This window comes from Xiphophorus maculatus, chromosome 7 (genome assembly GCF_002775205.1).
Source record: "Xiphophorus maculatus strain JP 163 A chromosome 7, X_maculatus-5.0-male, whole genome shotgun sequence".
In the NCBI taxonomy this organism is placed as follows: Eukaryota; Metazoa; Chordata; class Actinopteri; order Cyprinodontiformes; family Poeciliidae; genus Xiphophorus; species Xiphophorus maculatus.
In genome coordinates, this window is record NC_036449.1 from 5,012,573 (window position 1) to 5,078,426 (window position 65,854).

At 40.4% G+C, this 65,854-nt stretch overlaps 2 protein-coding genes and 1 long non-coding RNA gene across 3 annotated transcripts; 1 reads left to right on the plus strand and 2 right to left on the minus strand.

Moving 5' to 3' along the window:
* Positions 1-6,372: 6,372 nt before the first annotated feature.
* sucla2 (succinate-CoA ligase ADP-forming beta subunit) lies at positions 6,373-22,887 on the minus strand. Its single transcript, XM_005811324.2, has 11 exons — positions 22,788-22,887; positions 19,671-19,866; positions 18,966-19,065; positions 18,325-18,487; positions 16,640-16,768; positions 14,753-14,891; positions 13,143-13,304; positions 12,036-12,178; positions 11,670-11,790; positions 9,108-9,196; positions 6,373-8,437 (listed from the first exon to the last, which is right to left on the minus strand). Exons 1-11 carry the CDS (start codon positions 22,869-22,871, stop codon positions 8,363-8,365), a joined length of 1,401 nt encoding a protein of 466 aa, XP_005811381.1. The 5' UTR covers positions 22,872-22,887; the 3' UTR covers positions 6,373-8,362.
* A 1,308-nt stretch (positions 22,888-24,195) lies between these two features.
* Positions 24,196-29,025, minus strand: med4 (mediator complex subunit 4). Its single transcript, XM_005811323.2, has 7 exons — positions 28,927-29,025; positions 28,552-28,618; positions 27,850-28,020; positions 26,969-27,026; positions 26,772-26,858; positions 26,558-26,689; positions 24,196-25,799 (listed from the first exon to the last, which is right to left on the minus strand). The coding sequence occupies exons 1-7, from the start codon at positions 28,998-29,000 to the stop codon at positions 25,627-25,629; spliced, it is 762 nt and encodes a 253-aa protein (XP_005811380.1). The 5' UTR covers positions 29,001-29,025; the 3' UTR covers positions 24,196-25,626.
* A 30,426-nt stretch (positions 29,026-59,451) lies between these two features.
* Positions 59,452-62,175, plus strand: LOC111609268. Its single transcript, XR_002753024.1, has 4 exons — positions 59,452-59,542; positions 59,640-59,960; positions 60,295-60,667; positions 60,770-62,175. It is a non-coding gene; the product is annotated as an uncharacterized LOC111609268 (long non-coding RNA).
* Positions 62,176-65,854: the final 3,679 nt, after the last annotated feature.

A 65,854-nucleotide genomic window follows, 5' to 3' on the forward strand; every position in this document is an offset into this window, starting at 1 on the left:
TCAGTGACAAGGCAGTTCAAAGTGCTTTACATCATAAACACATCAGTCATCAATTATGAAGCGATTGTAACTGTAATTGTTCAGCTCTTTGTATGGAAGCACTTTATAAATAACGTTATCAAATGTCATCATCAAAATCATCAAGTAAATACACATCAGATATGTTGACCAATGTTTTACATGCCACTAATCAAATTGCATATTTTCTGTTATCATAGTCATTAATATTAGTATTTTAAGTGCTCTATAAAGACACTTTAGGCCAATTCTTAAATAAGATTTTTTTGCATCTTATTGCAAAAAAATGTTAAATGCTGAGTTTAACATTTTGATTCCTCCCAGTGATGCTTTTCCTGCCATCAGTGTTTTTGCATTTTAATGAATATGCAGTAGTTTCTTCTTGTCTACATTCAGCAGATCCAGCCCCAGCCGGAGGGTAACTAACTCCCTGCTGCAGCTCAGTGTGTGTGATGTAGCGATTACAGACGGTCAGTCTGTGCAGCCTGAGGGATCTAAGGAGAAAACACACATTTTGTTCTCTATTGGAAATAACACTGTTGACTTGGTACCAATGTAAATTTCTCTCCATATTACAATTAATAAAACCCGTAATCTGCCAGAAACGTTTTTTTCTGGGATCACTTCTGATCTGACTTTGTGTGATTTTCAGGATTTAGGCCTTCTGCAGGAAGATAGCAGATAACACACGAGCGTCTCTCAGAGTCTTTAATCCATCAAAAGGCCCAAACGGTTGGATGTGAAACATTTTCATTTCCTCAACTCCTTTTCTCATTTTCAAAACCATAATGTGCAAACACTAGCATCCGAGAGGCTTATTCTTTTGAAGAGCCCGGTTAAATATTAAACAGAACCGTTCCTCTTCCTAATCTTGCCCTGCTGTTCTCAACATGTCCTTTGGATTTTCTTTCTCTAATTAGACTCTGGACGTGTTTCTTCAACACGCTTTGTCATTATCATATGGTCAATATGAGCTTGTCAAGTGTTTGTTTTTAAACTATAAATGCTTTATAGAAGCAGTGAGTGTGTCCTTCCCAGAACTGTTGGTATTAGTTGGTCTGTTTACACAATTCAAATTACATTTCTTCAGGAGAAATTTTAAAAACAATTTCTTCTTCCCATATAACTGCGTTAGAAAACAATTGCATTATTTTCCTATTTAGCACATTCAGTCATTGGATGGAAACAACCTATAGTGTTCTTTTCAATTTCACTAAAATAATCAATTTCTTTAAAAAAAAAAAATTGGACTAAACACTCCACTCTGAGGAATCCCTATAGGACATATCATAAAACTCTTTAATCTTGGCAAAAGGGGGACATGTAAAGATTTTAACTTTGAAAATTACAGGAGATTATTGTTATAATACTCTTTAAATTTGTCCAAAAGGAGAGACGTAGACATTTTAATTAAAAGATGCACAAGATTGGAGCCTTGAGGAACGCCACAAGTAAACTTTGATTGTTCACTCTTTAGAAAAAGACAAATCAGGTTAATTTTACAATTCTCTTTTCTAGTCCACTTAAAGTTTGACCAGAAAGAGTTTGAGCTGAGTGTATAAAATAATTTTAATCACAGCTTTATTTCCTTAAAATTACAGTTAATGTCAGCTTATTAGGTCAAGATTTTTTTGTGAAGATCCATTAGTTGTACTTAACTCCCAGGCCAATACTCTCCAAGATGCATACTCCTTAAACATTCTACATATTCATGCATTTATAACTTAAATACAACCTAAAAACTGTTTTTTATTTATTATTTCTTGCCCATGTGGCACAAATCACATTTATTTTGAAATAAAGTATATTTATTACTTTAGCAACGATCTTCATTTCATATTTTGTGATTTTAGGTTGTTCTCTGCATGTGGTTGATGCTGTTGAAACACGAAGGGAAAAAAAATCCCTCCTGGTTGTTTTTCTTTTTATAAGTTTAGAAACTTTAGAGCAATATAACCCATTTCTGACAAAAAATAAAATATGCCTTGCAGCAAGAAGGTCCTGGGTTCGATTCCCAGCCGGGGTCTTTCTGCATGGAGTTTGCATCTTCTCCCTGTGCATGCGTGGGTTCTCTCCGGGTACTCCGGCTTCCTCCCACAGTCCAAAAACATGACTGTCAGGTTAATTGGTTTCTCTAAATTCTCCCTAGGTGTGAGTGTGTGTGTGCATGGTTGTTTGTCCTGTATGTCTCTGTGTTGCCCTGCGACAGACTGGCAACCTGTCCAGGGTGAACCCCGCCTCTCACCTGGAACGTAGCTGGAGATAGGCAGCAGCACCTCCTGATCCCATTAGGGACAAGGGTGAACAGAAAATGGATGGATGGATGGATGGAGTTTGCTTTTTCTGAATGGGCTAAATTGACCAACAACCCAAACCCTGCCTACTTTGTCCAGCAGGGCTGATGGGTCTTATCAGCAGACAGGAGCAGCAGATCGTCTCTCTGCTCTGAAGCTTATCGTAGACAGACAGCCGGGCCTCGTGATGCTGGACCTCCACCGTCTGCAAGCAAACGGAGATACAGAGCAAGACGGGAGACGAGTCAATGTGGACCACAGAAATTATGAGATGGAAAGTATATTTATATATCAGTACGAAATAATTCCATCTGATTTTTTTTCAATTGCGATATTGCATCCATTTATAAACCGTAGGAAGTAAAGAAATAATACATTCTGTTGCATCCAGTGACTTATAAAAGAGTCTTTCAGATCATTTTAAGTAGAAGATTTTAACTCGTTAATATTTTACAAGGCTTGGCTTTTATGTATATGAAATATTAGTCATTACAAACATCTTCAAATAGATTTTTGAAGATGTTTTGTTCCACAGCGAGGATTGGATTAGACACACTTTACTGGTCCCAAGGTGCAATTTTACGATGCAAAAGCAAAACATGTACAAAATAATAAAGTCTAACTAAGTAATTGAAGCAAAATCATATTAGTTTATGAGTTAATTTGCTACAAGTTATCAACATAAGTTAATCCAAGTAAATATATTAAGTCGTCATAAAGTAAATTTGACAAACTTATATTGATTACATGTGACAAATGAACCGTAATCATGGCCTACATAAACTGTGCATCAAATCACATTAAAAGAAAGTTTGTTGCTGTAGCAACCTGGACAGGTTAAAGGGGCGTGAATACGTTTGTCCTTTGTTAACGGACAAATTGATCGTCTGCAGCGAATTTCTGTCTTTCAAACCAATAAACCATCACACCTTCTCTTCTTTGTGAACTATCCATAAATTTATACTTTTTTGTATTTGTAAATGTTGAAAAAATTACACATTTAAAACATCTGTTCAGAGCAAACTCATGACAGATAACTGGATGTTTTTGGGGGTTTTTTTTACAGAGAGACATTGACATGATTCTTAACTTTGATATAACAAACCTTTAGTTCTGTCAAAATGGGAACCTTTCAGAAATATAAATGTATAAATTGGGAAGTCAGACACATTCTCAATGTTCACCAAAGAATAATCATCGTTATTCACAGCCTCGCTAACAATGACTTTCCAATCAATCTCAAATAACTGTTTAGATGTAAAAAAATAAAAGAATTTGATTAAAAATGTTTAAAAAATTGGTGATTGTTGTTATGAGCTACTTTAGGTTAATTTCACAGGATGTTTCTCTGATTTCAGTCAACGCGCTCCGACTAAATCCTGTCACAGCAGATTAAAACTTCTGTCATTCCCAAATTCGCCCCCGTCACAAAATCAGCTGCAGAGAAGGTTTGGTTGGGATCCAGCTCAGACGTTCCTGACCGCCGCCCACAAACTCAGAAACTGAAAATGCCTCAGTTGGCTTTAGATTCCAGCTCCTTGTCAGAGGCGAGAGCGTGTTCTTCTCGCTGCGTCTCAAACTCAGCCGTTTTTCTGAACCGACATAAATCAGATACAAACCCGTTAAAGTTCAAGGATAAATTTGGCTCGTGACTAAAAACGGCGCTCTACAGTTTTTCTGCTTTTGATCAAAATTGCTTTGCCAAAGTATTTTTAGCATTTTGTCTTGATAGCACTACAAACCAATTCATTTTATTGGGATGCAATGCAACAGCTAGAGTAACAGCAGAATGGTTCAGTGCTGCGGCGTCCAAAGTGTGCTACCTTCAGTTGTTATAAAAAAATTTTAAAAGCTATATATACCAAATATGACACAAAAGAAATTTGACATTGTAATTTAACGTTTTCTAATTTGAAATTGGGCCTCTGTCTCTTTAAGAAGCTCCTGCTCTTTCTGAAACTCCGCCTTCAGGAAATCATCACAACATGGCTCCTCTATTAACTTCATGTTTTTACCAGCGTTGCACTGAGAAGTAGCTCCTATATTGAGCTCAGCAGATACTCAGTTCCACCAGGTGTTTGCTAATTGCTGCTGGCTAGTCTGAAGGAGCTGAGTGGGGGAGGAGTGCTGTGCGAGGTGGAAGCTCGGAAACTAGGAAACTGCAGCTCAGACCTAGCTGGGTGGCATGCATGTGGCGACAGCGGAGAGTTAATCACTCACCTTTAACAGGAAGAAACATCAAGCAGAACCAGAACTCGTCTCATAAAGAGTGGCCATTTGCTTCAACCAACCAGGTGTTTGACACACAAAAAACAAAAAGAACTGATGTGGGAGTGGTTTAAATATTAACAAAAAGTAAAACATTAATAGCAGAATAGGGAGAAGGATTAGGTGACAGCAGCATCATCTCAGCCGACGCCCTCTGTCAGGAAAGAATCACGGCCAAAACAGAACGAAAGACCAGGAGTATCTTCTATGGAGAGAAAGAAATCCTGGAAAAATCCTGAAACAAAGTTAACAGTTGAAATAACAGCAAATTATGCAAAGTGGAGAGTAGAAGAAGAAAGTTAGTTAAAGTGATCTGTTTGTGGCTGTTTTAAGCCTCCTCTTAAAAGTGTAACAAAAAATAAATAAAAACTAGGCCATTTTTTTCTATTGGAAACAATAGGGAGAGCAAGAAAAGTATCAGACACTGTTAACTATGTAAAAATTTCATATTAGAATATAACTTCTTAAATAAACTGATATTTATAATCTTAAATCAGCAGTGATTATGTAAATGTGTGGAAAGCAGATAAAGTTGACTAAGGTATAAATATGTGACGGTACTTAAACTCAAGTGATATGAGAATTGATCATATAGTGACATCTATTGACATGAATTTATAATTGCAGGTGTGCAGCTGCTCTAAGAAACAAGCATGTTTTATGGCTCCAAACACGATGATGCAGAGCTGTTCGATCTTAAAGCCGACCTGCAGCAAACGACCAAACCTCTGCTATTTACTCCCCTGGACAACAATATGGAGTCATGTTATGTCTATAAACTTCTCTTATAATAAAAGTGGTAATGTATACTGTAGCATTTGCCAAAACAATAGCCAATTCAAGTCTGAGTGAACGCAACTAGTAAAGTATAAAAAAGTTCAGACATTAAAGCTAGTCAGGACATGTTTCATGAACAAATCCATATTTCAGAATAATTCAAACAGATATCATGTTTGAGTTTGATTGATTAATTCTGATCTAAAGCTTAGCCCTGTCATCCTCCCAGTGGTTATTTATCTGAAACTGTTTTACCCAAGATTTTTATCTTAAAAATAAAAACAAATAAATATGAACAGGTCTTTCAAAGCTATAGATTCACAAAATCCGGCTGCTTTCCAGGAGGCGCAGTTTGGTTCACTTGTTACCATGGAGACCGAACAAAAGATAGTGGTCAAAGAGTCTTTTACTCCTGAGGCAGGTCATCCTCTGGTCATGTCATTTTGTTTCAGAATATATTTTTAAAATGTATTAAATGACAGATAACTTTCTTAAAACGTTTGTTTTGGCCTCAACAGGGCCGGATTTAGAAGCATAAGGGCCCCTGGGCCAGAGACAGTTTTGGTGCCCTAACCAAAAAAATTTAAAGTAAAACAAAAAAGCATTTTACTCATGAAAATTACAGTAGATTCAAAAGTAGGTAGGTTTAGAACATCCTATGTGAGACGAATCCATGTTGGTCGCAAAAAGATGCACTATACGTTCAGAATTTTTGAATATTTGAGTATAGTACAGATTAATAAAAGTGCAACGTGAGAAAAAGAAACACTTCATATGGGCCTATGAGTTTTATATAAATCTAGAAGGCACAAGCAATAATCTAAAAAAAAAAAATTCTAAATCTTTGAGGCGCCCCCAAAACTTGGTGCCCTGGACTACTGCCCATGTAAACTCTCACTAATATCTGCCCCCAGGCATAAAACCTATATTTTGTTGTTTTTTTTTTTTAAATAAGGCTTTCTGTATTCAAACCATTCAAAACAACAACAAAAAAACACTGGAGATGGAAAAAAAACTTGCTGTTGTTCTCTATTTATTCTTTTCAATGTCGAACTCTTTCAGAAGATCATAAATATGTTACAGAGTGAGAACAGCAGTCTGGTTATTTACAAGATAAAATAACGTACAACTCACAATGTTTGCTCGTGTTCGCGACGCTGAGGCAGCGGAGGGGAGACACGGAGGGAGGGAGAGAAAACAACTACAGTTGTTTCACAGTTCATCTGAGGGGGGCGCAAACGAGCAAGACTCTGACCTTAGATACAGACAGGAGAAGAACTGGAAGAGAAGCAGCTGCTGTGCCACGGCTCCTGCAGGTTTTAATTCACATAAACGAATATTAGCCGGACTCGTCAGCTAACGGATTAGCTGAAGAGTCCAGCAGCAAACAATTTTTTTGTAACCTAAAAAGAAAAAAAAAAGAACAGTAGTGGTTCCTTGAACAGTTTTGAGCCGGCACTCAAGACGACAGGAGATTTAAGATTTAAAAAGGGAAAAACAAATATGCGAGACTCGGGATCATCAGCTTTTACTTCCTACTTCCTGAACACTATTTAAGCCAATTAGGAAAACCCAGAAGGGAAAAAAATGCTTCAAACACCAGAAGACTATGAATTTTAAGTTTTTCCATTATATAAAAACAGAAAAACGGTAGAAAGATTGCTTCCTGCGACACACATGAGAAGTTAAAAGCTAAGAACACAATTAAGGATAATATCCAATATCTCTTCTTTACTGTTCAATATTAATAGAAGTAGAATGTTCTATAGTCTACCAGGAAAGGATGTGAGGTCCAAAAAGGACGAAGCAGAATATGTATGATTTACTTTCAAGCAGAGATGTTCTGATGTTTCTGTTGTCCATCTGAACTGCCAACGCTCATGTATAAACAGCTGTTTGTATTGTTCAGAAAGCAGCCGAAGCTCCAGTCGTTCAGTTTTAAAACATTCAAAGATCTAAGTTTGTAAAAAATTACAAACAACTTTTTCTCCATATTTTGTCTGAACACGACTAAAGAAAAACCAAATTGAAATATGTTATGACTATTTCAGTTTATGCTAAGTAAAACATAGCATAAACTGAGCTAGCCTAGCATTTCAACAAACTGAACTGCAAGAAAAATTGTCACCAAGTTGTGATTTAACTGAATATTTCTCTACATATCTATCCAAATACATGCTCAACAAATCTGAAACCCTTTCAGTTGTGACACCAGTGAAGTAATTTTCCTGACAGTGTTATTTTAATGAATATACAAGCCACTGATTTTATTAAGGTACCAGATGAAGATCGACAAACTCGTCTGCAATGACCTGGATCGTATGAGAGACCAAAAAATACTGACTGGGACTCTAAAGATTCACCTGAAACTCTTGTGTTTGAAAAGACTACCAGCATACTTCCTAAAATAAAACATAACAAAAACAACAAACAAACAAAAAAAGATGTACCAACTTCTCATTTGCGAATGAAGCGATGACAATCAGTAAGCCAGAGTCTGAAAGTCTCAAGTGTTCAATTTGAAATAATTCAATCAGACATCTGTGACCATGAGAAACCTCAGAATACGCTGAACGATTGTTCAGTGTTTGTTCTGAAACGGATTATAAGCTAAATGTGATCGGCAGTGAACTAGATGACAACCTCTGTGTTTTTTTAAACCAGGCTTTTCGAGCAAGTAAGGAAGTAAACAGACCGACGGATCGCGAGTCGTTCTCTCAGAGTTGTGGAGAATAGAGGAGGGGGTTAAAGCTGGGAGCGGCTTGTGCGTATCATCCTAAGTGCAACAAAACATTGTGGGATTGACTGAGATGTGGAAACAACAAAGAGCGTGTAGAAAGTAGTTTGCTCGAAGTGAGAGCCGTTCAGAGTCTTGCCACCAGGAAAGACGACTGAGATGAAGGTGGACGCATCTGGAGACGTCGGTCCTACTGTCGGTGAGTGGGGTGGAGGTGGGGGCAAGGGGTGGAGGTCTCTGAGGGGCGACAGGGAGAAGAGGGGCTTCCTTAGATGGGCAGCTGGAAGGTGATGTCCACTTGAGCTTCTTTTGCCAAGGAAACGATTTCAGAAAGCTTTACAACCTGCAAACAGAAGAGCAGAGGCGATCAGTGCTCACCATGGTGAACACTGTAAAAACACAAAGTCTTACCAAGTATCTTTGGTCTAGTTTCTATTAGTACACTTCTAACTAACTTAGAAATAACTTTTCAGAAAGATAAATAACTCTTGAATATAGAGTTTTAAAAAGTTCTAGATCCACTGCAGATTATTTCACTTATAAACAGACATTCTTTCCTGTTTTAAGTGAAAAAAATCTGCCAGTTGAATTAGTACTTGTTGGATACGCATCTAAAAATTACTGACTGAAAACAAGATTACTTGGTCAGATTTTGTGTTTTTGCAGTGGACAGCTTTGACTGTTTTATACTTTGTCAGGCAGAAAGTTAAGATGTTACTAAAATAAACTCAAAGGATTCTGCACACACACAAGGATTTTAATAAACCTTCATTCAAGTTCAAGAAGAAAATTGAAAATTTTCTATGACCCAAGAGAAACATGCGGAAATGTAAAGCCACACTTCCAGGTGAGATCCGACTGCCGACCCTCAACACCTCCATCACCTGACTCTTCTCCTCAGAACTCGCCCTCCTTCCTCAGGCAGCTGCCGTTTCCTCTCTTGGTTTCTAGCGGGAACGTCCGGGTCAAACGAACAAAGACACAGCCAAGTGTGTGTAAGTGTGTGTTTTTACCATCTTTGCAGCTTCGTCCAGGTCGTCACAGGCCAGGATTTTCAGAGGGCTGGAAGCGATCAGAGCTTTGGCGTCGTCCACTCTTGTTCCTGGAGATAAATTACAGAGAAGCTGTTAACCGGTGTCACCTGATGAATCGACACACATGCTGCTTTCAGTCAGCTACTCTAGACAGAACTGAGAGAAATCTTCTGGTTGCCGGACAATTTTCAGATTAAAGAACCTGGCAGCTGATCAGTGAATGCAGCATGTTCAACAACAGCATTCTCTGGTGTGAATGCTGTAACTGAGAAAAGAGAGTTTTGTCAGTGGTTTCATAGGCTTTGATTCTGATGATTTTGAGCTTTCTCCATTTCCTATTTTTGTAGTTTTGCTCATTTTGTAAACAGAAATATCCCCTCTCCTCCGAACATAATATTTAACAATCGCACTATGACAAAAAATTAAATTGGGAACCCCTGCACCCTGCTGCTGTCACCATCTGAGTCCATCTGACCCGTCAAAAGTGAATCATTACTAACTTTAAAGGATTTCTTTGGTCCCAGACGGACACTAGCATAATATTTACTGCTGGTGAATTCTGTATGCAATTCACTCTTTGAAGCCAGATTAAAGGCAGACTTTAAAAATGTGTTAAAGGTCATATTTTAGTGTCTATTTTCTTACTGCAAAAATTCAAAACTAAATGTACTCTAAACATTCTTGAAATATTAAAAGAAAACAAAAATATTTCAATAAAATTACTTCTAACATGAATAGCATTACACTTAAATGAAAACATATTCACATCATTATCGCACAGCAGTAAAAACAGCAGATTTTCCAAACTAATTCATCATATATGTGCAGCCAGTCTTGAGACGTTTTAGCGCCTCAAATGTTTTTTAATTGCAATCGGTTTTACTCACTGAAAGCTCTCTCCCCACCACCAGCAGGCACAGGCAAAATACAAAATACACACAAAGCAATGCAGACTGCTCAAAAATGCTGTGTTGTTGCATTTTGTTCACTTCATTTAGGAGAACATCAGGGCACAAGTTAGGAGGGAAAGTGGCAGCAGATATCTGTAACTTACAGCAAGCTAAGGTAGGACAGTCGCTGTTCAAACCGCCCGGCCTCCAGTCCAGGCAGGAGGCTGTTTTACCATCACATTATAAAAACTGCTTTCATTTCTGTCAGTAACAAATATTTCAGGATTGTTGTATAATTGTAAAAAGAGCAAACAGATGAGAGAAATCATCTTACACTCCCTGGAATGATGCTAACTAGCCTAGCATGTCACTGAACAGTGTCGCTCACCTCTTTCACTGGGACAGGGGGGAGTTAGGCTGGTATGTGCTGCTGACTCTGACACATCTGTTGTCAAGTGTGGTAAAAAGTACAGGGACAAGTTACAGATAAATATCTGGATAAATATTTTCCTTCACTGAATAAATCCTGGTGAAATGGAGGCTAACGCTAGTCTGTAGCTGAGCTAACTAAGCTAATAAGTGGATATTGACGCGCTAGTGTACCCACCTCTCGGAGAAAACCTGGGTTACAAACAGACAACTTTCCTTTTATATGTCTTGTTTTTCTTTTCTCTTTTTTGAAAACTTTATTATTTTTCTTTACAGCATAGTAACTGTCAGTCGTTCTTGTGTTTGACTGCTGATCACCGTCACCGTGAAGTCCGCAGAGAAGGAACAAACCATTTTATGCAGATACAGTAGGGTGTTCAGTAAATATGGATGTTATCTGGAAGCCATAACATTTAGTTTGTAATACCAAAATTACATTTAAAAAAAATAATATTTATGCCTGTAGGAGGAGCTTCGTCCTCGAAGGCGGAGCTAGGTCCACACAGGCATTTTGCACAGCTGTATGGTTGCCACGGGAGATTAAAGGATTTCTCAAACTTGCATGAAAGAATCAAAGCGACACTCCAGGTGTTTTTGATTAGGGAATAACTACATAACATAAAGCTTAAAAAGTCAACCTTGCGTAATACTGCCCCTTTTAAAATTCACTGAGAACTTAAAGTGCAGATTTGAGGATATTTGATGGACAAATAAATTCAGATGCTGTTCTCCAAAGCCAGAGTTTCCTTCCTGACATCACAGCAGAGCAAATATACATATTTAGCAGACAACCACCCTATACACTGTGTTCTTTTCTACATGTTTTTCACAGAAACCTTCAGAGGAAATCGGCTAAGAACATCTTCTTCACATGATTACTCCAGGAATAAATTCCTTGCCCCGTTTCTAAGGACAGGCTAGACACACGACAGAGGAGTCTAAATTACGGAGCCTCGATTTGCTTATTTATCTCAAAGCTCATGACAATAGATGAGGATTATAATGAGATTAGCTAATGAAAATCTTCACTCCCTCTTCACCAGAACAATCAAACTCGAGACCCCCAGTCACTGCTGATGGCGCCTGTTGAGCTCTGATTATGGAAATATGAATCATCAGAGGGAAGTTTTCATGCTGCAGAAACCCTTCAGCCGTCTCGCTCTTTGTGTGCCGATCAGCATCATTAGCTTCCCCTTTCTTTGTGGCTATGAGCGTGGCGCACCTTGTAACCGTACTACGATGGGGATTTTGAGATCCAGGTCTCTCACAGCCATGATGATGCCCTGGGCGATGACATCACACCTCATGATGCCTCCAAAGATGTTGACCAGGATGGCCTGAACCTGAGTAACAAAAGACACAGTGAGGGATAAATGTGAAATTTTAAATAGAGCAATATTTAGGCTACACAAGTTAAGAAAATAAAGTACAAACAAATTTAAACGGTTTCTCCAAAACTTCCTTGACCTTAAAAATGTTTTTTTTCTGTTCAATATTTGGATATTAGGACAAATCCTGAAGCATCGCAGTCAGTAAAATGTTTGTCCCAGACTTTGTCCAGGTTACAACATGGAGCTGGATTTCTTACTTTCTGGTCTGAAGTGATGAGTTTGAACGCCTCCGTCACTTGATGGGCTGTGGCCCCGCCTCCTACGTCCAGGAAGTTGGCTGGTGTGCCGCCGTGGAGCTTGATGATGTCCATGGTGGCCATAGCCAGACCAGCACCGTTAACTGGAGAGCATGAATTGGTTTGATTAGCTGACATTATAAAGGTAATTTATCTCCAGAATATGCTCCTCTTACTTTCATTGAACACTCTTCAGTGTAGATGTTATTAAAGAAAGAAGGAGTTTCACTACTTTCCCAATATCAGTGAGATATTCAACATCACGTCAGAGGAAGTAGACATGCAGGAGGCTATTTAAAAAGAAAACTGTATTTCTATGATATTTCAAGAGATCCCTACAGCTTTTTAATTTTGTAGATCACAGGAAGTATGTCCAGTGTTCTGCAGATTTTCTATCCTTTATCCTTTTGAGCTTTAACTTGTGCAGCCAAATCTCAGAAATTAGGTCAGGATCTACATAGGAAGAGCTATTTTAATAATGCTAGCAATGCTAACCACTAGGGAGCACCGATTGCAATTTGTTTTTTGTCTGAAAAGTTGGTGAAGTCGTCTGATAGCAGATCTATCGGCTGATCTATAGATCAGCAATACGATAACAATACGATAATGAGACAGTGTCTGTTAACTTGTGATAATTTTCTATTTCTCTTTAAAATATTAGTGAACTGTTAGTGCACCTCGACACGACGTAATGCCAAATAATATTAATAATCAATAACAGCTCACCGTAAAAGGGTTAGAAAAAAAGCCATTTGAATGCTCATCTTACATTATTATAATTATTAAAGTGAAATTGGAATTGGTTATATTGAGTTACAACAAGAAAGGCTGTAATAAAACCAGAAGATCACAAACTGACCACTCAAGTAAAGGACTTCCTTCATTTTAGAAATAATCATTTGAAAAAAATACGATCATTTGATGAAAAAACCAGAGTCTGAATGACTTCACTTAATACATCTGTGAACATTTACTTTGAAACACTTAAATGGAGACGTATTAAAAAGTACAAGACCCCAGCTTTACACACACACACACACAAAAAGAGCTAAACTAAAACGCACTGACCCAGACAGCCGATGGTCCCGTCCAGACCAATGTAGTTGAGGTCAGCCGTGGCAGCCTGTTGGTCCCGGGGGTCCTCCTGGCTCCAGTCCCTCATATCAAACACCTTCTTCTGGCGATACGCTGCGTTGGCGTCAAAGTTGATTTTTGCGTCCATGCACATCACTGTTCACGCAAACAAGCATGTTAGGACCAGAGGAAGTTTAACTTTAATTTCATTCTGTAAAATGAACTTAAAATTGTTTGACTGCACTTTGAGGAACTTAAAGCTTTGGAGGGATGAAAATATCGGAATTGGGTCGTTAGGACTGCAGTAAAAAAGTTTGATGTATTCGCCCCATGTGTGAACGTAAACAAAATACTCTGAGGGATTTTAGGCGAGTAACGTTGGAAGACTAGAGAGGCAGCAGTCAACTGGTCAATGTTCAAAATTGACCGATCTTTATCTGGATTGGCTTTGACCCGCGAGTCAAATGCTAAAAAATTTGATTTGTTTTCTAACACAATACTTCAACAGGTTTTGAAAGTAACTTTTGGAATCAGGCTATTCTGAGCACTAATTATTTGACAGTCGCCATCTAAACTGATCCTCATCATTTCCCACGAAGGTCAGCGATCCCCTCCTCTTACGACGGTGTTTACCCGGCGTCAGGCCGAGACATTAATCCCGTCACGCTGAGCGAGCGCACAGACGCAGAGTTTAAAGAGAAATTGATCTTTTGATCATTTCACCATTTTCACTGACTGACGTATTTCTCCCTGCAGGACGGCCATTAACTCGACTCCCGTAAGACTGTGACAAAAATAGCAGCGACCTTTACCGAAGGCTACACATGCATGTCAATGGAAGTCTGCATTCATGTGAACATATCCATCCTTAACCAAGTTTATGCCAATAATTATAGGCATAAAAAATCTTTAGTAATAATGATGGACAAATTAGGATAAAGCATTCTCTGCCAATGGAGTCAAGCAAAATCTGGAACAACATTGTTGGACTACAACAACCAATGTGTGGTTTAGAAAAAATGTTTAAAAAAAAAAATCTAAGACAATGACAATAAAACTAAACATAATCATAATAAATTCCTCTTTTGATGCAGTAAAATTGTCTAAAAAGTGAAGCACAACATCTTTAGATCATCTTTACAACAGGATCTAAGTGTGTGGGCTGAGATGGCCAAAGGAGGAGGTGGATTTAGATTCTGGTGAATCATTTCTGTGATTATTTAAGGAGATGTTTTGGGATCGTGTCCTGCTGGAACACCAAATGATGACCCAGGGTTTCCCCGAGTGTACTATTAGCCTGGCGGGCCTCCAGGCTTCACTTGGCTCATGATTGAACTAATAATACAAGGAGATTCATCCGTGAGCAACAAATGTGAAAACTGTGGAAAACCCTCATGAGGAAACTGCACATCTATTCAAACAGAATTGGTCAAGACTCAGGGAGAAAAAAATCTGTTGCACTTATTTGCACAATGATTATCATTATACCTTTCTTTAATCTAGCATAAAAGTGATTAAGAACAAATTTCTGGTTCTTATGCATTTCCTGGTGCTGTCAAAGATTAACCTTGGAAGTGTGATAGATGGTGCAGGCGTGTTCATACCGACACCGGAGGAATCTTCCACCATTGGATTGATCTCCAACATGGAGGCGTCGTACTTGATGAAAACATTGTAGAGCTTGATCATGTTCTCCGCCGCCTCGTCCACCAGAGCTTCTGGGAAGCCCATCTTCTGAGCAACCTGCGGCAACGCAGAGCGCACAAATCATTACACCTCATACAGGAATGAGCTGCAATGCCTGCTGACATTTACAGAAGATGACATCATTGCTTTGGGTTGCTGGCTTGATTTGCCATCTTTAGCCACAGCTGGCAGAGAAAAAGGGGAGACTAAATGATGTCTATATAAAAACGCTAGCAGTTATGATAAATTTCCTCCATCAGGTATAGGACTTGTGTAAATTATCTGCTCTGTTTTGGGCTCTAAAATAATTTAAATCTAATCTTGGCGTACAAACAAACTCCATGTCCATATAATCTGTGAGGTTCCCCACGGTTCAGTCCTCGGTCCACTAGGTTTTTCAATTAAGCTGGCATTATTTCATGTTTCTCAAACATTTTCTATCACTTCCACGCCGACAATATTACGTTTTATGTGAGATTCCTAATCTGTTAGCTTTTACCAAGAAAAATATCCCACAAAAAAAACTAGCTGGAGGTCAGTAGCTTTAAATCTGACACCAAAACTACCGAGCAGTTTGCCCTTCCTTTTATTGACTAAATAATTATTTGCTGGTGTGACATTTTAGGTCCTGAAATTTAACTCGCATCATCAAAACAGCGACGGTCGTGTTGGTAAAAATCGACTTTTAAAATTCAGCCAATTATCGTCTGTTGCTGCTTATTGAGTCGTTCTCATTCACAAAACAGATTGCATAGCAACTTTCAGTTCTTCATAATTTAAAACGCTGCTTGTTTAATAGCTTAATTAACAGAGGCATCAGAGTTAATATATCAACATTTAAAAGTGGCAAGTTGAAGAAATGAATCTGAATCTTAAAAGAAAGATCTGGAAATCTGTTTTTTGTTGTTGTTGTTCTTACCATTATTTGCAAAGCAGTTTAATGTTCACCTCTTAGATTCTGACTGCATCCACTGTGAGTATATTGAAGTTTCTGTCAGCTGAATAAAGGTTTGTGTTTCTTAGAATAAGCTTTGACTGCTAAATATTACAGTGAACTAAAACACTGAAGTCCAGTTAAACTCAGATGAGCTTCATATGAGGCCATAGAATCCATAGTTTGTCATTTTATACACTATTATACAGAAATACTTATTTGAAATACATTTCATATAACATCTAGAATTACATGATGTGTGCCCAGATCAGGTCACAAAAATAGTTTGTTCGTTTTTAAATTAGAAAGAAATAAAAAAAAAAAAAACACAACTGTAAGCAAATATAATGGGTTCCTCGCCAGACACAAACAGCACCACACCATGCAAAACCTCCATGCAAAAAAAATAAGAAAAGTTGAGTCTGTTCAGGATGAGTGTGAAAACAGTTGGTTAAGCTAGCTTTAGCTGCTTTTAGCCAGTAGGTGACATTTTCCTTTAGCTTGCTATCTGACACACGAAGTGTTCTGTGAAATAGCTTCAACTTAACGCTTCAACAAAACAGAAAAAGTTTGATAAAATACATTTATTACGACTGTTGTACCAGGCTCCACCAGCAGAGGTCAGAAATGGAGTTAAAAAAAAAAAAATTGGACGCAAGTGAGGTATCAAAACATGATGAAACAGCAGTTAATATGAAAACTGAAGAAGAGAGAAGATCATTTTTAGCTATTTAAAGGATCCAGTCTGTATCAGTTTTAGATGTAGGATCGCCATGGCAATAACAACGTCAACTCAGAAACCGCCACCTCCGTTGCTCTTTGATGTCTCAGCTGAAGAGTCTCCAGCTGGTTTTGTGCCTATTGATCGTACCTTGACAGCCTGCTCCTTTTTAATGCCCTCTACGATGTCGATGGGCTCTTTCACAATGGCGTCTGGATTTTCTGCTGCCACGTCTTCGATGTTCACGCCTCCCTGAGAGCTGCCAATCAGCACAGGACCCTGGGAGACAAGAGGAGGGTATTGGTTCTAATGTCGGTAAACGAGAAAAAAAGTTTAGAGAGGATTCACATCTCAATCCAACTCACTCTCTGGTTTATCAGTAAATTTCCCTACAGTGCCTAGCAACAAGTGGCCGCTTTTTCAAATTCTGACTTTGTTTGGACCATTCTAACAGACGAAGGTCCCTTAATAGTGTTGGGACCTTCCAACACTTTTCATTTTCCTTCCACATACTTGTGAGCATGTTGATCGTTCACATAAAAAAAAACAAGAAATACACTGAGGATTCTGGCTGCAGTGTGAAAAAGTTCAAGTGGTACTTTGAATGAATCATTTTTGCTATCATATTACAATTTTTTTCTAAATCTCCAATATTCCCCTTTTTGGCTCAATGGACTTTGTCCACATGGTTCCTGCATTTTTTTTTAAAGAAAAAGACAGGGACAGAGATGGAGACAGATGGACGGACAGACACAGTCTGCAGAAAAATGGGACTGCTGGAAAATACATGAATCAAATTCTGTTATTTTTCCAGAATGCGTAGGAACTCTGTGCCTCAGAGGAGATACTTTCAAAAACTGTCTTTTGCTCACTGAAATCATTTGGGCTTTCTGTTTGTCTGACTCTTCACCACAAAATCAAAACAGCAGTCAGCACCAGTCAGACACGTCGTTTGCCCTTTCTTAGCAGTAAATGTAAAATAAAATAAATAAAAATAATCAAACCAGCAAACAGCCACATTGTTCAGTAAACAAAGACGCCCAAAACGACGGGGGAACATTCTTATCACAGAATAGCACGTTATGAATGCAGTCTCAAAGCAAATGACTTGTCAATTCATTTGAGGGCATTTAGTTGCACCACAATACTCTAATCACTTCAGCATTGAAACGGACTGATTGTCAACACAAACTCCGTCCTGCCGTGATGCAGCCGCGTTCGATTTAAGAACACGGCTGCATCAATAACACAATGTGACATCACAAGTTGCGTGAAATGCCACTTCTCTGGGCGTCTCCTAAACTAAACACACACATCCCTGCTGTTTTCCTCTGCAGCTGATAAGAACCCAGGACTAAATATAGCAATAAAAATAATAAATCCGTTATTCTACAGGAAGTTCTCAGGATCCCTCAAGATTAGATAAGTGTGTGAAGCATTGCCCACTTCAACAGGAGGGATGTTCCCCTGCTGAATGATTGGCAGAGCAGCAGATTAGATCGAGGTCGTAGTCTCAAGTCTGGTTAATTAAAGATTTAATATCCAGAATGTTTACACTTTGCCCCCGCTGAGTTTAACTGATCTGAATCAGGAGCTTCTTCAGGGACTCCTCAAGTAATGAACATGTGGAACGCTTACTTTTAATACAAGACTGCCCCCTAGTGGTGTTAATCTGCTTGAGTTTGCAAAACCTTGTGCAGGTTCATTTAATGTCTGAATTTGTACAAATGTGACTTTTTTTTCTTTTTTTTAACTGTTTAAAAAGTCAACAGCAAGCAGTTCAGGTGCTTCTGGAAGCATAAAAAAAACAGATTTATTTAACCACAGTGTCTCACCTGAAAAGACCTCTCCATGGTGATGGCGAAGTAGTACTCTCTGCGCGGGTACCTGCGCTCGCAGATGAACACCTGGTTGCAGATTCGACCCGCCTCCCCGGTCTGTTTGGTGAACAGTTTTCGACCAATCATCTGAGAGGAAATTTCCCGAGCCTCTTCTGGGCTGCAGGGAAAACCAAAGGATCGGGATCGTTTAAATAAACCACCAGTAAGTCCAAAAACTTTTTTTTCCCCTTTCTGTATATGTAGATATGTGTATAATATCTACATATGTAGAGGTTGTATTTGTCACTGTGGAAGAGGATTAAGGTCACTGAAAAAGATTCAAACTTTAAACTCTTGACTTGATCAGAAAACGTCAGAATTTTAAGGGGAAAAAAAAGTCAGAATTTGGTTAGTCAATTTTTTTTTGGTAGCCCTAAACCAGCACAAAAACAACAACCATATTCTTTATAGCTTTTCCTGCAGATGTTGTAGTATTTACAACAACCTAGTAGTTTTTATTTCAGACAGATTTGTAGAAAATATTACTAATTCCAAGTTTTAGTCTCATTTTATTACACAACATTCACATTGAAGTTATGAATGACACTCTGGAGTGACAAAAATGGCACCGGTTTGACTGTAGATGCTGTACTTACGAGTAGACGATCTTCACTCCTCCCTTCAGTCCACCCTCAAACGTCCCCTTCCCTCTGCCTCCAGCCAGAACCTGAGCTTTCACCACCAGGTCCTTAGAGCCTAACACCAAAAAAAATGTCAAAACAAAATGTGTGACTGAGGAAAAAACCCCAGCAAAAACACTCTACTGCTAAAGAATATTGCCAGAAAAGCTCTAAAGTTTAGAAAATGGAACTAAATCTTAAACCTGTAATTATTTGGCTCTTTGGTCACAACTTGCCTGTTCTGAAATAATTATTGTTGATGACAGCAAACAACCTCAGAAAAGATTCATCTTTATGTGATGAGTATGAGATTTAAGCAGCTCAGAAATCTATGCCTCCACTTTTTCAGCACATCTCAAATTTTTGTACTTTAATAATAATATGTCGGTTTGAAACAGCCACTTATGAAGGCATCAAATATTTGCTCCCATTCATCCTCTGATGATCATTTTTCCAGAACTACATGAGAATAATTAACCGATGCTTTACACATCAGTCATATCGAACCGACGGACAAAATCATTGACCTTCTTTTTTACGAGGACAGGTCAATAGTTTTTCTGCCTGCAGCTTGGATATATTGAGTTAGTCAGTTAATTTAAGAAATCATCTTTAGTGGATGCTGTTCATTCCTAATCCTCTAACCCTCACATCTTTGTTTGGTTGTCGTTTTTCTCTTACCGATCTTCTTGGCCACATCGTACGCCTCGTCAGAGGAGCTGGCCACCATTCCTGCCGGTACGGAGATGCCGGCTTCTTTCAGCAGGCCTATGCTCATGTATTCATGTAGGGAGAGGTTCCTCTGCTGCTGCTGCAGGTGGGGAGGCTGCAGCTGGGACACATGGCCACCGAACAGACCCGTGGAGCCGCCAAGGACCTGAGGACACAAACATCCAACCAATGAGTACAGACAATTATTGTTATGAGAGCGAAACATGTGGATCTTTGTGTTATTTTACTGTTCCTGTTTCTACAAGATGTGTGTCAGATCTTACATAAGATGAACCAGCTGGGTTACCGCTGTCATTAAAGTGAATTTATGATTAGATCCAGTTTGTGTAAGTCAAACTGAAAAAAATGCTACATATATCAAATATGACTTGGAAGAAATTTAACTTCCTAATTTAACGCCTCTGTCTCGTTAAGAATTTCCTGCTCTTTCTGAAACTCCGCCTTCAGGAAGTCATCACAACATGGCTCCTCTATTAACCCTTTAACAATGTTTTTACCAGCTGCGAAGTAGCTCGTATAATGAGCTCTGCAGACGTGCCGCTCCATCAGGTGTTTGCTAATTGCTGCTGGCTAGTCTGAAGGAGCCTAGTGGGAAAGTCACAGGGGAGGGCTGCTCTGTGAAGCAGAAGCTCAGAAACTTGGTGGAGGAGATTTGTCCTTGAAGGTGGAGCTAGGTCCATCCAGGTGTTTGGCACATCTGAATGGTTGCCATGGGAGATTGAATGATTTCTTAAACATACATGAAAGAATAAAACCAACACTCCAGGTATGTTTTTAATGAGGGAATAAAGTTTGAATATAAAGCTAAAAAAAAGTCAATTTTACATAAAATGTTCTTTTAAATTCAGTGATTTTTTTCTGGTTTTTGATGTAGAAAACAATCTCCACTGATGTGTGAAGGACAGGATCTGTGCTTGATCAAATGAACAAACAGCATATTGCTCAAACAGCTAAACTATTTTAATTGAATTGAACGGTAACAACAGGGAAAAAGATCCTATTAAACCACTACATTGATGGGTGACTTGAGTCTAGTCTGCAAGTCAGCAGATATCTGGGAAAACTGATTCAGTTGTATGAGTTTTTATGTACTGCATCTAAAAAATGATTATTTATAAAAACTCCAACCAAAGCGGAGATTAAAAAAATTCTTGTGTATGCGTGTGTACATGGGAAAACGGACATTTAGGGTCCCACGCAATGCAGTTTGCAACAAATAATGCACCAATATATCCACATACTTGCTTTGTCATGATTCCCAATCTACATCACCTTGTATTTTAATAACTTTATATTCTAACACACTATTTAAAAGGATATTTGATTTCTAGCAGGAAGCTGTGGTTATTTTGAAGCAATCTGATTGGCTGACATAGGTTTTATCTTTATGCTACACTGCCCCCTATGGGTTTGGCATGTTTAAAATGACGCTCATGGGTGGATTTACATGAATGAGAACTTTTCTGAAACCTAATACAGGGTGTATATTTTGTTTTGTTTTGTTTAAGCAATATTCCTTTTGTGAACAAGGACTTAGCTGCAACATATGAGTCGTGTTTGCTGCTTTCAGCACTGAAAAAGCAACACTGGAAACCCAGCTGAGGATGTGAAACAAAAAGTTACTCAGTCTGAGTCAGCAGGACTTCTCTTAAGACTTCTATGAGAATCTAAATGTTAGATAAATACAACTGAAAAGGCATCTTTTAATAATATGACTAGCCGAGTTTGGCATGATCAATGGCTTCTAATTTAAGAACACTTCTGCGATTTATTTCAACAGTCAAACATGGCCATTTTCACACAAACCAAGTATAAAAACACAAACTCACTATGGCAAACTTTTTAAATATAGTGCTAGTAATTTTAATTATCAGTATAAATTACACAGGAAGTGTGCACTAATCATTTCAGCTTGACTTTGATAACTCTTTTATATACACTGACAGCAGCAAATGCGCTATTTGCATACTATAAAGTTCTCGTATCCATCTGAACGTAATAGGGACAAAATAAAACTGTATTGTAAACACATTTTAAAGTGAATCACAAGACTACTAAAACCCCAGGCTCCTCCAAGTTTTAGCACTGCCACTGACCTTTTTTATTAAGCTGATGTACAAAGTGAGGAAAACAAAAGTTCATGTATGCAACATCGCATTAACATATGATTCCTGTACATTACAATAAATCTGAATTTATAAACTCTCTTGAAAAAAACCCTAAAACAACCGTCTTGACTGAGAGCCTTGCAAAGGTAAGGTTGAACCATTTTACCTGCTGTCGCATAGCAACCACAAAATTCACGACAGAAAGTAATGCATAACTATGAAGAAGATGATACAAATTATTGATGTTTTCCATCATTTACAAACGATGAAATTCTGATCTGGTTGGTGCATCTCGAGTGGAAGAGTTTAACATTCAGACCGTCATTTTAAAATGAGAAACAGTTCAATGGGAATCGAAACAAGGAACATTCAGAATGGATTTTTTTTTGTCTCCATCTGGAGTTATACCAAAAAGAAAAATTAAACTAGTTTTTAAATGTGGTAAATATATTTTCCCCATCTCAAGGTCTCTCTCGTGCTTTTTCAGGCCGCTGCGCGTTCAGGCATCAGTGAAAACTGCCGTCTGTCCAAACAGAGGCTGACAGGATTCACCCCCAGGTCTTTTCCCCAGAGGACTCAATGGAACAAATGAAACGGTCCAGTCCAGCGGTGGGACAACGGCTGGTTCGGGGACGGTCACCGAACTTCCTCGCTGCACCTTAGCACCAGAAACCCCTCTTTACGCCGACTCAAACTACCAGAAAAATGAGAGTGAAGCGACCTGCTATGTGGGACCGTTCGTGTTGCTTTAACATTGACAGCTAGCCGTGCTAACGCCAGAGTCCCGCTAGTTAGCATGTTAGCCAAAACAACGGAAACTCTATGGAGTTGTGCTAATGTCAGATTTGACCCCTTCAACTATTTAGGAAGTTGCATTTGTCGGGCGAAGGTGTAACACAGAATGGGACATATGCTACTAAAGCCAAGGGGATTTCCTTCCGTTTCGTGACGCAGTTACCTTTGAAGCAGAGCTGATAGTGTTTCTGGCCCCCGAAGATCTCAGGCTAGCCGTCAAACAGCCGCAAATCAGGGACGTCGCCATGTCTCCCGATACAACCGAGAAGTCACGAACGCGCATGCGTAGAGGGCTTCAAAACTCGGCTTTCTCTCGTGCGACCTTTAGGTGCTGTCGGAAATAAGGAAACAGCACTATGTACATACAAATAAACTTCAAAGAGGTGGAAATATTATTCATGATATTATAAATAAATCATAAATCATTTAGTAAACATAAACATGGGTTATTTACTAATTAATTAGTCGTTTAAGAATAACACAAGCCTAGTATCATTAAATTCATAATTTACCTAGGTGATTTACAAATTTCCCTACCACTCCTGCCCTCTCAGTGGAAATTTAGTAATTTTAAATAATTACAAAGCTACACCAAAGATACAATGCAAGAATTTGACTAATAATCATATGTTTTACCCAATTAAAATACAACGCAAATAAAACAAAGAGACAGTCCACCCTGTATGAAGAGCCTTTGAAGGAAGCATGATGAGCGCTGTAAATATAGGCATATTCTCACCTTTGACCTACATTTCTCAATACTATAATGCGTATCCACCTTATTCCTAGCCCATGACCTGGAAGAAGTAAGGTTAGTTAAAGAGTTAAACCTGTTATGTGTTAAACAGATGTTGACTGATGCTGACAAAAATAACCTCCTGACCCTACAAGCTAAATTAGACTCAATCTACGAAAGAAAGGCCCGGGGAGCTTTTATTAGATCCAGAGCTAAGTGAACTGAGGAAGGGGAAGAAAACAGTTCATACTTCTGCAGACTGGAAAAGAGGAGGCAAGTTAAAAAAAAAACACACACATTCAATCCCTTATTATTAACAACAATGAATGTACGGGCCAAATTCTAATTGAAAAAGAAATTAGCAGCTTTTATAAAAACCTTTATTGCTCTTTTTTTTCAACCCAAGACTGCGACCTTCTGCTAGCTAGACCAAGTGGGCACCAAATATAGTTTTTTGCACAAGGGACACATAATTAGAACCTTCAAGATGACGGTCGAATGCTTAAATAGTATTTTATCAATCAGATCAAAAGCAGTTTTCATCTGTATGCTGCCAAATTATAACAATGTGAAAAGATGTCCAATATGAATTAACCTTAAGAAGTGCATTGAGTGTAGAGACGGTTTCAGAAAAAACTCAAAAAGGTTTTGGGTAATTATGAACAAACATCAGAAAATATAATTTAAAAATAACGTAAGGAAAGGTATTTCTATCAAATCCACAAAATGAAACAATCAGAGTATCAAGATTTGTGCAATTTACACTTCTTTATTATTATTATTATTAATGTAAACAAGTCTCTTACTTTGATAGTAGCAATCAGGTACAAAAAGGTCTATTCAAAAATGATTTATTTACAAGTATATACAAGCTTATTTACATATTGTACCACACGCAACCATCAGAGTTATGCAACACAAAAACTCAGTGAATCACACAGAGAGGAGAGACAGACCATTAAATACTCTGAGTTTTGTTATGCAGGGTTACATTAAACCAATTACAGCTGTTTAAAAAAAACCAAATCATCAACATTGTCTTATTTCAGTAACCTGTTGCTACTGGAGTTTGACCAGAACATTGGGAAACTTTCTGTTCTTTTTGAACGGGTTTTGTTTAAGTGGACACGTGTGCTGGTTCCAGTCAAAATCATAGGGAATTAAAAAATAAAAATAAGAAATTCAGCAACTTATATCCTGTTTAATCTTTACAAAAAGCTTCATGTGTAATCAGAAGTAAAGTGAGAGGAACATTTTCACTTCACTTCACTTTTTTTTGGTACAGTTGAGCTCAGGCTTTCAGTGTGGTGTAAACAGACAAGTGGCAGCCATTTTAGTCGTTTAGCACAAGGCTAATTTATCACAGAACAATGGAAAGAGCTCGAGGCAAAAACTGAGGTCGTCAAGCCTCCATTCAGTGAGGAGACGATAGAAAGCAACAATGTGAGAGAAAAAATCTAACAGAAAACTACAGACTGCTGCTAATGCATTCATAGTTCCTAGTTTGGTTTAATTTGGCTTCATCTTTGTTATCTAAATAAAAGATAGCAAAGAATCTGTTGCATTTTTGTGCACAGGTTTAGAACATTTTACTTCTTCTCGACTTCTATATATGCTGAGTATTTAAGAGTTATTCCATTTGAACACTAGATGGCACTGTGTTCGTGCAAGTTCATTTCAATGTAGAGAAACTGCTTAGCTTTTAAACTGAAGGATCATGTGAATTATCTGGGATTAAAATTGAAACAGAAACAAGATAGATGAAGGTATCAGTCAGGGTGTGCTAGTTAAAACTCAACAAAGAGCGAAAAAAAAAAAAACTGTGAAGAATTTTTGATTTGATCTACTGCTGACGTTTTTGAGTACCTGTTTTTGTTTTGCTTTTTGTTTTTAAATGTCTTCAGTAGAGACATTTACTGCCAGTAGACTTGAAGGAAGAAATACTTTGTGCAGCTTGTGGTGCACAATCTAATATTGTGAATGTGAACTAAAAACCAGCATCACCGTGGCGACAGACACAAAGTGGGTTAAAGGTTTACAGCATTTCACAGCGTGGAAACGAGCGGCGCTTCATAACCTCACCTTTCCGGAAATGATTCACACATTAGGTCGGGTGTTAAAAAACCTCGTGAGAAAATATATGTTCAAGAAAATGTATGTCTAACATCACACACACACACACACACACACACACACGCACACACACACACACACACACACACACACACACACACACACACACACACACACACACAGTGTCTTTGTTTCAGTCTGAGTCACTGCTGCTGCTGGACGAATCTGTGGACATGGCCTCCACGTCGTCCTCGTTCTCCTTGTTGTGACCCGGCGGCTCCAGGCCGAAGTCGTTTCCATGGTGAGGAGGGAGCATCCCCACTGAGACGTCTGAGGGCTGCCAGGGGTAGTGAGGCGTCAGAACGTCTGAGGAGAAACAACACAACATCTGGTCATCTGATGAAAAATTACAAGGCAGAAAATGTTTCTTATAGCAAAAAACTTATTGATTTTTGCTCTTAAATGAACTGAAACGTCTGCTGCACAAACACTGTCAAAAAAACAAAGGTGGAAATAGTGACATGCTTCTTTCTTAGTTACACAGGAAAAAGATGAAGTGAGTATTTGGTCAGAACTACAGAGCAAGGAAGAAAGAAAGTTTGTAAGCAAAACAGAAACAAAGGAAGGAAGAAAACAAGCAAGAAAGGAAGCAACAAAGACAAGAAGAATGAAGGAAAGCAAGCAAGAAAGAAAGGAGGAAGAAAGAAACAAACAAAAAAAGAAAGAAAAAAAGGAAGGATAGAAGAAAGAAAGATATTAAAAAAGGAAACATGCCACCAAAGAAGAAAGCAAGTAAGAAGGAATGAAGGAAGCAAACAAAAAAAAGGAAGAAAGGACTCAAGCAAAAAAGGAAAACAGTGGAAAGAAAGCAAGCAATTTATAAAACAAGAAAGAAATGAAGGAATGAAGAAAGAAATCAAGCAAAAATAATAAAAATAAAATAAATGAAGGACGTCTTAGAGAACTGGATACCAAATACAGTCTGGAGACATATTTTCCATCTGGAATCTTAATCCCATATTTCTCCAGAATGCATAGTAATCCTGTCACCATTGGCCCATTTTGTCTGATTCTAACATCAGAACTGGTCTCCAGTTCTTCCTGTTCCTCCATGGTAAACTGACCGGGTAGCCGTCCTGCAGCCAGAGCGTCTCCTGGCAGATGTCCGTTCATCCCGTTGGACGGCAGGTTGGCCATGTGTCCCAGCATCCCGCTGCGCATCTCCAGGTCAGTAGGGTACGGTCTGCGCGGGTCACCTGCGGCGCAGCGTTCCCGTTAGCAACTCAAAGTAGCAGAACAGAAACACCAAAGTGACTAAAAGGAGACGCCGGCTCTTACCCGGCACCCAGTTGAGCGGCGCGCACACGGCGTTACTGGCGCTGATTCGGTGAGCGTACTTGATGATTTCTTCGGAAGATATGCTTCCTGCGTCGAACGAGGAAGTATGGAGAGTTCAGGAAGAGAGAGGAAAATTTAAAAAAAGGAATTTTAAAAATCTACATGGTAAATGTTCACTGAAAGCTCCATCTGCTCACCTTTTCTGGCCTTCTCGATGGATTTCAGCTTCTCTTTAGCCTGGTAAACAGCCGTGGCCTTTGGAGAAAAAAACACACAAAAAATAAAACATAAAATGGAACACGGCATGTAAGAGAGTCTGCATAAGGACTGCTAAATTAACAGTTAGAAAATCATGCAGCATTACTCATCACTGCAAATAAATGTTGTAGATTTAGCTAAAGTCCAGCCATATACAAGTGGAGAAAACAGTCACACTGTCAGTTCCACTGTCATATTGTTATTAAAGGGGCAGTACTGTGTGTTTTCCTACCACATAGTGTTATTTTATAGCACTATCAAGTAACTACCTTCAGTTGTTGTAAAAATGCTATATCTAAATATACCAAGTGTGACTTAAAAGAAAATAATTCAACACCTTGAAATTGGGCCTCTGTCTCTTTAAGAAGCTCCTGTTCTTTGTGAAACTCCAACTTCAGAAAGTCATCACAACATGACTCCTCTATTAACACTTAAGCAACGTTTTTTTTTACCAGCGTTTCACTGATGAGTAGCTCCTATAATGAGCTCAGCAGATGCTCAGTTCCACCAGGTGTTTGCTAATTGCTGCTGGCTAGTCTGAAGGAGCCACGTGGAGGAGTCATGTTCTGTGAGGGGGAAGCTTGGAAACTGCACCTCTAAAGAGGAGCTTTGTCCTTGAAAGCGGAGCTAGATCCACCCAGGCGTTTTGCTCAGCTGAATGGTTGCCGTGGAGATGAAAGGATTTCTCGAACATGAATGAAAGAGTCAAGTCTTTTTGATGAAGGAATAACAATATTACACAATGTAAATCTCAACAAAGGGGCAGTCCATAATACTGCCCCTTTAACAGGAAAGTAAGGACAAAACAACTGCTTCTGACCAGGATGTGTTCGGCCTCCTTCAGCTGTTTCTGCAGCTGCTGGATGTCGCTGTCCCTCTTCTCCACCTCCTTCTCCAGCACTTGCATCTCCTGGTGGACCTTCCCCTGCTGCTGCGCCACCTCCATCAGCTCCTGGAACTCCTTGTCCCTCTGCACGAGCAGCTCCAAGATCTGGGGACAGAGCGGACCCTCCTTAAATACGCCAGAACTAAACTGACCTACGCCATAAACTCAGAAACAATGAATAAATAATGGGAAAAAAGCATAGTTAATAAAAAGACACCTGGGTAACCAGATACTTCATTTGAGTAATTTGAGATGTGTAAAAAGTGAATGGGAGGCGCTGGAAGTCTCACTTCTCAGCACATATTTACTTTATTCCTACATTACTGTAAGATAATTTGGCTGCACTACATTAATGTAGCAGCTGAAAACATAAGAACTCTGATACACACATTCTTTACTTTTCACACATTTTCCATTCGTCAGCAATAATGTCAACAAAAATAGTTATTTTCTATCAAAAGCCAACACTAAGACATCAAATTTGTATCATTTTTGAATTGGGAGCATAATTTTGGACACCACTGGTTTAAAGTGTCCCACTAGCATCCTTTTATATGTAACTCTGACTGCTCTCTCTTACATCCAAAGTGTGACATAAACCGTGGTGTAACGTGGAGAAGAGTTTTTCTCCGTTACCTGCGTGTCTTCTCCTGGCTGAGGGAGTTTCTGACTTCTGGACAGAGCCAGCATCTCGATCAGCTCCCTGTAATAAAGAACAGTCGAAGATTTGTTACCAAGAGTACGCAGGCTGTATCAAACGCCCGCTGCAGTTTATTCGTCACATTTACGACACCATGGACAGATTATTATAAAGCAGGGTTAAGTGTTTAAGCGACCAGAAGTCGCTAAAATGTGATTTTTTTAATCACTTCTACAATAGAAAACCCGGTGAGGATGGTTCTGACCCGAAAAGCGAATAGCCCTCAGTTGTTTCTTCCGATTTGAAGGGAATGAAAAATAAGAACAACGTGGAACAAAACAAATGAACAAACTTAAAAAGTTCAACTTTACCGGGATAAAACCTCCAAGTCGTCCAGAACAGAAAGAAGACGCTCCTTCGTTGATTTCTCCGCCAGCGTCGCCATGTTTGCATCTCTCTCTACGACGAAAGGATGTGACGTCATTCACTTCATTCTCTTCGTGTTGCTCAACGAGTGCCCTCTATCGGTAATAAGAGGGTATTACAGAAACCTGCTCCTCGCTCTTGTTAATACAGTGACAACCCCCTTCTGGCGACGACGGTGAATTTCTTTTTCACTATTAAGAATGTTGTTATGGCGAGGAAGAAGTGACGTTACTGGCGTCTCACAGTATGTTAAAGTGGCGCCTATATGAAATGCTACCAGATGTCCAAAAAAATTCTTCGTGGATATTAGTTATATTATGACACAGATTGCGGCCAGTAGAAACAACAACCTCCTGAGTCCTGAGCCAATCAGAGGCCCGAGACCGAATATCCTCCTTAAGTGTCTGAGCGTGTCTTAATATTAAAGAGCTCAAAAAAACTGAGACTTAGCTAGAGACTTGTTACTTTGTTCGTCAAGCACTGCGTACATCTTTCTTGCCTCTTCTCTTTTCCCTTCTGGGTAGACTAACACAGGACTTATGTTAGAACATGAATGTGGGATATCTACATCACCACAGACTTCTGTGCACTTAGAAACAACTGAGACATTTGCGCCATCCTCCTGCATCTCCCCGCCATCATCTTTACCAGCTTCAAAGCTCTCAGCTGGAGGAGGCGGTGGACCTGGATGTAGCACTGCTGAACATCTGTCGCTGCCACAGTCCATACACTTTATTTGCACCTTGCAGTCCCTTGCCAGATGCTGGGTAGAACCACAGCATTTAAAACAGATTCTGTTTTCTTTTAAAAATGACTTGCGCTCGTCTATGGGTTTTGCTCTGAAACTTTTACACTTTTTAAGTGGATGAGGCTTCTTATGTATAGGACAAACCTTGTCAGGGCTTTCTATAAGCTTACTGTAACTAGTTTGAAATGTACTAGCATCTATAGGGATGTCTGTTTTGTGTACAGTAATCACTTGCCTGTTATTACATTTGAAGCTTTTCTCTTTTTTGAAGCTTGTGTTGGCAGGTGTGATATCGAAGCTTGGGTCATTTCTTACTTTGGCTTGTTGTCTTACAAACTTTGATAAAAAAAACTCTGAAAGGGGGAAAGGCAACTTTATGTTCCTCTTTGTACTTTGCACCTGTTGCGATCCATTTGTCCTGTAGTCCATAGGGTAACTTCTCCACAATGGGATTGACTCCGCGAGCCGTGTCCAAATATGAGAGTCCTAGTAAGTATCCTCCATCTTTTGCACATTCAATTTCCTGCAGAATGTCACCCAGCTCTCTTAACTTTATGTTGTCTCTGTTGTTGAGTTTGGGAAACTGTTCGATCTTTTTTAAGAGTGCATTTTCCACTACTTCAGGAGAACCATAAGATTCCTCCAGTCTTTGCCACACAAGGTCCAGTGCTACAGTTGTACTAAAGATGTTGGCTGAGCAGATTCTTTTCGCCTGTTGTCCAGACTCAGCTCCCAGCCATTTGACCATTAAATCTAGCTCTTCTTGGGCTGTAACTTTCAAATCTTTAATAGCATTTTGAAATGACGTTTTCCACGACCAGTAATTCTCTGGGTGGTCATCAAACTGCAAAAGTCCTGAACTTAACATTTCTCCCCGTGTAAGGTACTTAGTAATCTGTACACCTTGTGCCTCTGTTGATGTTGGAGGAGTGTGGAACGGATATAGTATGGGGGGGGGGTTCAGTCGCTCTCTGTGTTGTGCTATGTGCGCCACTTTCGGCGTGGCTGTTTCTGCACTGTGAGCTGTTATTGTCCACTTCTTTCATGGCGTTGTCACACTGTTCACATGCAGCGTTATGACAGGTGAGTGGATCTGCTGGCAACGAGAAGCCTTCAAAACTAATGTCTGAATGTTTTTGAACATACTCTGCCGTACGCTGCTTTGGGCTGGCAGGTGGTCCTGCTAATGGATAGATTAATATCTTATATTAATATTAAAAGCAAGGTTTTTAGCATACTTAAAAACCATCGGTCTCAAAGACGCTATCCTGGGAAGTGAGCTAGCAACGGGAGCTAATGTACAAGAAGCTCCCGGAGATCGGTAGGAAAAACGAACTGGCGTATGCAGAGCTGTGTGGTTGTTTGGATGATAAGACGCTAACGCTAATTCTCTATGAAGAGCCAGATGACGGCAAGAAGAGCCTAGAAATATTGAGACGCCATTTTGTGTCAGAAGAAAAGCCGCGCATAGAACTTTGGAACGTGACGTCACTGCTCTAGGCGTAGGGATATGAGCGCCATCTCATACATTCGTCTGCTTTTCGTTAGCTCCGATAACTTAGCCCCCTCACATTGTTTACAGACAGTAAAACAAAAGTCCGTTTTCCATCTTTTTACCGTTTCGGTTGTGTCATTAGACATTACATCTAATAACGCAGCAAGTTCGAACCATTGCTAAATAATTTTAAGTAACTTAGATTCAAAATATCTGTGAGACAGTCGTTTCGTCGGTTATGTGTATGGCCTCACAAGATGGCGCTCATATCCCTATGCCTAGAGCAGTGACGTCACGTTCCAAAGTTCTATGCGCGGCTTTTCTTCTGACACAAAATGGCGTCTCAATATTTCTAGGCTTTTCTTGCCGTCATCTGGCGCTTCATAGAGAATTAGCGTTAGCGTCTTATCATCCAAACATCCACACAGTTCTGCATACGCCAGTTCGTTTTTCCTACCGATCTCCGGGAGCTTCTTGTACATTAGCTCCCGTTGCTAGCTCACTTCCCAGGATAGGGTCTTTGAGACCGATGGTTTTTAAGTATGCTAAAAACCTTGCTTCCCAAATGTGGTAGCGGGCTTGTCTCCGTCAAACCGCGGCGGCAATCCCCTTCCCTGCACTGCCATACTCGGAACTTGCCTGGGCCCATAACCTGTTGGTTCTTCTGCAGCGGATCTCCTATTATTTCCACTGGAATCTCTGGACTCTTTGTCATCAACTGTACCTTGTGAATACATCTTTGCAGAAGTATTAACTTACTTATGAAATACATAGGAGACATCATTATCAATTTAACTGGTAGCCACACTGCCCTGCTCTGGCCGAACACACAGAGAAACAAGGAGGCTCCGCCTTTATTGCTTTTATAAGCATGTAACCTCCCGCTTCACAAAGTAGTGCCAACAGAAATAAAACAGTGGCAAGCATCGTACTCAACAGTGGAAAAACCCGCCTGATGAAAGACACTTTGCGGCCGCATCTGCGCAGAATCGCGGTACCGCGGCTGCGCAAATGATCCATTTTCTGTGTTTTTAAGATCGTTAGTAAGTTCGGTTATTGCAGTAATCTGAAAACAAGCCTGCCTGTTTTTACTGCTGCTGTGTGTCAGTCCTGTCTCATTGCGACAACATGAAGAGCGTTTAGTGACTGGAGGAGTCCTTCTCAGCCTCAGAGCCTCTAAAACATGGAAAATTTCACTTTTCCTCCTATAAATTAGACATTATTTCTCTGAGCTGCGCACAGCCGGTGACACATCTAGCAACGGTTGCTAAGCTGACTAAACAGTTAAACTAACCGGTTAACGGTCGCTCAGCTTAGCAACCGTTAAGCTAACCGTTAAGTTGCTAAACTGACTCAGCTTAGCAACTGGACTCAGTGCGTGGATGAAATCTGGTCTGGTGTTTCAATTATGATTTCATTAAATTATTATTTTTTTAAAACTCTTAATTTTAAAAAAACAGAAGGACATGGTAACGTGTAACAACCGTGACAGACAAACTTGCAGTGCCATCAAGTGGTAAAACTGTGGCACTGCGGGACATTTTCAGATGGAATAACAAATACGTAAGTTTGTGACATTTTTCAATAGCTATAACTGATCCACCAGAGGAGTTTATAGAATCCTGTTCTCTTTTTTTTATCAGATCCTAAAACCTGAAATATTTTAGTTGATTTAATTTTTGTTCAAATAAAAGTATGTTTTATTATTGATGAACCTCCTTGATATTCATTATAATTTATTTCATACAAATGTGGGCCTTCGTTTACTTGCAGTTTGTTATTTTATATTTAAATGTTATTTTTTATTTATTTCTGTAGCTACTTTGTTTCTAAGCTTTATTAATTGGCCTTTATTTTATGAATATTGACAGAAATCTTAATAAATTGAGCTGGAGGAATCCGTCCCACTAAACAGCTTAGATACTGAAACGTCTGGATAATAAAAACTTTTCCCCCTCCACCAATCACAGAAGCTCTCTGTGGAAAAACCCGCCTGATGAAAGAGTCCTGTCTCAGTCGCGCTACAACATGAAGAGCATTTAGTGACTGGAGGAGTCCTTCTCAGCCTCAGAGCCTCTAAAACACGGAAACTTTCACTTTTCCTCCTTTAAATTAGACATTATTTCTCTGAGCTGCACACAGCTGTTGACATACCTAGCAACGGTTGCTGCTAAGCTGACTCAACCTGCGTGGATGGAATCTGGTCTGTTATGACATCACAGAGATATATATGACATCACAGAGTTTTATCACAGATTTCAGGCAGCAATTCTTTCATTCTGCTACTTTCTTTAAGAGAGACAGCTGGAGTTTGGTGAGAGATTGAGATAGTTTGCGATTTAAACAAAATAGTTATTTAATTGTCCCATTGCTTTACATTGCAAATCCAAGAAACCATGAGCCACAGAAAGAACCCAAAGCCTCATGAATTCCCGGTTTTTTCCGGGGACATGATTGCGCCGATGATTGATGAGTTTTTTTGGTGCATTTCATTGAAACAGACCCTGAATTTGGCCTTGGGGAAGGCTGATTGCGAAACCAAGTCCTGCTTGAAGGAACTCCTTGTAAACTTAGTGGATGAGTGCTGTACCTTCATTCTCTGCAATATCCCTAAGCAGGGCATCAGATCCCGAGAGGTGGACACGATTTTGGGCAATGTGCTGCTGACAACATTTGCAAACACCCTTGAGATTACAGGGAAAGTTCATCCCAAGAGCTTTGACCGTTTCAATGAGTTATTCCTTAAATATGTCAAAGAATCATTGAGATCTGCCTGCTCTACGCATGATCCAGAAACATCTGAGGTCCTACCCATTTGTTGGTCGGACGCAATGGATTCAATCCTTCCACATGCACTCCTGCTGATAGAGGAACTGTTGGTGTGTCGCTGTAAAGAACAGCGTCAGATAGAACGAAAAGCTGCTGAAGACCAGGAACAGAGAAAAGACCACGCAGGTGCTTGCTCTGATGTTGGCCATTTTCAAGCTGAAGAAAAAGACACCACCAAAACTTATACCGGCCGCTATGGGAGTAAGCAGTTTAATATAAACCTGACACCAGACATCCTTGAGAAATTAGACTCTGAGGTGACAACAGACGAGATATATGACAGCATTCCTGTTTCTGAAAACGAGGAATCAGACTTGAAGATGGTGGATGAATTCATTTTGGAGGAACTTTCAAAGATCACTAATATTGATGATTTGGACTCTAATGAAAGGGAATCAGATTTAAGGATGGTGGATGAATTTATGTCGGAGGATCTTTCAAATTACATTAACGTAGACGATTTGATCTCTAATGAGAGGGAATCAGATATTAAGATGGTGGATGAATTTATGTCGGAGGATCTTTCAAATTACATTAACGTAGACGATTTGATCTCTAATGAGAGGGAATCAGATATTAAGATGGTGGATGAATTTATTTCGGAGGAGTTTTCAGATCTGGCAGAGGCAACTCATCTTACGTTGAAGGAAAAGGAGTCAAGTCTGGAAATGATGGAAGACTCAATCTCTGACCAACACCGTTTAGAGATCTCATTGGATGATCTTCCATCAACTGAATACCAAGAGTATAGAGATCAATCTGTTCCTCCTCCCAATGCACAACAGACGAACAAAGCAGCTGGAGGTAAAATGAAGAAGAACCTTCAAAATTACAGCAAAGAACAATGCAATAGAGATTTACCGGCACCAGAGGAGGAAGAAACCACAGTTCCATCAGTGGAAAATTTAATTCCAGAGGAATCGACCCACTCAAAAGGCAGACAGTTAGTTGATGCGGAGCAGGAGTCAGAGGTTACCACAAAGGTTGCTGAACCGCTGCCAATTGCAGAGAAGGAGGAGCAGCATTCATCCATCTTGCTGCTTGTCAATGCAGTTCTTATCAAGGCCACAACAAAATCAAGGATAACATGTAAGTACAATCACCTCCAAGACATCGTAGAGAGGTTGTCTGGTAAAATCTGTGCCGAGGTCAAGGTGCAAGATCTAAAAGACATTCAAAGTAATCTGAACGATCTCAGCAACGACATACTGAGAGCTGTCACAAAAAAATTAGGCTGCTCAAAAAAAGATGTCATCGTACTGTTCGGTTTAAACAGTTCAACGGTAGATGAGGCATTCATTTCCATTTGCAAAGAGAAAATAGTAAAACCAGCCACAAAACCCAGCCTCATTAAACGTTTCTGGGCCTCTATATCCAAGACTCTTCAGAATAAATATTAGAAGAATATAATTATATTAATAGTTAAAAAATTATGTTGTTTGGTTGGTTCGCACTTTTATATGATTTAACCCAAAAGAAATGGACTGGGTTAATCTGACCTAGAAGTCAGGAAGGAATTCAGATTTGGAGAGATGTGGAATAACTATCACTTAAGAGAGGAAAGATGATAGATTTAAGCTGTTGTGCATGAAAATTCTGGCACCCAACCTTTCCCCTGCTCACCTGCAAAGGAACCGGGCCGGAGCAAAAGACTGGAGAAAAAACCTCTGTTTGGAAAGACAAGGAGCAAACAATATGACTAATAGTTTGTCTGAAGAGGAGCAGATGTTGAGGTCAAGACGTGAATTTAGTAGTACGGCAAGAGGCCGTGAGTTTACTAGTACGGCAAGAGGCCGTGGGTTTTGTGGTACGGCAAGAGCCCGTGAGTTTAAAGGTACGGCAAGAGCCCGTGAGTTTAGAGGTACGGCAAGAGGCCGTGAGTTTAGAGGTACGGCAAGAGCCCGTGAGTTTAGAGGTACGGAAAGAGGCCGTGAGTTTAATAGTACGGCAAGAGGCCATGAGTCTAATAGTACGGCAATAGGCCGTGATTTTTATAGTTCGGCAAGAGGCCGTGAGTTTAATAGTACGGCAATAGGCCGTGATTTTTATAGTTCGGCAAGAGGCCGTAAGTTTAATAGTACGGCAATAGGCCGTGATTTTTATAGTACGGCAAGAGGCCGTGATTTTAATAGCTCGGCAAGAGGCTGGCGAGTTTAGAGGTACGGCAAGAGGCCGTGAGGTCAATAGTACGGCAAGAGGCCGTGAAGTTAATGGTACGGCAAGAGGCCGTGAGTTTAATGGTACGGCAAGAGGCCGTGAAGTTAATGGTACGGCAAGAGGCGGTGAGTTTAGTTGTACGGCAGGAGGCCATGCGTTTAATAGGCAACATGCCGTGAGTTTTAATATTAAGCCATCTGGTTCCCGTACTATTAGGTCAACTCGTAGTACGGCAAGAGGCCGTGAGTTTAGTGGTACGGCAAGAGGCCGTGATTTTACTAGTACTGCAAGAGGCCGTGAGGTGAATAGGCAAGATGCCGTGAGTTTTAATGTTAAGCCAGCTGAATCTGCAAAGAGAGATTGCGATCTCTATGTTGTTGATGTAAAAGTGCTGAGGTAAAAGGCCACAAAAAGGGACCTTGAATCTTCCCAGGAAAGACAGAGGCTCCCTGAGAGTCACAGTTCTCCACTGAGAGAGAACGAAGTTCTCCAGTGAGAGAAATAAAAGATTTCTCTGTGTAGCCTTTGATATTGTTTTAAAAAATGAGTAAAATTACATTACTTCAGCACTGGAAATGAAATGACTTGTACAATGGTGTGAATAAGTCACTAGTTACAGCACTGGATTGGACTAAAGGTGTCCAACATATCTAAACAAGCAATGCATCTATATATGCAAAAACAAATTTCAATGTTACTAAATCTTTTGTTTGCAAAAACACTAAACAGAAACAAAAATCTAGAATCTATAAGTGCAGATTGAAGTCTTCCAGAGGAAAAGGGGGTTTCTGGTCCTATTGCTGTTCCATTTTGCTTTCTTCAAAAATGTTAATTTGATGTCTCATTTATTTGCAGTTTATTTTATATTTAAATTGTATTCTTAATGTATTTCTGTAGATATTTTGTTGCTAAGCTTTATTAATTGGCCCTTACTCTATAAATATTGATAGAAACCTTAATAAATTGAGCTGGAGGAATCCGTCCCACTAAACAGCTTAGATACTGAAACGTCTGGATAATAAAGACTTTTCCCCCTCCACCAATCACAGCCACTCTCTGTGGATGTTGGTTCTTCTGCAGCAGATCTCCTATTATTTCCACGGGAATCTCTGAGCTCTTCGTCTGTACCTTGTGAATACATCATGCAGAAGTATTAACTTACTTATGAAATACATAGGAGACATCATTATCAATTTAACTGGTAGCCACACTGCCCTGCTCTGGCCGAACACACAGAGAACAAGGAGGCTCTGCCTTTATTGCTTTTATAAGCACGTAACCTTCCGCTTCACAAAGTAGTGCCAACAAAAATACAACGGTGGCAAGCATCGTACACCCCCACTCGATGGTGCCACACATTCTAGCCGTAGCACTATTTTCCAAACATGTAAGAACAAAATTTTTCCATCTTGGCTCTTGTGGCAGATTTTGTAAACACATCTGCGACCATGTTTTCTGTCGGACAATAAACCAAAACAATTTTACCCTGCAAAACATCTAACCTTATGAAGTGGTATTTAATGTCCACATGCTTGCACAGTTGGTAGCACTGTTGCCTTGCAGCAAGAAGGTCCTGGGTTCGATTCCCGGCCCGGGGTCTTTCTGCATGGAGTTTGCATCTTCTCCCTGTGCATGCGTGGGTTCTCTCCGGGTACTCCGGCTTCCTCCCACAGTCCAAAAACATCAGGTCAGGTTAATTGGTCTCTCTAAATTCTCCCTAGGTGTGAGTGTGTGTGTGCATGGTTGTTTGTCCTGTATGTCTCTGTGTTGCCTTGCGACAGACTGGCAACCTGTCCAGGGTGAACCCCGCCTCTCGCCCGGAACGTAGCTGGAGATAGGCAGCAGCACCTCCTGATCCCATTAGGGACAAGGGTGAACAGAAAATGGATGGATGGATGGATGCTTGCTCCTCTGGCGATTCACAGGGTTCTTTGCAAGGCGTATTGTCCCTTGGTTATCTTTAAAAAACCTTTACTGTTTGCTCAAAACTGTGGTCCATGTCGTTTAGTAGTTGGGATAGTAGCTGCTAATGCTACATACTCAGTCTCACATGTTGACAATGCTCCAACAACAACAACAGCTCCACTTGGACTTAGACTAAAGCAATAGCCTGTAGTGTTCTTTCTGTCAAGAACATCGTTGGCCCAGTCGGCATCAGAGTATCCTATCAGTTCTGGTTTAGTGTCACACTTGTTATAACACAACTCACAGTTCTTAGTCCCTTGTAAGTATCTGTACACATGTTCTAAAGCTGTCATATGTTTCTCTCTGGCATCAGACATATGTTGTGACAGTCTGCTCACAATCCAGTTTATATCAGGCCTAGTACAGGTCATGATGTAGATGAGGCTGCCCAGCATTTCTCTGTATTTTCTTTGATCAGTTTGTTCTCCTTCTGGAACCAGATCACATTTGATTTCACTAGGAGTGGCTCTGGGTTTACACTCAGCCATACCAAACCTTTCCAGTATCTTCTCAATGTATTTGGACTGGTTCATTTTGATAGAGCCTTCTTTTTGTGTGAAATCGATCCCAATAAAATGTGTCAGATGGCCAAGGTCTTTCATTTTAAACTTACTTTTCAGTTTCTCTTTGACCTGTCTTAGACACGTCTCATTGCTTGCAGCCACAACCATATCATCAACCCACACTAACAAAATCACCTTTCCTTTGTCAGAAGAATTTGTGTAAATACCATGATCAGCTTGACTCTGTACAAACTCATTCGACATCAGGAACTCATGGAGCATCATATTCCAGTTCCTCCGAGATTGTTTGAGCCCATAGATAGATTTGTTCAACTTACACACAAGTCGCACACCATTCTTTGATTTAACCTGGAAACCTTCAGGTTGATCCATGTATATTTCATGGTCAATGGGTGCATGTAGATATGCGGCTTTAACGACCATCTGGTTCAGTGTAAGGTCATGTTGTGCAGCTAGTTGCATCAACACACGTAGTGACGTCAAGTTTGCAGTTGGAGAGAATGTCTCCAACTGAAAAATGAACTGACGTTTGCAGAACTGTGTGGTTGTTTGGATGATAAGACGCTAACGTTAATTCTCCATGAAACGCCAGATGACAGTAAGAAAAGCCTAGAAATATTGAGACGCCATTTTGTGTCAGAAGAAAAGCCGCGCATAGAACTTTGGAACGTGACGTCACTGCTCTAGGCATAGGGATATGAGCGCCATCTCATACATTCGTCTGCTTTTCGTTAGCTCCGATAACTTAGCCCCCTCGCATTGTTTACAGACAGTAAAACAGTGAAACGAAAGTCCGTTTTCCATCTTTTTACCGTTTCGGTTGTGTCATTAGACATTACATCTAATAACGCAGCAAGTTCGAACCATTGCTAAATAATTTTAAGTAACTTAGATTCAAAATATCAGTGAAACAGTCGTTTTGTCGGTTATGTGTATGGCCTCACAAGATGGCGCTCATATCCCTACGCCTAGAGCAGTGACGTCACGTTCCAAAGTTCTATGCGCGGCTTTTCTTCTGACACAAAATGGCGTCTCAATATTTCTAGGCTTTTCTTGCCGTCATCTGGCGCTTCATAGAGAATTAGCGTTAGCGTCTTATCATCCAAACAACCACACAGTTCTGCATACGCCAGTTCGTTTTTCCTACCGATCTCCGGGAGCTTCTTGTACATTAGCTCCCATTGCTAGCTCACTTCCCAGGATAGCGTCTTTGAGACTGATGGTTTCTAAGTATGCTAAAAACCTTGCTTCCCAGATGTGGTAGCGGGCTTGTCTCCGTCAAACCGCGGCAGCAATCCCCTTCCCTGCACTGCCATACTCGGAACTTGCCTGGGCCCATAACCTGTTGGTTCTTCTGCAGCGGATCTCCTATTATTTCCACTGGAATCTCTGGACTCTTTGTCATCAACTGTACCTTGTGAATACATCTTTGCAGAAGTATTAACTTACTTATGAAATACTAGTGATGTTATGTGATGTGCCGAGGCTTCGAGGCGTGTGTCGAGTAATGGAAGGGGCGTTTCCGTAAAGCGCGTATTGAAGCTTGCTTCATTTAGGGGAGGAGCCGAAAACGATGACGTCCGAAGCCTCGCTGCCCGGCTGTACCACGTGACTGCTTCGGGAAGTGGCTCAGAGTTTGGCGTGGGGTTTGACAGCTTTAGAAACCCCACAGGCTCCATTCAAAATGTGAGTTGTTGTAGGCGAGTTGCGGTCAGTTGAGAGAGTGGATAGAGTTTTGATAGTTTGGATAGCAAAGTTTGGATAGTGGTTATTTAGTTTGAGACAGTTAGTTTGGTGTTTGGAGAGTTTAGGAGAGACATAGATAGATAGGAGATTTAGGAGCGCGAGGACAGGATAGGAGTAGGATGGAGCTGGTGAGAAAGAGGAGGATTTCCCCTATGTGGGAACATTTCGATTTGATAAGCCCTAACAAGGTAAGGTGAACTGAACATTTGCAGATGAATTAGGTTTGCTTATGAGGAACTGTATTTTTCACTGTTTCTTATTTTCTGTAAAGGTGAGGTGTTTATTGTGCTCCAAGGAGTTGGGGTACAATAATAACACCTCATCCATGCTAAGGCACTACCGTGCCTTGCATGAGAATAGGGAGGAAACTGGAGCTTCACCCAGCCAAGGTATTTCATTACTATATTACAAACACACTATCACAATCTTTGCATGCTGATGTTTGCTTGTTGTGCAAATAAAGACAGGTAACAGACACTGTATTTATTCCCTTTTAACCAGCCACCAGAAAACAAGAGCTGGATGAAGCTCTAGTCTTCATGATAGTGAAGGATACCCAGCCTTTCACTATTGTGGATGACGTTGGATTCAGGACATTTGTGTCTAAGCTGGATCCCAATTATGTTCTCCTTACAAGGCACGTATGTGTGGGTCCATACATGAAACGAATGACTACATTATTGTATGTGTCACAATTCAGCAATATATATATATATTTCTTCCTTTAGGCTCTGAAGACCATGGTGGAGGCCAAATATGAGTCTGCTAAGGAGCACGCTAAGGCTAAAGTAGAGAAGGTGGCTGCTGTTAGCCTTACATCAGATATGTGGACATCCATCAACATGGATGCCTACCTGGCAGTGACATGCCACTTTGTGGAGGAGAACGAAAAGCTGAGCTCGGTGTTGTTGGGAGTGCAGGCATTCCCCCAGTCTCACACTGCTGAAAATATTGCTTGTGTGAAAGCCTCCCTGATGGAGGAATGGGGAATCTCAGGCAAGGTGACATGCATGGTCACCGATGGTGCTCCTAATATGATGGCATGCGTGAGAGAGCTGAAGCTTCGCCACAACATTTGTGTTGCTCACACCCTCAATCTTGTTGTGAAGAGGGCGCTTGATCAGCACCCTGTGCTCTCTGGCCTCCGGGCCAAAGCAAGGAAGCTGGTTGGCTACTTTAGAAGCAGCACCACTGCTAAGGTATGCTCTTTTCTTTTATTCCAATATACAGTATAATGTTAATAGTTTGTCTGTACTCCTACTGCAGTGACTTAATGGCCTACTCTTCTGTATCTTTAAAGGAGAAGCTTACACAAGTGCAGCTTCAGCTGGGCATGCAAGCAACCAAGCTGATGCAGGAGGTGGAAACAAGATGGAACAGCACCTACTTGATGCTGCAACGTCTGGTGGAGTTGAGGGAGCCAGTAGGAGCGGCATTGGCTGGATTACACACTGACATTCCCTTTTTCACTGCCAGTGAGTTTGACATTGTTGTAGCGTGCCTTTCTTTACTCTCTCCTTTCTATGACGCCACGACGGAGCTCTCTGCAGAAGAACACGTGTCGGCATCAAAAGTTATCCCCCTCCTGAAGATGATAGAGAAAGCCCTTCAGGAGGAAGACACCAAGTCGGCACCTGCAGTAGCAGTGGAAATAGGAGAGCAGCTCATCAGACAGCTCAGGGAGAAGCTGCACATGCTCCAGTCAATGAGCATCTTGTCGCTGGCTACACTCCTGGACCCACGATTTAAACTTATAGCATTTTTCAGCAACACAAAAGCTGCTGAAGCAGTGAAGCGCTTGACTTCAGAGTGTGCCACCGTCATCCGACGGAACACAGAAGAGAACACTCACGAGATTCCCCAGGCTTCCACCTCTCAAGAATTCACTGGAGGTAATCTTTTATATTACATTTTGAGATTACTTATTCCTATTACAACACTTACTAACATGACCTGTGGTTTCCATTTAGGTAGCAGACTTTGGCAAAGATTGGACACTAGTGTCATGGAGGCAAAGAGGACTCAAAATGTGTCAGCAGATGCCACTGTAGAGGTCCAGCGCCACCTGTCAGAGGCAAACATAAGCAGGCTGAAGAGCCCCCTGGGGTACTGGGCTAATCATCGGTCACTGTACCCCAATCTGTACAAACTTGCACTTATTTATTTATGCACCCCAGCATCATCTGTGCCTCTTTTCAAAGGCTGGAGAAGTAGTGTCAAAAAAGAGAAATTGTTTGAAACCAAAAATTGTGGAGAAATTGTTGTTTCTTAATAAAAATGCATGAAATCATCCAAGTTACACAAGCATTAGCCTATTCACTGCCCCCTCCCTAGTTCCACAAGCACTTTCACTGTCCTCTGCCTGATTTTTCTAGAGTCACAGAAAAACATTATTACACAACATGCCATATCACATGACACTACTATTTTGGGAATAATTACACACAGAGAATACATTCAAACAATATTTTATTATACACATATGTGTATACATAATTTATTTAGACAAATGATTTCGTCCTACACCTTTTGTGAAGTCATTCCCAAGAGTCATAATAGACAAAAATTCAATGCATCACACGCGTTGAGATACAGCTGGCTGTGATTATACACCTGGCCAGTAGGTGGTTTCGTGTGCACATGAAGCATCAAGAAATGAACCCTTTCTCGAACCAGTTGGCTCAAGTGGTTCAATGCCTCATGAGGCTTCATCTCACCATCACTATGAAATACATAGGAGACATCATTATCAATTTAACTGGTAGCCACACTGCCCTGCTCTGGCCGAACACACAGAGAAACAAGGAGGCTCCGCCTTTATTGCTTTTATAAGCATGTAACCTCCCGCTTCACAAAGTAGTGCCAACAGAAATAAAACAGTGGCAAGCATCGTACTCAACAGTGGAAAAACCCGCCTGATGAAAGACACTTTGCGGCCGCATCTGCGCAGAATCGCGGTACCGCGGCTGCGCAGATGATCCATTTTCTGTGTTTTTAAGATCGTTAGTAAGTTCGGTCATTGCAGTAATCTGAAAACAAGCCTGCCTGTTTTTACTGCTGCTGTGTGTCAGTCCTGTCTCATTGCTACAACATGAAGAGCGTTTAGTGACTGGAGGAGTCCTTCTCAGCCTCAGAGCCTCTAAAACATGGAAACTTTCACTTTTCCTCCTATAAATTAGACATTATTTATCTGAGCTGCGCACAGCCGGTGACACACCTAGCAACGGTTGCTAAACTGACTCAGCTTAGCAACTGGACTCAGTGCGTGGATGGAATCTGGTCTGGTGTTTCAATTATGATTTCATTAAATTATTATTTTTTTTAAACTCTTGATTTAAAAAAACAGAAGGACATGGTAACGTGTAACAACCGTGACAGACAAACTTGCAGTGCCATCAAGTGGTAAAACTGTGGCACTGCGGGACATTTTCAGATGGAATAACAAATACGTAAGTTTGACATTTTTCAATAGCTATAACTGATCCACCAGAGGAGTTTATAGAATCCTGTTCTCTTTTTTTATCAGATCCTAAAACCTGAAATATTTTAGTTGATTTAATTTTTGTTCAAATAAAAGTATGTTTTATTATTGATGAACCTTCTTGATATTCATTATAATTTATTTTATACAAATGTGGGCCTTAATTTGATGTCTCATTTATTTGTAGTTTGTTATTTTATATTTAAATTTTATTTTTTATGTATTTCTGTAGCTATTTTGTTTCTAAGCTTTATTAATTAGCCTTTATTTTATGAATATTGACAGAAATCTTAATAAATTGAGCTGGAGGAATCTGTCCCACTAAACAGCTTAGATACTGAAACGTCTGGATAACAAAAACTTTTCCCCCTCCACCAATCACAGAAGCTCTCTGTGGAAAAACCCGCCTGATGAAAGAGTCCTGTCTCAGTCGCGCTACAACATGAAGAGCGTTTAGTGACTGGAGGAGTCCTTCTCAGCCTCAGAGCCTCTAAAACATGGAAACTTTCACTTTTCTTCCTATAAATTAGACATTATTTCTCCGAGCTGCGCACAGCCGGTGACATACCTAGCAACGGTTGCTGCTAAGCTGACTCAACCTGGGTGGATGGAATCTGGTCTGTTATGACATCACAGAGATATATATGACATCACAGAGTTTTATCACAGATTTCAGGCAGCAATTCTTTCATTCTGCTACTTTCTTTAAGAGAGACAGCTGGAGTTTGGTGAGCGATTGAGATAGTTTGCGATTTAAACGAAATAGTTATTTAATTGTCCCATTGCTTTACATTGCAAATCCAAGAAACCATGAGCCACAGAAAGAACCCAAAGCCTCATGAATTCCCGGTTTTTTCCGGGGACATGATTGCGCCGATGATTGATGAGTTTTTTTGGTGCATTTCATTGAAACAGACCCTGAATTTGGCCTTGGGGAAGGCTGATTGCGAAACCAAGTCCTGCTTGAAGGAACTCCTTGTAAACTTAGTGGATGAGTGCTGTACCTTCATTCTCTGCAATATCCCTAAGCAGGGCATCAGATCCCGAGAGGTGGACACGATTTTGGGCAATGTGCTGCTGACAACATTTGCAAACACCCTTGAGATTACAGGGAAAGTTCATCCCAAGAGCTTTGACCGTTTCAATGAGTTATTCCTTAAATATGTCAAAGAATCATTGAGATCTGCCTGCTCTACGCATGATCCAGAAACATCTGAGGTCCTACCCATTTGTTGGTCGGACGCAATGGATTCAATCCTTCCACATGCACTCCTGCTGATAGAGGAACTGTTGGTGTGTCGCTGTAAAGAACAGCGTCAGATAGAACGAAAAGCTGCTGAAGACCAGGAACAGAGAAAAGACCACGCAGGTGCTTGCTCTGATGTTGGCCATTTTCAAGCTGAAGAAAAAGACACCACCAAAACTTATACCGGCCGCTATGGGAGTAAGCAGTTTAATATAAACCTGACACCAGACATCCTTGAGAAATTAGACTCTGAGGTGACAACAGACGAGATATATGACAGCATTCCTGTTTCTGAAAACGAGGAATCAGACTTGAAGATGGTGGATGAATTCATTTTGGAGGAACTTTCAAAGATCACTAATATTGATGATTTGGACTCTAATGAAAGGGAATCAGATTTAAGGATGGTGGATGAATTTATGTCGGAGGATCTTTCAAATTACATTAACGTAGACGATTTGATCTCTAGTGAGAGGGAATCAGATATTAAGATGGTGGATGAATTTATGTCGGAGGATCTTTCAAATTACATTAACGTAGACGATTTGATCTCTAATGAGAGGGAATCAGATATTAAGATGGTGGATGAATTTATTTCGGAGGAGTTTTCAGATCTGGCAGAGGCAACTCATCTTACGTTGAAGGAAAAGGAGTCAAGTCTGGAAATGATGGAAGACTCAATCTCTGACCAACACCGTTTAGAGATCTCATTGGATGATCTTCCATCAACTGAAAACCAAGAGTATAGAGATCAATCTGTTCCTCCTCCCAATGCACAACAGACGAACAAAGCAGCTGGAGGTAAAATGAAGAAGAACCTTCAAAATTACAGCAAAGAACAATGCAATAGAGATTTACCGGCACCAGAGGAGGAAGAAACCACAGTTCCATCAGTGGAAAATTTAATTCCAGAGGAATCGACCCACTCAAAAGGCAGACAGTTAGTTGATGCGGAGCAGGAGTCAGAGGTTACCACAAAGGTTGCTGAACCGCTGCCAATCGCAGAGAAGGAGGAGCAGCATTCATCCATCTTGCTGCTTGTCAATGCAGTTCTTATCAAGGCCACAACAAAATCAAGGATAACATGTAAGTACAATCACCTCCAAGACATCGTAGAGAGGTTGTCTGGTAAAATCTGTGCCGAGGTCAAGGTGCAAGATCTAAAAGACATTCAAAGTAATCTGAACGATCTCAGCAACGACATACTGAGAGCAGTCACAAAAAAATTAGGCTGCTCAAAAAAAGATGTCATCGTACTGTTCGGTTTAAACAGTTCAACGGTAGATGAGGCATTCATTTCCATTTGCAAAGAGAAAATAGTAAAACCAGCCACAAAACCCAGCCTCATTAAACGTTTCTGGGCCTCTATATCCAAGACTCTTCAGAATAAATAGTAGAAGAATATAATTATATTAATAGTTAAAAAATTATGTTGTTTGGTTGGTTCGCACTTTTATATGATTTAACCCAAAAGAAATGGACTGGGTTAATCTGACCTAGAAGTCAGGAAGGAATTCAGATTTGGAGAGATGTGGAATAACTACCACTTAAGAGAGGAAAGATGATAGATTTAAGCTGTTGTGCATGAAAATTCTGGCACCCAACCTTTCCCCTGCTCACCTGCAAAGGAACCGGGCCGGAGCAAAAGACTGGAGAAAAAACCTCTGTTTGGAAAGACAAGGAGCAAACAATATGACTAATAGTTTGTCTGAAGAGGAGCAGATGTTGAGGTCAAGACATGAAGTTAATGGTACGGCAAGAGGCCGTGATTTTTACAGTTGGGCAAGAGGCCGTGAGCTTAATAGTACGGCAAGAGGCTGTGAGTTTAGTGGTACGGCAAGAGGCCGTAAGCTTAATAGTACGGCAAGAGGCTGTGAGTTTAGTGGTACGGCAAGAGGCCGTAAGCTTAATAGTACGGCAAGAGGCTGTGATTTTTATAGCTCGGCAAGAGGCCGTGAGTTTAGAGGTACGGCAAGAGGCCGTGAAGTTAATGGTACGGCAAGAGGCGGTGAGTTTAGTTGTACGGCAGGAGGCCATGCGTTTAATAGGCAACATGCCGTGAGTTTTAATATTAAGCCATCTGGTTCCAGTACTATTAGGTCAACTCGTAGTACGGCAAGAGGCCGTGAGTTTAGTGGTACGGCAAGAGGCCGTGAGTTTTGTGGTACGGCAAGAGGCCGTGATTTTAATAGTACGGCAAGAGGCCGTGAGGTGAATAGGCAAGATGCCGTGAGTTTTAATGTTAAGCCAGCTGAATCTGCAAAGAGAGATTGCGATCTCTATGTTGTTGATGTAAAAGTGCTGAGGTAAAAGGCCACAAAAAGGGACCTTGAATCTTCCCAGGAAAGACAGAGGCTCCCTGAGAGTCACAGTTCTCCACTGAGAGAGAACGAAGTTCTCCAGTGAAATAAGAGATTTCTCTGTGTGGCCTTTGATATTGTTTTAAAAAATGAGTAAATGTTAATAAAGAAGTCTCAAAGTTTAGGAAAAACTGAGTTTAAGGATGACTTATGCGAGTTATACTGCAGTATTTGTTTTTTAATTTCTTTGTCCGAGATCTCTGGAAAAGTAGGTTAAAGTGATTCTGTTGCCTTTGCTGAGAACTGAAGTCCTAACATAATTAATTGTGTGCACACATTAAATTTGGACAGTGGCTAGTTAAATCAGTAGCCAACTAAATTTTATATTTTTATAGATAACTCAGGCTCTCGACACCTGAAATGTTGAGATCTGGAAGTTTTGTAGGTAATGAAAAAAAGGGTCATGTTAAGAGATAAGTAGACATGTTTTGATAGTCCAGATGAGTAGTATAATATTAATTTGAAGGTGAAATTCAGGTGAAGATGTTTTAGGAAAGTAATGTTCTAAAGCTGTACTTAAGGAAAACAAGGAAAAGGTTTTCATCAGAGACATTTGTAAAACTATCAATATTTAGCAGTTGTGGCACTCTAAATTAGCTAAATATTAGATGGATATGCGAGTTGGACAGTTAATTTGTTAAATTCCCTTAACATAGAGGGGTAGTCATGGTCATAGGGGATATTTTGCTAATTAATTGTGTACTAAGCTTAAATAGTTTAACAATAATTACATTACTTCAGCACTGGAAATGAAATGACTTGTACAATGGTGTGAATAAGTCACTAGTTACAGCACTGGATTGGACTAAAGGTGTCCAACATATCTAAACAAGCAATGCATCTACATATGCAAAAACAAATTTCAATGTTACTAAATCTTTTGTTTGCAAAAACACTTAACAGAAACAAAAATCTAGAATCTATAAGTGCAGATTGAAGTCTTCCAGAGGAAAAGGGGGTTTCTGGTCCTATTGCTGTTCCATTTTGCTTTCTTCAAAAATGTTAATTTGATGTCTCATTTATTTGCAGTTTATTTTATATTTAAATTGTAATTTTAATGTATTTCTGTAGCTATTTTATTGCTAAGCTTTATTAATTGGCCCTTACTCTATAAATATTGATAGAAACCTTAATAAATTGAGCTGGAGGAATCCGTCCCACTAAACAGCTTAGATACTGAAACGTCTGGATGATAAAGACTTTTCCCCCTCCACCAATCACAGCCGCTCTCTGTGGATGTTGGTTCTTCTGCAGCAGATCTCCTATTATTTCCACGGGAATCTCTGAGCTCTTCGTCTGTACCTTGTGAATACATCATGCAGAAGTATTAACTTACTTATGAAATACATAGGAGACATCATTATCAATTTAACTGGTAGCCACACTGCCCTGCTCTGGCCGAACACACAGAGAAACAAGGAGGCTCCGCCTTTATTGCTTTTATAAGCACGTAACCTTCCGCTTCACAAAGTAGTGCCAACAAAAATACAACAGTGGCAAGCATCGTACACCCCCACTCGATGGTGCCACACATTCTAGCCGTAGCACTATTTTCCAAATATCCATCCATCCATCCATCCATCCATCCATCCATCCATCTTCTTCCGCTTATCCGGGGTCGGGTCGCGGGCGTAGCAGCTTCAGAAGGGAGGCCCAGACTTCCCTCTCCCCGGCCACTTCTTCTAGCTCTTCCGGGGGAATCCCGGGGCGTTCCCAGGCCAGCCGAGAGACATAGTCCCTCCAGCATGTCCTGGGTCTTTCCCGGTTCCTCCTCCCGGTAGGACGTGCCCGGAACACCTCACCAGGGAGGCATCCAGGAGGCATCTTGACCAGATGCCCGAGCCACCTCAACTGGCTCCTCTCGATGTGAAGGAGCAGTGGCTCTACTCTGAGTCCCTCCCGGATGACTGAGCTTCTCACCCTATATCTAAGGGAGAGCCCAGCCACCCTACAGAGAAAACCCATTACGGCCGCTTGTATCCGCGATCTCGTTCTTTCGGTCATGACCCAAAGCTCATGACCATAGATGAGGGTGGGAACGTAGATCGACCGGTAAATCGAGAGCTTCGCTTTTTGGCTCAGCTCTCTCTTCACCACGACGGACCGGTACAGCGCCCGCTTGACAGCAGACGCTGCGCCAATCCGCCTGTCGATCTCCCGCTCCCTTCTTACCTCATTCGTGAACAAGATCCCGAGATACTTGAACTCCTCTACTTGGGGCAGGACACCCCCCCTGACCTGGAGAAGGCACTCTGCCCTTTTCCGGCTCAAGACCATGGCCTCGGATTTGGAGGCACTGATCCCCATCCCGGCCGCTTCACACTCGGCTGCGAACCGCTCTAGCGAGAGCTGCAGATCACGACCCAATGAAGCCAAAAGGACCACATCGTCTGCAAAAAGCAGAGATGAGGTCCTAAGACCACCAAATCGGATCCCCTCACAAAGTAGTAAACACAAACTACAGTCAGGACCCGTCCCCCCACCCGTAGGTGGAGGGAGGCTACCCTCTCGTTCACCGGAGTAAACCCCAACGTACAGGTGCCGAGATGGGGAGCAACAAGTATGCCCACTCCTGCCCAACGCCTCTCACCTTGGGCAACTCCAGAGTGGAAGTATGTCCAGCCCCTCTCAAGGAGACTGGTTCCAGAACCAGAGCCATGCGTCGAGGTGAGACCGACTATTTCTAGCCGGAACCTCTCGACCTCACACACTAGCTCCGGCTCCTTCCCCACCAGAGAGGTGACATTCCACGTCCCAAGAGCCAGCTTTTGCAACCGAGGATCGGACCGCCAGGGTCCCCTCCCTCTGCCGCCACCCATCACACAATGCACCCGACCCCTTTGGCCCCTCTCACAGGTGGTGGGCCCATGGGAGGGGGGACCCATGTTTCCTCTTCGGGCTGAGCCCGGGCGGGCTCCATGGGTAAAAGCCCGGCCACCAGGCGCTCGCCGTCGTGCCCCCCCTCCAGGCCTGGCTCCAGAGTGGGGCCCCGGTGACCCGCGTCCGGGCGAGGGAACGCCAAGTCCAATGTTTTTTCTCATCATTGGGGTCTTCGGGCTGCGCTTTGTCTGATCCCTCACCTAGGATCTGTCTGCCTTGGGTGACCCTACCAGGGGCATGAAGCCCCAGACAGCATAGCTCCTAGGATCATTGGGGCACTGAAACCCCTCCACCATGATAAGGTGGCAGCCCAAGGAAAGTATATAAATATATAAGAACAAAATTTTCCATCTTGGCTCTTGTGGCAGATTTTGTAAACACATCTGCGACCATGTTTTCTGTCGGACAATAAACCAAAACAATTTTACCCTGCAAAACATTTAACCTTATGAAGTGGTATTTAATGTCCACATGCTTGCACATTGGCACAGTTGGTAGCACTGTTGCCTTGCAGCAAGAAGGTCCTGGGTTCGATTCCCGGCCCGGGGTCTTTCTACATGGAGTTTGCATCTTCTCCCTGTGCATGCGTGGGTTCTCTCCGGGTACTCCGGCTTCCTCCCACAGTCCAAAAACATCAGGTCAGGTTAATTGGTCTCTCTAAATTCTCCCTAGGTGTGAGTGTGTGTGTGCATGGTTGTTTGTCCTGTATGTCTCTGTGTTGCCTTGCGACAGACTGGCGACCTGTCCAGGGTGAACCCCGCCTCTCGCCCGGAACGTAGCTGGAGATAGGCAGCAGCACCTCCTGATCCCATTAGGGACAAGGGTGAACAGAAAATGGATGGATGGATGGATGCTTGCTCCTCTGGCGATTCACAGGGTTCTTTGCAAGGCGTATTCTCCCTTGGTTATCTTTAAAAAACCTTTACTGTTTGCTCAAAACTGTGGTCCATGTCCTTTAGTATTTAGGAAAGATAGAGCGTTTCTTGGATAGTAGCTGCTAATGTTAGCTCGGAGGTTCGGGGACCATCAGTTTCTGAACCAAACACTCCTGTAAATAAATGCCTTGCCTTGTGACCAACTGATACAAAAAAGTGATAATTCATGCTATTAAAATTTTAAGTCATATTCAACATTTTAAATAATTTTAATATTAAATGTTTTCTTCAATAGCTTCCAAACCGTGTGCCCAATTAACTCAAAATCTGTGTGAAATTGTTCTTTTAGACTGTATAGATGAAGCACACTCATCTTTATCACATTTTGACCCCTTTTTAATTTTTTAATTTTATATTTCAAAAAATGTTTACAATTTCTTTTCAGAAAATATACGTTTGTTACCTGTAATGTTCAATTGCATAAAATTCTAGGACAGGATCTATTTCATTATATGTTCACTTCTTACCTGAAATATGTTAAATACAACAAATATTTACTTAAAGTGTGATCTTTTCATTACATTTACTTGTCACCTTTATTGTTCACTCTGAAATGTTTAATTACACATTAAATGTTTAAAGATGGGCTCTTTCATCTGATTTGATTGTTTACATTAAATGTTTACTGCAAAATGTCTGATTATATAATTGTTTACTTTGATCACATAAAATGTTTATTTAAAAATATAATCTTTCATTACATGTATGTTTATTACCTGAAATATTTTAAATATTACCTTTGTACTTAAAATGTGATTCATTTCATCACCTGTTTACATGCAACTTGAAGAGCTTGAATCAAACGTTTCATGAATGTTTATCACATTAAATTATTAAATGACAGAAAACAGAGACTTCCAACTGAACACATATTTCAACACAAATGGTTCCTGTTCCTCTTCAGAGTGAGCAGCCTTGCTGAGCTCCTCTCCTGGGGTTTCCTCCTCAGCCTCTCTAACTTGCTCCTCTTCTACAGCCTCCGCTGCTGTGTTTTCATTATTTACCTCTTCTGGGGTAAATAATGAAAACAGTCTCTGTAACTTGTTGATCCACCATGGTGTTGCTGTATTGCCTCTTTAATTTAAGTGCATGTCGGTCCGATGTTGTGGCGTTTACCTCACAGTGACCAAGATTCAGTCTGGATTGAGCTCAACTTTTAAACATACAGAGTTATTGTTTTAATGTCCTTGTTCTTATCCTCTTTTAGTTTAACTTAATTAAGGAATTGTATTTATTAAAAGATAAGTAAAAATTTATGTATAACTGTACAATGCCATGTTTTAAAAAACGTCCAAAGTAACAATAAAACATTTCGAAAGAAAAAAAAAAATCTCCGTTATTTGTAGTCCAATTTCTCTCACGCACCAGCGCGTGCGTTCGTCAATGGAAGTCATGGCAACGACGTTAGCGTCCTCGAGCCTATAAATGACGCCGACCTTCTGAGTTCTTTCCCCTTTGCTACGGGACCTTTGACAGAGACGCCTGAAGGAGCCTTTACAGCCTCGGAAGGTTTGAGCTTGTCGAGAATCTGCTGCGCAAAACTTGCTGAAGAAGAACTTGCTGAAATTCGCACTTGCTGAAGAAACCCGTGGATACCAAACCTGCGAAAGACGTTTCCTGACCGGGAGAAGAAGCAGCAGGGTGACCAGCTGGAAGGTTCAAATCATTCTTCTACTATTTTTAATAAACGAAAGCAAGTTATTACTAAGATATTAGTGACTTGTTTAGTTTATTTTTGCGTTCGTGTGTGTTTTAAAGAAATACTGACTGCTGTAGAAAAAAAGACGAGTAGCATTCTTTGCTAGCATAGATCTAACTAACTAGTTAACTAATGAGCCTTTTTCTTTACTGAATTTCGCTGGAAATGTCGGGAATGTTAAACTGTGGTGTAATAATTTAAGAAATATATGCATTTTACTGAATTATAGTCAAATTAGTTCAATTAACTTCAAATTCCTGAAAAATTAGCTTGTTTTTTGACCGTTATTTTTTGAAAAATGCCATGGTAAACACTCAGTTTCCATGGACACGCAAAATAAAATGCCTTAAATATTTAATTTAAAAAAAAAAAAAACATTTTAAAAAATAGTGTTTACCCTTATAATAACCTATATTTTAATTATTTAGTTTCATTATTTTTTTCAAGATAGGGACATGTTGATGTGGTTTGGGTTTTTTTTAAATGCCCTGACACTGATACTTGGTTTCCATGGTAATGACATCAGACTAACGGTTTGTTAGGACGCTTTACATAAAATTTCCATTCATGTACGCGTTCACACACTGATGTTTATAAGCTAATGGATTGTAGCCACAGATGTTGTATGGTGCCAGCAATAAACTCCAGCTAAAGGTGAGAGAAGTGTCTTGCTCAAGGACACAACGACAGAGGCGGACCATTGCAGGGCAAACTCCTACCACTGTCGCCCAGTAATAAGCATTGTAAGTGTGTGTGTTCGTTAATGATAGACCATTAATAGGCAATGAATCGTGTATAGTCGTAGTGATCATCAATCAAAGCTAATTTTCACAAACAAAATAATGATTTATTTGTGAAAATTATCTTTGATGACTTTGGATTCCAATTCTTGGTAAACTGGATGGTTCTTTGCCCTTTTTTTCTTTTTGATAAATGCCTAGACAAACATATTTAGTTTCCATGGATACATTGGTGACATTATTTAAAATGACTTCACCTGGTCCAGGTGAAAAATGTGTTCTATGTAGTCTCCATGGATACATTGATTAAATAACAACACACAGCTTTATTCTTATAAAAAGTCATTAAAGAACAATCAATGTGTGCCTGTTGATTTCACAAAGTAACTAAATTATTTAGTTTATTGTAATTACTCAAGACCAGAAAAACAGCCTTTTGTTCCATTGCATTTTAGTGACGTATCATTTTCAGAAGTCACTTGAATGTTAACAGTGAATGTTAAAATTCATTAGAAAAACAATCATCTCAGTTTCAGTTGGTCCAGTTGTGATTCATTTGTTAGTTAAAATCTTGGAGGGATTGCAGGGGTTTGACGTTGTTTATGTGGTTTAAAAAGTTATTTCTGGTTTTAGAAGATCCGTTTTGTTTTATTCAGATCTTTGGAATAAGTAGTCAGTGTCTGGTCCAGGTTTCAAAAAATGCCTCAATAACACATTTGGTCTCCTTGGATACGTTGCTTGAAATAAAACCTTAATACTTGAATATTAGAAAAGTTTTTAGATACATATTTGTCCTGTATTATTTCTAAGTAGTTTAGTTAATATTTACTAAACCATTATTGCTTAGTTTGCTTTTTCTAAGAAAGAGGAGTTTTGAATAATTAGTTGTTTACGAAATGCTGTGTTGGTCCTTTGCATGTTTGGAGCTGTAATATATTTTCACGCCGATTACATTTTCAGAAAGAGTCAGCAATATTAATAGTGGTGATTGGAAAACACTTTACTTTAGTTTGATAAAATTACTTTTAGTGAATCCATTTTGTTGCAGGGTTTTATTTTATTTTAAGAGTTTATGGCTAGGGATGAATTACCAATAAATCTAAATTTGATTTATTGTGTTTAATGATTGATTGGTACCAAGATGAAGCTGCAAGTTTGTTTGTCTGAGTGCTGATGGTTTATACGTGTTTGATCACTGAGTTTTAGAGTTTGTTCTGGTTTTTATGTAAAATTGTGTTTTTTGCTGTTTTTTTGTGTGACTAAAGATAAGCTTTATTTATTTTATCTCTTAATTCCCGTTCTTGTTGTATAATCACATCTGGCATAGCATTAATATTGCTAGTTAAATATATTCAAGAAAAACAAACACATTCACAAAGCTGGGTTATTGTATTGTTGGTATTTCAGTGTTCCCTCTAAACATTGCTTTGGACTTTTGTGATTTTTTCAAGATACAGATTTATAGCTTTTTTGGCTTTGTTTTTTTCTTCACAGCCCATACCATGGCGCTTCCAGCAGATGGATCCCCAATGTTGGAGGGACGTCCAGATAATGGTGAGGAACACGGTAAGTTGTGGTTAAATGAAGCCGACATGGTTTCTGAAGACCACGGAGAGGAGTTGAAGTATAGTTCACCTCCGCAGTCTGTGGACTGTTCTACCAGCTCCACTGATAGCAATATTACCAGCTCCAGTGGTAGCTCTACTAACAGCTCCAGTGAAGACGAGGTAGGTAATGGAGACCAGGATGACTTTAGATCCCGATTTCGGGTTGTCCAGGTCCTTCGACCAAACATTAAATTAGGGGTGGCTCAGAAGCCCCAAGAAGACATGGCTCCTTGTAATTCAGTTGAATTCCCATCTGGACTTGACAAACAGGAAGAGCCCATTTTGCGTCCAGAGAAGTCCAGACCTATCGGTACCTTGCAACATCATCAGGTAGGTTTGGAAAAGGACGCGGCTCATGTGACATCTGTGACTGGCATAAACGGAAAGAGGACAAAGAAGAGTGATGCTGAAGAGGAGCCCCCGGCCAAGAGGACCAAGTATAGTGTCCTGTCCTTTCCGTACCAAAAGACGGAATATGACGATCCCATTGAGTTACCACCTGTCCTCAGTCTCTCACTTTTGACGTCGTGTGAGGATCCTGTTTTGTCATCCCCCGTCCTCAGTCCCTCAACACCGACGCACTTTGAAGATCCTATTTTGTCATCCCCCGTCCTCAGTCCCTCAACACCGACGCACTTTGAAGATCCTATTTTGTCATCCCCCAACCTCAGTCCCTCAACACCGATGCAGTTTGAAGATCCTATTTTGTCATCCCCCGTCCTCAGTCCCTCAACACCGACGCACTTCGAAGATCCTATTTTGTCATCCCCCGTCCTCAGTCCCTCAACACCGACGCAGTTTGAAGATCCTATTTTGTCATCCCCCGTCCTCAGTCCCTCAACACCGACGCACTTTGAAGATCCTATTTTGTCATCCCCCGTCCTCAGTCCCTCAACACCGACGCACTTTGAAGATCCCATTTTGTCACCCAGTGTTATCAGTCTCTCACCAATGTCGCCAAATGAGGATCCCATTTTGTCACCCAGTGTTATCAGTCTCTCAACAATGTCGCCAAATGAGGATGCCATTTTGTCACCCAGTGTTATCAGTCTCTCAACAATGTCGCCATATGAGGATCCTATTTTGTCATCCCCCGTCCTCAGTCCCTCAACACCGACGCACTTTGAAGATCCTATTTTGTCATCCACCTTCCTCAGTCCCTCAACACCGACGCACTTTGAAGATCCTATTTTGTCATCCCCCGTCCTCAGTCCCTCAACACCGACGCACTTTGAAGATCCCATTTTTCCACCCATTGATTTCTTTCTCTCACCAATGTCGCCATATGAGGATCCTATTTTGTCATCCCTTGTCCTCAGTCCCTCAACGCTGACTCACTTTGAAGATCCTATTTTGTCATCCCCCGTCCTCAGTCCCTCAACACCAACGCACTTTGAAGATCCTATTTTGTCATCCCCCGTCCTCAGTCCCTCAACACCGACGCACTTTGAAGATCCCATTTTTCCACCCATTGATTTCTTTCTCTCACCAATGTCGCCAAATGAGGATCCTATTTTGTCACCCGGTGTTATCAGTCTCTCACCAATGTCGCCAAATGAGGATTCCATTTTGTCACCCAGTGTTTTCAGTCTCTCAACAATGTCGCCATATGAGGATCCTATTTTGTCATCCCCCGTCCTCAGTCCCTCAACACCGACGCACTTTGAAGATCCTATTTTGTCATCCCCCGTCCTCAGTCCCTCAACACCAACGCACTTTGAAGATTCTATTTTGTCATCCCCCGTCCTCAGTCCCTCAACACCAACGCACTTTGAAGATCCCATTTTTCCACCCATTGATTTCTTTCTCTCACCAATGTCGCCAAATGAGGATCCTATTTTGTCACCCGGTGTTATCAGTCTCTCACCAATGTCGCCAAATGAGGATTCCATTTTGTCACCCGGTGTTATCAGTCTCTCACCAATGTCGCCAAATGAGGATCCTATTTTGTCACCCGGTGTTATCAGTCTCTCACCAATGTCGCCAAATGAGGATTCCATTTTGTCACCCAGTGTTTTCAGTCTCTCAACAATGTCGCCATATGAGGATCCTATTTTGTCATCCCCCGTCCTCAGTCCCTCAACACCGACGCACTTTGAAGATCCTATTTTGTCATCCCCCGTCCTCAGTCCCTCAACACCGACGCACTTTGAAGATCCCATTTTTCCACCCATTGATTTCTTTCTCTCACCAATGTCGCCATATGAGGATCCCATTCTGTCATCCCCCGTCCTCAGTCCCTCAACGCTGACTCACTTTGAAGATCCTATTTTGTCATCCCCCGTCCTCAGTCCCTCAACACCGACGCACTTTGAAGATCCCATTTTTCCACCCATTGATTTCTTTCTCTCACCAATGTCGCCATATGAGGATCCCATTCTGTCATCCCCCGTCCTCAGTCCCTCAACACCGACGCACTTTGAAGATCCTATTTTGTCACCCAGTGTTGTCAGTCTCTCACCAATGTCGCCATATGAGGATCCCATTCTGTCACCCCTCGTTTTCCGTCCTTCACCACCAATGCACTTTGAAGATTCAACTTTGTCATACCCTGACTTCTTTTTATGGATGGGGACTGAAGAGGACACAGTAGAGGAAGCAATACCTTCAACATCTAGCGGAATTACAGCAAGACAGAGTTCCAGACACGTGTTTTTTAGACCTCACTACGTCTTGTCAAGTGACTCTGATTAGATTGGGATCTGTAAAAACTGAAGACCTATTTGGGATGTCATATTAGGACATCATCATTTCTCTCATGTTTTTTATTAAAGCCATTGGGTTTCTAGGCAGACTGTGGAAGCCTTCGGTAGCGCCTTGCACCGGGGCTTTTCTTTGTTCCGCTGCTAAATTTAGTATTTTAGATGTTAAGGTTTCTGGCAGGACTGAGGAAGCCTTCGGTAGCGCCTTGCACCGGGGCTTTTCTTTGTTCCGCTGCTAAATTTAGTATTTTAGATGTTAAGGTTTCTGGCAGGACTGAGGAAGCCTTAGGTAGCGCCTTGCACCGGGGCTTTTCTTCGTCTTTGTGTTTTCCTCTCAACTCCGTCCTGTTTCAGGGTGTAATAGTGGTGCTTCCCTACACGCTGCTTTCCAATATAGTAAATTATTCTGTCCTGTTCCTCTACTAATCCAGTCTCCCAGTTTTTAATCTTTCAGGTTTTAGCTGCTCATCGCTGGATACTTTCATCGTTGTCCATGTGGTTCCTGCCTTCTGGATCCCTTGTTTTTCACACTGCTTGTAAGTTTTTGCATTCTACCTTCACATCATGCTGGTGGCAGATCTCTGATTCTCTGATCATTCCAGGTTGGATCTCGTCAGCCTGTAAACCTCCACCTTCAACACCACCAGTCAGACAGAGGAAGATAAGAGAACCCAGTTAACAAAAAAAAGTAAAAAACCTATTTTTACCTGGCTAGCAATTTTAAATATGGATGAAATTGAGGTAAAATTTCAAAGCTGTTCTTTCTTCTGTCCATGTTCACTTTTTTTAACTCTGTTGTCTTTTCTCTTTATTTCATTTCTCCGTCAACTCATGTCACTTGACTTGAGTTGACCAACAATTAAAGAAGACCTGCTCCACCTGTAAACCTCCACCTTCAACACCACCAGTCAGACGGAGGAAGATAAGAGAACCCTGTTGACAAAAAAAGTAAGAAAACCTATTTTTACCCCAGTAACAATTTTAAATATGAATGAAATTGAGATCAGATTTCAAACCTTTTCTTTTTTCTGCAGATTTATATTCTCTGTTTTTTAACCCTGTTATGTTTTATCTTTATTTCATTTCTCCGTCAACTCATGTACCATGACTTGAGTTGACCAACAATTAAAGAAGACATGCTCCACCTGTAAACCTCCACCTTCAACACCACCAGTAAGGTGGAGGTAGAGAAGAGAACCCTGTTGACGAAAAAAAGTAAGAAAACTTATTTTTACCCAGCTAACAATTTTAAATATGGTTGAAATTAAGGTCAAATTTCAAAGCTGTTCTTTCTTCTGTCCATCTTCTCTTTTTTTAAACTCTGATGTCTTTTCTCTTTATTTCATTTCTCCGTCAACTCATGTACCTCAACTTGAGTTGACCAACAATTAAAGAAGACCACCTGCTCCAACTGCTGATCTACTGGTTGTAACAGATTGTGGAAAAGGTGAGGACATGATGACTTGATCAGGAATTCACTTTAATCATCTGTTATTTACACAGAGATTAAGGAATGTGTGTATTATTATGTGATGATTCTCCAGCATCACCAGCAGCACTGGACCAATCAGGAGAGAGAAGACACAGAGGACTGAAGGGACTCAGAAAATCCTGCTGGAAATCCCAAGATGAAGTTTCCTGATGCAACAGCGGGACACCTGAGGACACAGAATAAAGAAGGACCATGTGAAGCAGGTCCTTCAATAACAAACCAAGCATGAGTTGACCAACACTTACAGCAGGTTACTTCGTCCATCTACTGGTTGTAACAGATGATGGTGAAGGTTGAGGAGATAATGACTTGATCAGAAACTGTGGCCGACAACTGCAAACGCACAGCAAACAGCAAAACGAGCTGCAAACAGGTGAAACTGCACAGGAAAAGAGAAACTTCATTATCTTTTTACATTTTTCGTTTCATTTCATTGAAATCACAAAAATGTTTCCACCATAACTTCCAATTGTTCAATATTTTTTTCTATCAAACTTTGAGTAGTGTGCAAGAATTACCCAAACATGCTTTGACTTTATTGATCCCAAAGGGAAATGAAATGTAGTTGTAGCTCATTAATTCAGATTCTTCAAAGAGTTATTGCAGATGACTGATTGCTGTCAGCAGGAAAGATCTTTTGTAGCTGTCTGTGTTGCAGCAAACCTGAAGAAGCCTCTGACTGATGATACTCTGTTTTCCCCATACAGACTCATGAAGAGGACGGTCAGAGTCGTCCATAGCTTTCTTGACTCTTATGAAGAATCTTTCTTTGCGTCATCTCCAGAGGTTCCACAGTCATCTCCAGAACAGAACCAGAACCAATCCAGCCTTCTTTATCAGATTGTTGAGCCTTTTGAGGTTCCTGGCTCTGATGCTGCTGCACCAACAGATGATAGCAGAAGAGATGACACTCTCAGCAGCAGACTTAAAGATCTGCAGCAACTTGCTGCAAACCTTGAAGGATCTTAGCTTCCTGGAGAAGTGCAGTCTGCTCTGTCTCTTTTTGTAGACGGCTTGTCCATGTGGTTCCTGCCTTCTGTTGCGTCTCCAGTCCAGTCTGTGTTCCAGATGAACACCGAGGTATTTATATTCCTGAACCACCTCCACATCTTCTCCCATGATGGAAATAGGGTTTCCTGTTTCTCCTGAAATCAACAACCATCTCCTTTGTTTTGTTTACAGTCAAGATTAGATGATTGTTCCCTCACCAGGCCACAAAGTGATCCACCAGATCTCTGTACTCAGCCTCTTGTCTTCCTCTGATACACAACAACTGCAGAGTCGTCTGAGTATTTCTGTAGATGACAGAAGTCGGACTTGTGCTGGAAGTCTGAACAGTAGAGAGTGAAAATGAATGGTGAGAGTACAGTGCCCTGTGGTGTTCCCATGTTGTTGACCACCTGGTTAGACACACAGTCCTTCAGTCTCACTAACTGTGGTCTGTTTGTCAGGTTGTCACAGATGCAGGTGATTGTTGAGGCCTCCACCTGTGTCTTCTGGAGTTTCTAACAGAGCAGATCAGGCTGAATTGTGTTAAATGCACCTGGGAACCAAAGACCCTGATCCTCACTGTGCTGCCTGCTTTGTCCAGATGACAGTGGGTTTGTTGAAGCAGGTGTCTGATCAACTCCAACTCCATGGCGATAAGCAAACTGCAGGGGGTCCTGATATGTGATCGTCTGCTTACTCAAGTGGGCCACCAGGAGTCTCTCCAGGACCTTCAGGATGTGGGACGTCAGGGCAACAGGTCTACAGTCATTATGACTGATGGGTGACTTTTCTTCGGTACCGGAACCAGACAGGATGTCTTCCACAACAACGGAACCTCCTCTTGGGTCAGGCAAAGGTTGAAGAGATGCTGCAGAATCCCACAGAGGGAATCTGGGACTGACAGCATCTGGACCTGCAGCCTCGTTCCTGTTCAGTCTCTCCGGCTGCTTCTTCACCTGACTTCTAGATACAGAAAAGTTGGAGGTGGAGGCAAAGGGAGCAGCAGCGTCTCCTGATGTGGTTAAAGACAAACTTGTGGAAGCAGAAGAGTCCATGACTGAGGTGGAAGATGGAACATCTGAGGTTTGACAGGAAAGCTGTGGGTCAGAGGAGGACGAGAAATCTGTTTGGCTGCAGACAGGAGAGGAAGATGATGAGCTTGTTCCTGGACTGAACCTGTTGAAGAATGTGTTCAGCTCATTTCCTCTGTCCAGAAACTAATATTGTTAAAAAAAAGTCATGGTAGCATGTTTTTATGTAATAATGTGTATGTAATGTTTGGAATGAAGAAGATATGCTGCATAATCTGATGGAATTACAGAAGATCATTGTGGCTCCTGCTCAGTGTATAAACACACATTTTGTTGGTTTCTGAAGAGTAAAAATTGAACAAATGTGTACATTTAAAGATTAAATTTATATTTCACAGTCATCACAATGCTAAAGAAAAGTCTCACAACAGTGTGAAAATCATGGTGTTTATTTACAAGACAGGAAGCAGGAGGAAGATATTAAAGAATGTCAAATATTTTGCAGTGTCAGGTTATTTCTATGTATTATGATGTAATATAATACATGTATTTTTGGACTTATTGTATTCTGTTTCATTTTGTGTGTAACTTTCACTTGATTTGTGAAAGCATGAGGAAGATATTAAATTTTTTGTATATATTTCGCAGTGTCATGTTATTTTTATTAATTATGATGTCATGGTGTATTTTGGAGGTTTTTGTATTCTGTTTAGTCTTTTGTGTAACTTTCACTTGATTTGTGAAAGCATGGAAAGTTATTAAGCTGATCATAGAGTGAAATAACATCAAGTTGTAAGAAATTTCAATAAAAGCTTTTTTTGCCATCACTGCTTTGGTTTTATTCAGATATCAGATTTGGATCATTTGAGATGATAAATCTGCTTTAGAGCAGAAGGACAATCATTTCATTTCCTTTTTCATGCTATTTAAACTCATTGGCATGAAGCCTGGTACAAACAAGTTATATTTTGTTTGTATGAAAACAAGCAAAAGAAAACATTAAAGTTTGATCAACTTTTATGGTTTAAAAATAACCTCAGATTCAGAATCTCTTCTCACATTCATTCTGTTCCCACGGAGTCTAAAGAAACAGATCAAGCTGATCTAAGCTGGGAGGAACTAACAGGACATGGAGAGCTGCATGAAAAAAGAGATAAAGGACAAAACATGGGAAATATGGGTGTGAAAAGAATAGTGGACAAACAAAAGAGTGAACACTGGCCAGAAATAAAAGATTAAGAATCTTATTTACAAAAAAAAGAACAAAAGAGCCATTGAACAAAAAATATCAAGAATCACAATGCCCAAGACACATTTAGCCTGTCATAAAAATGCATTGATTGAACTCATTAATGTTAGCAGATGTTGGCAGGCATGATGTAATCTTGAGATTTTATTTCAAACTGAGTATATACACCTCTGGAAAAAATGAAAAGTTTCTCTGATTTTACTCTTTATAGGTTTATGTTTGAGTAAAATGAACATTGTTCTTTTATTCTATGAATTACTGACAACATGTCTCTTTATTTTGTTTGTGAATGTATGTAAATTAGCAGTTAGATTTAGAAAACTGAACAAACAAATATCTTTTCATGGGTCTTATCCCTGCTGGGGGCTCAGCAGCCCTAAAGGTCAGATCCTAGAATCGCCCCTGAGTTTAATTATATATACTTTCATTTATAGGCCCTGTCACTAAGATTTTCTGTAATGACATATTTTTTTTGTAATGTAATTATACATTTTATAAACTGGTAGAATATTTTGTTTTTGTTTTTACAAATATTGACATGACAAAGAAAAGACAAAGTGACTAAATTATCGCAAATAGACTGTATAAAATGCAGATTTTATACAGTCTACATTCAAAGACTGTATAAAAAATACAGTGATGAAGATTTAAATATCTATTTCTATATAGCAACATCATATAGCTATATCAAATGTCACGTGACTATTAAAGTTTAGTCACATGACACAGATTGCCGTCATTTAATACCAATAACCAGCTGAGCCAATCAGAGGCCACATATCCTCCTCCTTTTCATACAGGCCTTTAAATAAAGACCCGGACTAAAAATTCTCTTTTTATCCTGCATAGCGATGCTCGTCCATTTTAGAAAGGATAACCTATCTTTAATGGCTTTTGTGTTTACAAGCATTTACCTGCAAGACAAAGAAAATGATTAGTGACCAAATGATCGCAGAAGGCCTACATTCAAAGACTGTTTCAGGCGGTCATTGACGTCATTCTGTGACGTGTGATTCGGGGTTTGAGTTTGCTGTATTCTTTCCTCTTCCTTTTTAGTCTTAAAGTTTAATTATTTTCAAAGCGAAGCATCTCAGTTAAAATAAGTCATTAACAGCGTATATAATGTTTTAACTGCTTACACATTACATAAGTATGAGTTTTATATAATGTAATTATACATTAGATAAGCTAGTAGAATATTTTGTTTTTTGTTTGACAAGGAAAAGACACAGTGACCAAAAATATCACAGAGGATCTTTATTAAAACACTGTATAAAATACTGTTATGTAGATTTAAATATCTATTTATTCATATCTACATCATATATGTATACCACATGTCATGTGACTACTAAAGGTTTTGTGCCCCGCTTGACTGATTTTGTTTGCAAAGTGATGACGAGTTGTTCTGTCTTTGCAGATGTTGCTATGCCAACACAATACGATGATTCCAAGCACATGTGTCCCCATGGTAAAGGATTTCCAGCTACAGATGAAAAAATAAAAAATGATCCACATGTTCTGATTATATTCTTACTCTAAACTTAAGTTTTTACAACCAGTAACTGTTTGCAATAAATCTCATCAATCTACGCGATATTTTAAAACAATATGAACTGTAACCACACAAAAAAAACAAACTGTAGCTGACAGTCAGTTTAGTTCTTAGGTTCTTTAAAACATAATACCCCCTTCCTGTGAATGAGATGTTGCAATCATTTAGAAACTGAAAACATCTTGGTATCCATTTCTGTTGAATCAACTGTTGTAGTTGCACAATAGTCTCGTCTCTTCGCCGTCTGAGTCTCGTCTTGCCGATGTGTCAGACTCTGTCACTGGAGCCATGCTTTTGCAAGTCAAATGATGCTGCTCGTTGCTCTGCTGCTGCAACACACACATCTCGTTTCACTGGTGATTGCACAGGTATGACAAGAGTGGCAAAACACTGGAGGACCAAAACGCACATGGTCACATTTTTTTTTTTTTGCGCTGATGGTTGTAAGCTCAGCATTCAAAATTTAAAAAAAAAGAAGAAGAAGAGGAGAGAAAACCGAGAGACAAAGCAGACAGAGTTAAAAAGAGAATTATTGGAAACGGCTTGAAACTGAAACAGGATATATGAGCTTAATACAAACAGGTTAAACCGTTCTAAGAAATTACAACAAGAAATTTATGTTGTTTTTGTTGTTTGTTTTTTCAATTGAGTCCAAAAAATTTGTAAAACATCGGAAATGATTTGCTTCATTAAGATATTGCATGTCTACCTCCTTTTTAAGCATGTAAATCCAACAAATAAATAAATAAATAAAATCAAAGTGAAGCTAATCGGGCATCCAGAGCAGCAGGCGGTGTGTGTGTGTGTGTGTGTGTGTGTGTGTGTGTGTGTGTGTGTGTGTGTGTGTGTGTGTGTGTGTGTGTGTGTAGGTGTGTGTGTGTGTGTGTGTGTGTGTGGAGGAGTGTGGAAAAGTGAAAGCAAAGTTTGTTTTTGTGAGACCTAAAAGAGGAACGAGTGGCTGCGAGGCGATGCTTGTCTCCAAATTGCAGGTTGCCTTTGAAACATAATATCGCGATAGTTCCGGTAGACACACCGCAAACTTGTAGCTGATGTAAATCCTCAACTGAACCCAAAGGGGCCAATTAACCCGCATGCGCATTACGGGCCGCAGTCAACAGCCCGTCTCGTCGGTGAAGTTGAGCTTTTGCTAGACAACAGAGCAAATAAAGCTCGTATTTCGACAACCACGGGGGTTTCCGGTTTGTGTAAATAAAAGCACGAATGAAACAAGCAGGCAGCCAGTGGGAGAATCTTTGTGCAGGAAGTTAATAAAAACACAACTTTGTGAGAAATCGGTCTACGCGCCTCCATTTTATTATATGTGTAAACTGATAGTTTTCATCGCTGTGGTTCCAAATGTTGCTATTCATCAAGCATGTCCTCGGTGTATTTCAGTTTTACACAAAAATAAATTGGCATTTTGAAATTAAAAACAAAGCCTC

Excerpts from the sequence above, each read along its gene's own strand:
- sucla2 (XM_005811324.2), bottom strand. The coding sequence starts at position 22,871 with ATGGCGACGTCCCTGATTTGCGGCTGTTTGACGGCTAGCCTGAGATCT. Across the intron at positions 14,892-16,639 it reads AAAAGGAGCAGGCTGTCAAG|GTTGCTCAGAAGATGGGCTT; the intron begins GTACGATCAATA and ends GCGTTGCCGCAG. Across the intron at positions 11,791-12,035 it reads TCATCACTTCAGACCAGAAA|GTTCAGGCCATCCTGGTCAA; the intron begins GTAAGAAATCCA and ends TTTGTTACTCAG.
- med4 (XM_005811323.2), bottom strand. The coding sequence starts at position 29,000 with ATGGCGACGCTGGCGGAGAAATCAACGAAGGAGCGTCTTCTTTCTGTT. Across the intron at positions 28,619-28,926 it reads GACTTGGAGGTTTTATCCCG|GGAGCTGATCGAGATGCTGG; the intron begins GTAAAGTTGAAC and ends TCTTTATTACAG. Across the intron at positions 26,859-26,968 it reads CATCGAGAAGGCCAGAAAAG|GAAGCATATCTTCCGAAGAA; the intron begins GTGAGCAGATGG and ends CGTTCGACGCAG.